The following is a 72,089-nucleotide window of genomic DNA, read 5'->3' as shown; positions in this document are numbered from 1 at the left end:
CAATGACAGGATGTTGTAACAATACATCAATCTTATCTCGTTCACATGGCTAGGGGTAGCTGGACTGTCATGTGGAGGGAGCAGCAGTGGCATTGTCAGTAAAGACTGCATTCGTTATCCCACCATTGTCATTCTGCCAGTTGTCCTGTATGGGAAAGGATATCCAAGCGTCACATGATAATCAGGAGCCCTTCTCATCAGAAACGATGCCAATGTTGAAGGGAGAGTACAGCTCAGAGACAGCCTTATAGACTCACAATTGCACACCAAAGCCATTTGCTGTCTCCTTCACTAAAGTTCCACACATTCAGCACAGCTGAATGGAAGGTTCAGAGGTCGAAATTAATGTCAGAGAAATGTATACAATATATATCCTGAACTGCTTTATGTTAGCAAAAATCCACCAAATCAAAGAAGTGCCCCAAAGAATGAATGAAATTTAAACATCAAAACCATGAAGTCCCCCTGCCGTGCATAAGCAGTTGCAAGCAATAATCCCCCCTCTCCCACCGACAAAAGAAGCAAGCATCGGCATCGGCACCAAGCAGTCAAGTGTGAGCAAAGCCATAGCAAAGACACAGACTTGCAGTTACCCCAAAGACTTGGACTTTCACCCAGTCTTCGACATACCGCAGGTTCTCTCTCTCCCTAATAAGGAAGAGGGAGGTGTCTCCATCAGCAGACAAATGCATTTTCCTTCCTCACACTCTATTCAGTCTCCACTTAAGTGCGTCTGTATTATTTATTTAAGACACCTTCTGTCATGGCAATTTTGATTTCTACCTTCTTACCTATCTTTGGATAAGTAAGTTATATTGTTATAGTGACTAACTTGTGTTGTTGGCCTCTGTCTGCTCCTGCTGACCAATGGAGTTATTCTGTCTTTATCCACTTAGGTAAAGACACTAAGGGTGAAAAAGTGTTCTTATTCCACTTGCCAAGATCGGATTGATAAAACCGGCTTGGAATATTTATTTTGTGTTGGCTTGTATTTCATTTTGCAGCTAAATATGTTTTTGTAGAATAGTGAATTAGGATGTGTTTTACTGCTGCAGTTGGATGAATTGGTCTTGAAATGCATGAGCATTCAACCTCGCCAAGCATGCTGTTTCTGTTTCTCCTTCTTCTTGTTCCCTTTCTGATTCTGAACCCCTACCCCACACCCCCAACATCTGCTTAGCGTCTCGCTGCTTGATATGGAGCTGGTTAAAAAAAAAGCAGAACTCCTGTTAAGGGAAGCTTGTGAGGCACACTGCAGAATTCCAGCCGTAGAATCATCAAAAAGTACAGCACATAAACAGACACTTCAGCCCATTTAGGGAGAGGGGCGAACAATTTGAACTGCCGAATCACATCGTCATGCACCAGGACCATAGCTCTCCATACCTTGACCATCCATGTACCCATCCAAACTTCTCATAAATGTTCAAACTGTGCTTTCATGTACTTCTTGTGCTGGCCGCTCGTTCCCCTCTCACTGAACCCACTAAGTGAAAACATTTCTCCTCATGTTCCCCTTAAACCTTCCCCCTTTTCTTCTGCCGTGTTTTGCAGAGCTCCTGCTGGGTGGTGTGGGCAGTCGAATCTATGTTGTAGATCAACAGTTGATTGTTCTTTTAGAATTTTGTCTGGTAGCCACGTGGCATTTGTGTGTGCAGGAATTCCTGTGTTGCAGAACATCTTGTAGGCATTAGCCCTTGAACTCCCATATCTGCTCTTTGGTTAGTTGAGGTGGTTCAGCTGCAGACTGCAGCAGACAATTATAGAATACAGCCATCTCGACAGCTCCAGGCACCATCATTTATTTGTGTCAATTCACTGATTGGCCGTGCACTGTCTGGTCAACAAGAGGGTGTTTATTCCTTTTGGTTAAGTTACAACTAGATCAGGGGTTCCCAGCCTTTCATACGCCATAGACGGATCCTATTAAGCAAGGGGTTTGTGGATGCCAGATTGGCATCTAGAGTTTTAATGTGGCATCTGCAGAGTTGTGGTCTGATCTCCCTGCACAGCGAAGAAGCTTGCACAAAGCTATTCACAGATTCCATTCTTGCTTCTCTGGCATTGATGGCTCTCACTTAGGAAGGTGGCAGCCAGTGCATGGCCTCTTCAGGTTTGAGCTTCTAATTATGGCTGGAGAAGGTGACAGTTTTGAGTGGCGGATTGATTGACTGGAAGAATGTTCTCTTACTGAGTTTCAGAGAATTGCTCCTGGATAGTTTGTGTATGAAAGCCCTTCTTCCGAGAAACTTCCCTCACTGTCTCCCGCAGCTTCCTCTCTCATCAAGCAGCTTGTAATTCTCTCTATGTTCTCTGCTCATTCTGCATACAAAAAGAATACCTGCTAATCCACGCTCCACCCCCTACTATATCTGGGAGAAACTGGTGTCTAAAGAAACCTTGAATTCAAGCCAAAAGCTTAATGGCTTAACACATCATTCCCTGTACACTTCCCAGATGTAAACATTAGAAACAACCAAACCATTGTGGATTTCCAGTTCACGAATCAGAAGTAAATCAAATCTCTCAGCGTAGTCTCAACTAAGCAAGGTTTTTCAAAAAATGTATGAGAATTTTAAGATAGCCTGCTGTGCTAGAACGTGTAGTGTTATCACTGCAAGTGTCTTGGGATAAATAGGAATGCATCACCGCACTGTAAAAACACTTATCACAATGACGAAAAGAATGAACCTTTGTATCGGTACAGCTGTCAAAAGGAATGAAAGATTTTAGTGTCATTGCACATCAGGATATTTTGAAATAGCTGTCCAGTTTTGAAAAGGAAAGTCGGTCCTGAGGAGTCTCGAAGCTGTTGATTGATTTCTGCTTGCTGTGAATAGGATGTCCCAGGGGCTTGTTTGTTTCTTGAATTCCTAGACTTGGGCTAGTGCACCGAGATTGGTGTGCCTGTGTTGTGTCTTTTATTTATGCAAAATCCAGTTCCTCCCTGTTATGACGGGGATTTAGAGCCGTTCCTCTTTCATGATGAAGAATGAGGTGAGGGCCTGGAGAAAGGGGGCAAGCAACTCAAAGAGGGAGAGGAAGGAATGAACACTAAAAGGCTTTGATAACTGGAAGGAATATTCAGAAGCAATTCATCCACCTGAACATTAATAGGAAACAATGTATCAGTTATCTGTGTATCAAGAATGATGTTCTCTCTGAAGCCTGTCACCTGTTCCAAACATAGATAAAATAGTTATTGTTTTCAATTGGCAGTGAAGGGACTGTATCTTTGTCATGCTGCAACTAATATGGAATGTTAATTCCTACATATATTTGAGTTCCATTTACTAAACCTCAGGAAGAGATGCTACATTCAACATAACATATTACAGTTGTATTATTTTAATAAATGGATTCAGAAAAATAATCTACCTTAAAGACTACACAGTTAATTTATCTTCTTCAATAAATATTGAGAGGAAAACTGTTTTGTGTCCAGTAACTTGACTGTATCCTTACAGTATCCTGCGTTAAGATTTACAGCTCAGACTTATGGTCGAATAAGTAATACCACAGTAATTTGCTGATCAGGTATTGTTTTAGAATATCAAAAACAAGATACCTTTTGAACTGTTATGCTTTTTAGAAATTCTCTAGCTTGATTACAGCTGATTTTGAACGCTGGAAGCTATGCTGAATTATAGGTTATAAACTTCCCAATACAAATGATCAGCACACCCATAATATATGTAATTATTTATTCTTCAATGATTACTGCCTTGCTCTTAGACAAGGTCATTTGCAGAGTGCTTATTTCATTCAAATATGTGTCAAAGTGGAAATGCTTTTCCTTTGGGTCAGTGCCAGTGAATAATTAACAATATCGTACTATTAAATTTTCATGCGGCAAAAGAACTAAAGTAAGGTGCCTGTTGCATCTTACTTTCCACATCATTGCCTTCCTTTAGTTTCTCTTCATTGTGATTGAATGAAATGAACGTAAAACTGACATGTATCGCCCTCATCTTTTTGGTAACACTATCATGCTCTCTGATGTCTCTCTGATTTCTATTAACGTCATTTGACATATGTGTTCGTTAATACCCTCAATATGCATGCAGAGGAAGTCTATTGACTCCTCATTTCATTGAAGTATCATTGTTTGAAATGACAGCCTTACATTGTGAATCCGTGAATGAGACAAAGTCTTCAGGATGGATTTTGGGCACTGTAGTATGCAAATTACACTATGTTCTGGTTCAGAGATGCAGATACATTACAGCGATGCAACCGTTGACTAGTGATCGTGTTTGGCTTAGTGATAGATTTATCAGTCAACCTGCTTCGTCAGCATGGTGGTGTATATAATTGAACCATAATTCAACGAGGAGGAATGGATCTGATGGCAAACGGAAACGCTAACATCAATCCAGGAACTAGTAACCAACTAAAGGAAATGGGTGAGTTCCAAATCTGCACTGACATGTTGAGGAGGATAGATTATACTGTATTTTCCATTGACGATTTTTCAGTTACATATTCTAATTAATTATTAGGCACTTGGTCTTTTATTACTTTGTAAAAAAAATCTTCTCTTACCGTTTGCAAAGCGAAGGTAGGTCGTTAATAACATTGATTATTTGAATTGCAGCACAATTCTGCTTTTCAGTCAATTATCCAATTAGATGCACAGAGAACATAATTTTGTTATATTTTACTTGATCTCAGCCGTCCACTCCAGGAACTGGTTTCACATCCCGGGGTAGACAACTCCCTATCTTACAGGGGCTGATGTTTCCTGGGTACGCTCAACTGGTTTAGCGCGCCTGTTGACGCGATGTACTAGGGTGTTGCCACTGTCGCATGCGCACTGTTACCTGGAGCCACGGGTGAGTTCTGGATGGCAGGAGGGGACTAAAGAAGTCGGAGCTGCCACCGTGTGGAGCACGAAAAGCTCGCCACCAGAAGTGACTGACCAATTAATGTTTATAATATTTTTAATAAATGGTCCTGGAGTTTTTTGCACGATTTTCATAATCATTGCTGGTATCTGTTTTCTGGTTGTGATTCTGTATATTCCATAGGAATAGTGTCCGTGCCTCTTTTAAAGAAAGAGATTTTCAGTTTATTGCCAATGTGCCGATATGAATCGATATTAGATGGATAAATAGATATCTAGAAAGATAGATTGAGAAGGATAACATCTAGGAGACTGATAATTGATTCCCTTCCTCAGCTGTGAGGAGACAACCGGGTTATTTCCCTGCTTCGAAGGGATCCACTATTGCAGTGAACAGAACTGTCAGAGCTCTACAGGCACATCACTGACCAACCCGGTCACTGCTTGTCCAGTTCCCTCAATATTGCAATGTTATTATCACAGCTCATTCGGGCCCACCATCTCTCACAGAACATATCACTGCTTATTCAGAACCATCTCTGAGTATACTGGTAATTTCATTTCTCGCAGTCTCATGATGGACACAGCGAAAAGAAGATGTCTGACCATAAGGACATAACAAATCATAACATCGTTCTTTGCAAATGTACACCTCCGCACAATCACAAAGTTTGGGCCGATGCCCTGTCATCACTCTCCACACGGTCACTGAGTATCAGAGCAGACAGGCTATGTCTTTATTTGCCAAAGCCGGCTCCCTTGCAACAAATAAAATGCTGCTGACGCAGCAAATTACAAACTGGAGAATCAATACCTCAAACGTGCAATCAATAATGTAATTTTTAGTACACTGCACAGCAGCAGACGGCAATGTGATGTGGATAGAACTTCCATTCAACTTATCGTTATGGACTTGTTTTACAGGTTGTACAGTTCAGAGGAGAGGGACGATCTATCCATGTACCAACGAGTATCAGAGCATCAGTGGAACGTAAAGTCATTGAACCTCGGCTTTTGTTAATATTGTTGTACTGATATCAGGAGTGACCGGGTTGCTCAGGAGAGATATTCACTCTTTATTGACTCTATCATCACATTGGGCCGTGTTTATGTATCGAGACTCCGGCACATTTTTATGTTCGTTTGTATAAATGAAAATCGGCGTCCTTTATTTGCAAGTCTTGTAACACACTTTTACCTAGTCGGTCCACATAAAAATAAATCTGGATATTGTTCAGTGGGTTCGAGGATAAAGACCCTCCTTGACGAAAACAGGCACAGCTTGTGTTCAGTAGGGTCAGATAATCTGAACCCCCAAGAATGCATAGTCTTTCTCACTAACACCTTTACACAACCAAAATGTTTTTCACTGATGTCTCATACCAAGAATAGAATAGTAAATATAATTGTTAAAATACCCTCTATACATGTAAATATACGGTAGGTTTTATTAAACCTTTGGGAAAAATGTTCTGTATGCTGCGAATAAGTGTGTATATTTTTGTTGTTTCTAGCAAATGGTGTAGAACAGAAAGAGAAAATTATTGCACATCACTGGGCCGATTAATCACAGTCCAGATGAGATGAGGTTAACCCCTTATAGTTCGGCACTTGCTGAATTACGAAATACGCTCAGTTATAGGTTTGTGTAAAATCACATGAGACAGTTTTTTTTTCGAACACATTTTGTCATAATTTGTAAATATTGCTTGACTGAGAGAAAACACTCCAAGGAAACTAATAAAGAGGACAGGTCTCCGCAGATGAGCAGTAAAGTGAAGTACAACCAAATGAATAGGCACAAACTGAAGAAGGTGACAGGTGAAACCAGAAGGAGGAGGAAATACCCTTCTTGTTCAGCTCTCTTTAAATTCTCAACTTCCGGACACAGATTGTCATCTATAAGACTGGACGGAATTCGGTATTATTTACACTGAAGTACTCTGACGTTAATTTCTATGACCTATCCATTCAAATTTAAATCTGGACGCTTGTGCGGATCAGTAGAAACTAGTAGTGCGGCTCCCCGTGCTGTTCAGAACTTATCGGTTGATTTTGTGAGTCAATCCATTTCATGTCTTCCAAAACTAATCTCTTCAACCGACACAAGTTCCACGTCACTCCATCGTCCACACTTTCATAGCGCCACTATCACATCTGTATCCAACACCACCCCTGTTCAGACACCAACCACTATCAGTAGGAAAGGAATCTGCACCGCACCTCCCCTTGAAAAATTATGTCAGGTTTAACATTACTGCTTTATATGCGTTGTTTTATATTTATATTATTCATAGTCGCGCACACGCATACAAGTACTCACGCAGAAACACAAGGCAATGCGCACACAGAGATAGACACACAAGCGTACACACAACACATACACAAAAAATCAATCACACACGCTGATACACGCACACTCACAAACATAGAGAGAGAGAGAGAGATACAAACTCACAAGCACAGAAATGCACCAGCACACACGTACACATACTCAGACATGCGCGCACACATAGAAACATCTACACCCACCCAACCCCAAACACACACAGTTAGTCACACACACTCACAAACTAACAGACGCTGATATTTAGAGACTCACACACAGACAAACACACGTACACAAACGAAAGACAAGTACACACACAAATAAACACACGGGCGCGCACACAGTCACACACCCCACACACACGCACAAACTCATACACACACTCACACAAAGGTAGTCACACACTCACAGAGAGAGATACAGTCACACACACATACACACTGTCTCACACACACACACACACACACACAAAGAGACCCACAAACACACGCACACGCATACGCACACAGACTCACAAACAGAGAGATACATAGGCAGACACATACACATACACATAAACTCAACTCACGAGCGCACACAACGATACACGCACCCTCACCCACTCCTCCACACAGATAGTCAGGCTCACTCACAAACTAACAGACATACACACACATACAAGCACACACATAAACACCAAGCATGCAGACACACATTCGTACACACACACACACAGATTCTCACTCAGGCACTCACTGATGGACACGTACTCACACACAGTCACATACACACACAAGCACACATATACACACAAATAAACAGAAGTCATGCCCACACACACATAGTCACACAAACACACATGCACAGAGATAAACACACACAGAAAACGACATATACACACACACACACGCATAAAAACAAAGACGCAAACAAATATACCCACACCCACACACACAAACACACACCCACACACACATCGGTACTTTGTTATTAAAGTATTTATTCATCAGCACAAAGGATATTTTGTTGCGTGCCGGTAGAATTCCCCAAACATAGCCCCCATTGAAATCGATAACAGTCGGTGATACAATAAGAATTTCCTAAGCTACAATCATACAACTTGCTTCAATATATTTGTGTCCGGCAAATTGTTCATTTGAAGCACACATTCACAGTGGAAGCACGTTTAATTGATAAAACTCATCACGTCACATTTGCGAAGTCAAACTAACACCCACAAAGTTCTAAAAAATGTCACTAAATTAAGCACAATCTGTCACCGCAGGGACTGCACTTGGCTAAAATAATCGGTTTGTAAATAATTTTAAAATCTTGTTTTTAAGTCTTGTAATCAGACCCTGTGGATTCACCAAATGTTATTAAAAACTCCAGGCATGTGCTACCACATTTCCTTCCGAGAGATCACCCGCAGCATAGGAGCACAAATTACTGGACAGAGAATATATCAGCAATGTTCGATAGGTACGAGAGTGTGGGGAACATATTGTACATGTTCATTGCTGTCTTTGGAGTTCCTGGTGAGTGAGCAGAGCAAATCACAATTGCAGCCTGTCATTCTGTGTAAACCAGTTAATTATCATTTTGCAAGTTTCCAGTGTGTGAGATATCTAGATCCTGCCGATCCAACATTCTGACTTTTCATATTTAAAGCAAACTAAGCGGAACATCTGTCTCCCCTGTAACTACACACACAAAATGCTGGTGAAGGGTCTCGGCCCGAAGCGTCGACAGTGCTTCTCCTTATAGATGCTGCCTGGCCTGCTGTGTCCCACCAGCATTGTGTGAGTGTTGTTTGAATTTCCAGTATCTGCAGATTTCCTCGTGTTTGTATCCTCTAACTGATGGGTTCGACTCCCATTTTGGCCTTGTTTTTCATGCCACCTTGTCTGGAGTTTTCTTAGTGCTGTACACCGGAATGACTACGGGAAGGGCTGACTGGAAAAGTGTGAATGTAATTTTTCTTCAGAGTGGTATCGGAGCTGAGGACAGGGAGGTGCGGCTAGAGATTAGATTCTGAAGCACACTATTTCTGAATTATTCAGTGCATTCCTGCTTCTGAGTTTCACGCCTGATTGCATAGTCTGTGACACTCAGATTCCACTGCCTATTGGTCAGTGATTGGATCTGATCATCTGAACCAGTGTCCATGGATCTATAGTCGTGTGCTATAGAACTGAATCGCTAATCCGTTAACCGAGCTATTTAGTTTCTGCTTACTAATTATTTCATGTTTTCACTCTGAGTCGGTCTGAAAATTGGGCACCGCATCCTCCTGAAGTAGGGTGTCGACCCAAAACCAGAGTTTCCTCACTTCCATGACTGGTACCTGACCTGCTGATTTCCTGCAGCACTTTGTGTATGTGCTGCTCCGCTCTGTATCCGTTCAGTTTCCAGACGGCTGATCAGGCTCAGGTAAATCAGGTAAAGCGACCCAAGCACCGACGCGAATCATCGCAAGTTGTTGTTGTTCATGCAGGTCGTTTTTATCGCCGACGGTTGACCACACATCATCTGGCCTCCGCACTGAAGAAGAAAAATTATAGACAGTGCGAACCCTCTGTGATGTTAGATTAGCAGGCGCTTACCGACTCCAGCACGCCTGATCTTTAGCTGAAACCCTATCCGATGTTAATTCCCGGAGAATGTGTTCAATAATGTCCGTGTCTGTTTTATTCTTTCCCCCTCTACCAGTTAATGTCATGGCGATAATGATCCTGTCCCGGGGAAAGTGCGGCCTCTCTGTCTGCACCACTCGCTGCCTGGTGGCCATGGCTGCAGCAGACCTACTAACAATTGTCACCGAGGTCATTCTCTATCAAATCAATGTGTATTACTTCCCGTGGACATGTTTGGACATCACCCGTGTGCAATGTTATCGGTGTACTGAAGTTCACAGTCTGGGTCACCGTCACTTTCACCTCTGATCGGTTTGTCGCCATTTGCTGCCCGAAGCTAAAAACGAAATATTGCACCGGGAAAACGGCGGCTGTGATTCTATCAACAACCGGTGCGCTGTTCCGTTTGAAAACAATGTTTCCCGATACTTTACGCGGGAACCCTGGGTGATCATTAACAAGGTACCATGGTTCTGCATCATCATCAGCAATTATTTCACTGACCCCGTGTGGGTTGGATATGACTGGATCGATACGGTTTTAAATCCGTTCCTCCCTTTCGCTGGGATCCTGCTGCTGACTGTTCGGCACATTTTAGTGTCCATTCGGGTAAGTAAAGGGTTGAAGGCTCAGAGCGATGGGAAGAACCGCAGTGACCCGGAGATGGGGAACAGGAGGAGGTCTGTGGTTTTACTCTTTACTCTCTCAGGCAGCTTCATCCTCCTGTGGATGACGCTGGTTGTAAATGTTATTTATCATCAGGTCTCACGTATAGGATCCGATTTCAATGATTCCGAATTGACCTTTCACTACGTTGGGTATTTGCTGAGTGATTTCAGCTGCTGCACGAACACATTTATTTATGCCGTGACTCAGCAGGTGGTCAGCGCGGTGAAATGTCCGGTCATATCGGTGCTTCATTTCATTAATAAAGCCCTTTCCTGAGCATAAGCCAGATGCATCCGTGCTCCAGCACCTGACATTCACCGCCGGAACCCATTGGAGATCCCGGGCGACCAGCAGCTATGATACAGTGGGAAAGTGTGCGCTGGGGAGGGCGCAAAGCAGCGTCCTGTCGTCCAAATACCTCAAAGACCACTCCAGATGTCAGTCAAAGGACTACCCTAATATCGCCTAATCAGTGGTCTGTAGACATGTCAATGGATTTCCACATATGCCGTCACACTTCCGTCACGGTCTGAAGTTCCCAGAGGAGGGGGAGTTAGTCTGATGCTGGCTGGCAAATGCACTGTCCATCTGTCCGGCTTCCAATTGTATTTTGGCGAACACGAAGAAATACGGCGTGGATTGGATAGATGGCGATGGACATTTCAACTCAAAGGTGCATTTCCGTCACCAACAGGATAGAGTGTGGTGCAGAGAACTGGGAAATAACACATTTCTACCCTTTTTTCCTTCAAATTAAAGCTGGATGACACCTTCATGCTCCACAGATTGCAAGTAATGAAACAGAATGCAAAAGTATGAAATTAAAGACACTCCTATAAATTAACAAAGTTTTGAAAATAAAAGTTATCAACCCTCAAAGATTGCAATGACGCCAACATTTGATTACTTTCAACGTAATGTGCTTCACCTGGTAAAGGAATGTGAATAGATTCCAACATTTACTGGATAAATTCCACCACACACTCAAAGCCCAGAATGATCGCAGCCAATTCAGCTATATGTATTGATAAATGTTGGATAAGTCATTTCTTTATCTTTGCCAGTATTTCAGGCAGAAAAATGCCACAACAAAAGTCCCAATTAAAATTATTTTCATCCACCTGTAAAAATGGTAAATGTATCCTAATAAATGCTTTTAATACACTGTTGAGACAACAGACTTTCAGGTATAAGGCAATCCTTAAAGCTAAAGGTAAACACGGGGAAATCTGCAGATGCTGGAAATTCAGGCAACATACACAAAAAAGACCCTGACGAATGTTCTGGGCCCGAAACGTCGACAGTGCTTCTTCCTATAGACGATGCCCGGCCTGCTGCTTTCCACCAGCATTTTATGTGTGCTGTTTGTAAGAAGGTTCTACTTTGGCATCAGACACGCGGAAAGGTTGCTGATATTATGTGTATTGTTTATGGGAACTGCTTTCTGCCTTAAAAGAGCTGCTGAGCTTCTACACAAAAGAATAACTGAAGTATGAACATGGAAACGGTGCTTGCAGACACTTTTAATGGCGCCATGATTACCGAGAAGGCTCTGCGTTGCAATTTTCGCTGCCACTGAGATACCGATCAAATGCGCAGGCGTCGGAGTTGCGGATGCTCCCGAAAATCGCGCGTGAGCATTACACAAAGCCTCGGGAAATCGGCCCAGGTAAGAGAGTGTTTGCCGCGGCTTTTTTCAACATCCCAATTCGGGGCAATTCCTGTGATATCCGGACATCGTGCCTCATAATCCAGGAACAGGCCGGTTCACTTCCCTCTGTCTCAGCTCACGATCCGTACACGGGCCCCGGGGAGCTTCTGGCTGTTGAGGGAATGGGACCCGATGGCTCTAACAGACAGAGCTGAGCTCCAGATATCTAACTGCAAGTATTAGAAAACATAAAGTGCACTGCAGATGCAGTGGTAAAATCAAAATGTACTAAGAAGCTGGGTGAACTCAGCAGGTCGGGCAGCATCCGTTGAAAGGAGCAGTCCTGACGAAAGGTCTCAGTCCGTCCTGCTGAGTTCAGCCAGCTTTTTTGTACGTATTGTAAGTATAAGGAACTCGGAGAAAGGGAACGAAATATTTTACATCACTAGTTGAAAAAATCAGCTTCGTTCGACATCAATCAGAAACGAGAAAATCTGCAGGTGTTGGAAATCCAAGCAACACCACAAAATGCTTGGGGAACTCAGCATTAGTACTCTTTTCCAAAGATGCTGCCTGGCCTGCTGAGTTCCTCCAGCAGTTTGTGTGTGTTGTTTGATCTTCCTCCTCTTGTTCTGAACTTTTCTACCACTGAGAACATACCCATTCTTTCTGGGTACATAATGATATCAAACACCTTTCCCATGGGCAGCAAGTAGCATTCACATCACAGGTGTGCCAGACTCCAGTGAGACAGAGTACTGTCCGTCCATTTATATTCATTGGCATTGCCACTAATGCCATCATTGCCATCAATTGCCACCTACACCACCGTCAGTCACCTGGGGACGGGTTCAGGGGAAATATTTATGTCCAACACAGAAACGGGTGTTACCTGTGTGTAGTATGGTGATGCAAAAGTTGCTGGAGAATTTGCAGGTGGCAGGAAGTGGAGTGATATTTGGAAAGCTGGACTTTTTAAAGCATTATTTAGCAAGCAAATCAGTCATGAACTGTGCACAAAAGCTGGAGTGAGAAATTCCTTCATAACCCACTGCAGGCCGGCTACACAGGCTGAAATTGCAGATGAACTGGATCAAACGCAGAAGATATCAAAGTTCTGATTAACAGTGATTTGCTAGCTGATAAAGATAAATATTATTTAAAATTCACTGTGCGCATGTTGTTGTCACTGGGTAAAGATTGAACAGCTCAAGATTTTTTGGCACAAAAAATTACATAACAAATTAGATGGGACATTAGTGGGAAGGTGGGGAGACAGTGAACCTGATGCCCTCACCTACAAGATGAGCATCCAGCTGTAGCTTGTAACCCTGCACGTTAGGGAGCTGGAACTGGACATTGATTAATTCCAGATCATCTGGAAGTCGAAGGGGGTATTAGACGTAAAAAGAGGTGAGTTGCACCCAAGGAGCAGGACTCCGGGAACTGGATGAGAGTCAGGAAGGTGAATGAGTTTAAATAGCCATCGCAGAGTACTGCTCTGGCCATCCCAAACAACAACAGGTGGATCACGTTATAAACTGTTAGGGGCATTACCTCGCAGAGGAATGTCAAAGGGCTGATAGGGGATTTGGTTGTTAGGGAATTAAACCTAGCAGAGGTCTAATATACTGGTAAGGCTTGCTAGTGCTAGTGTGTGTGTGTGTGTGTGTGGGGGGGGGGGTTAAACTAAAGTTGCAGGGGGATTGGAGTCAGAATGCCAGAACAGTTATTGGAGAGGGTGAATTGACATGACTTATATCCTTCATATATATGAGGAGTAAAAATATTTACATTGCTTCTCTATCTAAATGTGCAATGTGTAATATACTGTAATTGTAGTAAGGACAGTCATTATCACACAGAAATACAATTGTATCAGTATGAATTAATCAGTCTGATGACCGGGTGGAAGGAGCTGTCCCGGAGCCTGTTGGGCCTGGCTTTATATCCTGTGGTACCATTTCCGGGATGGTGGCAGCTGGAATTGTTTCTGGTTGGGGGTGACTCGTGTTCCCAATGAGCCTTTGGGCCTTTTTAAACACATGTCTTTGTAAATGTCCTGAATAGTGGGAAGTTCCCATCTACAGATGTGCTGGGCTATCCGCACCACTTTCTGCAGAGTCCTGCGATTGAGGGAAGTATGGTTTCTATAGCAGACAGTGATGTAGCCATCCATGATGCTCTCAATCGTGCCCCTGTAGAAGGTTCTTAGGATTTGGGACCCTCTACTGAACTTCCTCAACCGTCTGAGGTGAAAGAGGCTAACAGCCACATACCACACAGACGGTATGTACAGACCACATGAGATCCTCGGTTATCTTTATACCAAGGAACCTAAAGCTTTTCACCCTCCTAGCCCCAGATCCATTGATGTCAATAGGGTTTAGTCTGTCTCCATTCCTCCTATAGTCCACAACCAGTTCCCTTGCTTTTGTGACATTGAGGGAAGCCAGATGAGCTCAGGACAGGGAATTATGATATTGCAGCGAATACTGGGACGTGGTTGCACCCAACAGTCTGAGGGATATAGAGGAACAAATTTGTAGAGAGATTGCAGACTGTGGCAAAAGACAAATGTTGATTCAGTAAGTGATTTTATCTTTCCAAATATTGACTGGGTCTCCCATACTGTAAAATCAATAGCTGGGGAGAATTTGTCAAATGTGTCCTCAATCAGTATGTAGAATTCCCAACGTAGAAGTGTGCAATAAGCTGTTAGGAAATGATCCAGGGCTACTGAAAGAAATTAGTGTATGGGGACACTTTGTATCTAGTGTCATAATGCCGTGAGATTCCAAGTAAATATGTAAAAAGAGAGATCTGGAACACAGGTTAAGATTCTAAATTGCAGAAAGGACAATTTTGATGTTATCAGAAAGAATCTGACAAATGTGGTTTGGGACAGGCTGTTTTCTGGCAAAGGAGTACTTGTAAGTGGGAAGCCCTCAGAAGTGCAATATTGAAGGTATCTAGTTTGTATGTGCCTGCCAAAATAAAAGTTGAAAGGTAACTGGGACAGGGAACCTTGGCTTTCAAGAGATGGTGAGGATCCGGATATTTTATTCCTCTAAATGCCTCAGACTGTTGGATGCAACGAAGACTCATTAATGACTACAATATCATAATCCAATGCCCTGGGCATACCTGATCTTGTGTAGTAGTCTTCTGTTGGTTTCTAAAAACTTTCCAATACATTTTTTTTCTATTATTTTCCCTCTCTTTTGCTTCTATGTTGGCTTTGGCTTCTCATTTCAGCCATGGTTGTGTCTTTCTGCCTTTCCAGTGCTTCCACTTCTTTGGGATGTATCTATCACTCAGCTCCTGAATTGCTCCCAGAAACTCCAGCCAATGCTGCTCCGCCGTTATTCCGACCAGTCTCCCCTTCCGATCAAGTTTGGCCAGCTCTTCTGTCATAGGGACAGGGAGACGTTCCGTGAAACAGCCCATAATGTGCTTGGAAATAGAAACCGTGGGGATATCTGGGTTAAGTTTTTACCCAGAGATTAGTGCGTGCATATAATGCACTGCCAGTGGCGGTGGTTGATAAGGATACAATTGGGTCTTTCAACAGCCTCATAGATAGGTACACGGAGCTTAGAAAGATAGAGGGCTATGTGTTAGAGAATTTCTAGGCAGTTTCTAGAGTAGGTAACCTGGTTGGCACCACATCACATTGTAGTCTTAATGTCCTAGAATATGCTGTAGATTTCTACATTCTATGTTCAATGTTAAACAGCGAAACATAGAAAGCCTACAGCACAACACAGTCCCTTTGGCCTACAAAGTTGTTCCAAACATGTCCTTACCTTTGAAATCCTTAGGCTACCTATAGCCCTCTATTTTACTAAGCTCCATGTAACTAAGCATATTAAAAAGCCTCTTAAAATACCCTATCGTATCTGCCTCCACCACCGTTGACGCCAGCCCATTCCACGCACTCACCATTCTCTGGGTAAAAAAAAACTTACCCCTGATAACTCGGTGTACCTATTCCCCAGCAGCCTATACCTGTGTCCTCTTGTGGGAACAATTTCAGCCCTGCGAAAAGCCTCTGACTATCCACACAATCAATGCCTCTCATCATCTAGTGCACATCTCTCAGGTCATTTTCGCTCCAAGGAGAAAGAGCCGAGTTTACTCAACCTATTCTAATAAGGCATGTTCCCGATTTCAGCAACATCCTTGTAAGTCACTTCTGCACCCTTTGCACCTCTACATTTCAGTCCTCATGAAGGGTTTTGGCCCGAAATGTCGACAGTGCTTCTCCTTATAGGTGCTGCCTGGCCTGTAGTGTTCCAGGAGCGATCAACTGCTCACCGGTACGTGAGTCGTGGAACCCGGATGCCTCGCTCGAAAGTGTCAGAATGTCGCCAATCCACTGACACTCATACCTGTCATTGTCTTGCAGCCGGAGTGCAGCACCTGATCTGTAACTTTCTGTGGTTAGGCAAAACAACTTTTTAAATATTGAATGAAAATGTTCAAATTAAATAAATCCATTAATTTAAATAAATAAGTGCGTAGTTCAGTTGATGAATTGATCGAAATTAGACCCACCGAGGCAGCGCTTTTCATGTTCCAGCATCATTTATCTGAATATATTTCGTCTCAGCAATTCTAAAGTGCTACCTGCACCTGCATGTCTGCAATCTTATGTTCGCCGATCCAGTCACATATTCCTCAATATGCACTGGAATTTATTCCAGTTATGTCCTACTTAGAAACAATATAATATTCATTTGGATTTTCTTATGACAGCATAGACGGGTCTGCAAGATTGCATGCATGTTTTATTGATAAAAAAATTATTCCGTTGATCTGTGCAACACAGAGTTTGCGAGTAGGAAAGCGAGGGAACCTTAAGTTTCACTCTTAGCATCATCCCAAGTTACACAATGCAGCACGTGGCTGATTGATGAACTGCTGAGACACTGGCGTCATTAATTACGTCACAGCACAACCCCGAATATTTCGCTTGTCAGGGAATGGTGGACGAAAGAAGTTACTGCTGTGCTGCTAGGTACAATGTCCTATATCACACTCATCGGGGCAGAAAAACGAGATGTATTGAGGTGTAAGGACAGCGATTGATGAATAGATCGATATTACAATGTGAACACATCACCGGCACATGTTGGAGTCATGAAAAATCAGAGCACAGGAACAAGTCTTCTGACTCACTTCTTCTGCGCTGAGCAAAACACCGAATGAAACTAAACTCTGATGATTGGACATGACCTATCTCCATTCATTCACTGCATGCGTATGTGCTTTAATTGATTATTTACGTTATGGGAAGCTAGAGGTTATAGCTTAGTAGATGGCAAACCCGTAACATCAGCTCCCTTGGTGAAGTAAATACTTCTGAAGACAAGAGAAAACACTGAAGGATTAAACAATATCTGAAGGCTCAGTTAAAGACATCCACGGAAGTGAGCAAGGCCGGTGAGTTAGACAAACTAGAATCAAGCTGCGTGGTGAAATAGAATCGAGTCGTGGAGGTCGGAATGACAGAGAAACCTGCAAACCGTACACCTATAGACTGGGTCATGACGCAGCAACAGGATCAGGATTTAGCAAAGGTACAAAGATCAGATTATTCTGAACAGTGTGGGAAATATCGAGTGATACAGGTACGGAATAGGTGGATTAGAGATGCCAGATTGAGAAAGAAACCAGATGATGTATTTGCACCATGACATTTGTGGGCATCAAGGAGCAAGGAGGAGAAATAGAAGGAGGGATGGAAGATAAACCGACGGTGGCGCCTGCACCAGCGCCCTATATTAAGATAAAACCATTAACTCTCTCATTAACTTTACGCCTCAACGATATTCATCATGCCTCTAACTTGGAACAACTCATAATGTTTATAAGTCGAAGAACTACCTACCATGGTTCAGAAGCGCAGAAACCTCTCGGATCAGTGGCAAAATGTCTTCTAGAAAAGAAGACAGCAAGTCCAGTTGCTTTGATTTACTAAGGTTTGGAACAGACGACGTACTGGAGCCATAACACTTCTGGGCACCATGAAACATACAGAATCATGGAACAGATAAGAAATCTATGTCAGTGGACAAAATTTCGGGAAGATGTATATTACTGTAATAATCGTTTGACTTGTGCCCAGTGATAACCCAGATAAATCGGCTAGAGAAGTATTTTAAGATATGCCGTGTACAAGGACCATGTGTTAACCTACATGTGTATTCTGTTGGATCTTCGCTTCCATCCCCTGGAACACTGAACCATGTCCTCGATGTGGATAGTGGATGTGTTCACCAAGTGGAGCGAGTCCCTCCCAACTGGACAATGACGAGCGATGACGTCACAGGCAGGATTTTGCCCAAGAGAGTTTTTACCCTTTGGGGATTGCCAAGAACTCTGGAATCAGATCATGGTCCCCGCTACACCACACAGGTGACACAAAACCTAATGACACTGTTTGGGGTAAAATAAGAGGTTCCATATCCCTATCGACCACAATCCAGTGCGAATGTTGAACGGATGAACTGGCCTTTAAAGGCAACGTTGTCTAAAACGGATAATCGGTCATGGATCACTATCTTACCCTATGTTCTTATGATAGTAATCAACACAGAAGCATCCTTTCCTGCATTTAAACATTTGGGTAAAAAAGTAAAAGAGTTAGTATTCCTGCTTGGTTAGATTTATCACAGGCCGAGTATGACAACATTGGAAAGGACAAATGCAAGCAGCAACTAATTAACTCTAATAAGGAGGCCCAATATAATGCGGCCCATAATACGTGACGGAAAAAACGGCAGAGAGAAGCTTATTTCGAGGTGGGAACTAACCCGCGGGCGTTGGAAATAGGACAAAAGGAGATGATGTCATTGCATCAGCCGAGCCCTTTTACACCTTCGCGATTGGTGGGGACAGAGCCAGTCCATTAGTATATGGGATTCAGATCGTTGCAAACAAGTTGAGCTGGTATCATATGAACCAACTCAGACCTCTTGGAGACAGTCAATATCCTCTAGTATCTAAGTTCCAGAAAACATATTGTCAATGGGATGCTCTGGTCCGAGATGAGATGATCCTCATAGATTTACGTTTCAGGCAATCGTTGGTAATGGGGATAAAGGAGCAGTTGCTCCCTCAGTAAGTTGGGCAACAATTTCCAGTTTGTAACTGGAGATTAAGAATAGTTCACATCTTTGCACTTGCCTGAGCAAAAGCTGAGACTCTGCAAGGGAGAAACAGATGGGATACTCTGTTTGTTACGTGGTCTTCTAGAAATAAATTGGGTGATAATTGATCTGATATGAATTGGTTTTAACGAGGCGTTAAAGTTATCCATGGTAGGAACATTTATAACGCCAGAAGGTTTGGTATCCAAGGAACGCTGGCTGATGGATTCGGACGTGGCATCCAAAGAAGATAAAGGATGACTGTGGTATGAGCTTTTACTCCCTGGATGCCGGTGACCAGTGGAGTCTTGCAGAGATCTGTTCTGAGACCCCCGGCATTTAATGATTTTACGAACGATTTGGACGAGGAGGTGGAAGGGTAGTTTATCGTATTTTCAATGAGGTGGAAGTTGGTGAAACTATGGAGAGTATAGAAGGTTGTCACAGATTACAACAGGACAGTGACAGGACGCAGAGCAGCGCTGAGAAGTTACAGATGGACCTCAACCTGGAACGTCAAGGAGTGATTCACTTTGGAAGGATGAATTTGAAGGCAGACGTGACACTTTCTGGAGTCGACCGAGGACCGCACGTTAGTAGGAGTTCCACAATGGAAACAGAGTGATGAGACTTTTTCAATAAACCGAGACCCGCTTATCGCTACGTGGTTCACCGTAGGCACGAAGCGGTGAACTGCAAGCGCAGGAAGAACTGTGATTGACACGTGAGCATGAACACTTCCGCTGTTCTGCACCTACTCATAGTGACGCTCGAAAGGCAGTATACCTGAACGTAAATCAGGAGAGAAAGAATACAACTTCGTGGCAAATAATAGAACAGCCTGGGAACCTGCGGAAAGTTCACAGACTCCACTTGCTACTTTTGTTAAAAGACTGAATGAATGGGAAAGAGTGGTAGAATTGTGGCAGGTTTTAGAATATCTTTAAAGTTAAATAGACTGCATCGCACGTCACGGGTGTGGGGTGGTCAGGTCATTTAACGGCAGAGGTCAGGTTTCTGCCAAACGGCCCATGTGTGCGATAGAAAACATTGTTCTTCAAACTGTCCACAGTCTTCACGAATTTCCTGATAACACGTTCAGTTTTTGATCACAGGTCTCTGTAATATCGCCGTGGATCTTTTGCAATGTATGCAGGAATAAGTGCAGTCTATTTTATTTTAACACGTGTCAGTTGTCACTGAGATTTCCATCACTCAGACCGCCCGGAATGACTGGAATGAATGAAAGAAAAGATGAAAGAATGTTCTCCTTTAATAAAGAAGTTTTCTCCATTTTACCTGCCAGAACAAACACCTTCCCTCAATTTCAGAAGTGAATGTGCTCCGTCAAATGTTACAAAATAAATCCACTTCAAGATGAATGCCTACTTTAAATGCAACACAGATATTCAAAACATATCCTATTTAAATAGCTCAAGCCAAGTATCATGGCAAATAACATGGCAAATACGAATCATATATTGTTTAAAGTAAATAGATTATAATTTCCCTTGAGGAGTCAAATTCGTGACATGGGAACAGTGAGTAAAAATAGTTTAATGGAAGTGTTTGTGCAGTTGGTTGTCACTAATGTCCCTACGTGACAGCCATGCTAATTGCCTCAGTGGAATTGATCTCTCCTCAATAAAAGTCTGCTAAACCGATCAGAAGTACATCCCAGCAGCTGAAACGTTCCGTACAACTGAACGCTGCCTCTGACGGAATATGGGATATCCGGCGATTTACTACATCGCGGGCATTTTCTATCCCACACTTGTAGCGGTTGGTGTCGCCGGTAAGATGGCAGAGCTGGTTACTTTATGTATGGTGTCGTTGTTTTGCTGTTACTTTGCTGCGGTATCCGCACTGTTACTAAGCACAGATGCTACCACCGGCTGAAAAGTGTTTCCGAAAATGGAGGATTCAAACATCCCATGGTTTTATTTACATTTTCCATATTTCGATAGCAGTGTTTTTTTATGTCAATTAAGTTAGTGCCGCTATTGTCCTGGCTTCATAATTTCACCTCTTTAGGCTTTCTGAAGTGATGCTGGTCTCTGCTTTTCTAAGCCTGAGTCTCTATGTCTGTCTGAGTGCAGACAGTTCGCCCTTATAACAACGCGGCAGCTTATTGTAATGACGGTCCGGTCTAATTTTTACATGTAGATCTGTTCTCCTGGAAGTCCGTAAATGAGAACTGGTGCTTTATATCTCCTTGACACCACTTTATCACCGCTACAAACAATCCCTTCAGCCATTTCACCTCTAAAAACGGAAATTGTGTTGTTTACAGGACGATCAACTGCTCACCGGTCCGTGAGTAGTGAAACCCGGATGCCTCGCTCTAAACTGTTAGAATGTCGCCAATCCACTGGCACTCACGCCTGTCATTGTCTTGCAGCCGGAGTGCAGCGGCTGGATTTCCGCTTTCCAATTCCAAACAGACCATACCCTCTAAAGCATCGGTAGAATGGGGCATTCTGGGAGCTGACCATATTTACATTTTGTTTCCAAATTTCTTGTAGTTAATTTAACGGCTATCGTGATCCTATCTCGGGGAAAATGCGGACTCTCCAAATGCATCACCCGTTACCTGGTTGGAATGGCAACAGCAGATCTGATGGTGGTTATCGTTGTTGCTTTAGTGGAAGAGACCAACAATATCTACATTTATTCCAGGTCCCTGCTCATCACTCCTGTATGCGCCCTGACACTTGTGTTTGTGGCTATGACTCAGGACTGTTCTGTTTGGTTTACGGTCAGTTTTACATTTGATCGCTTTATCGCAATATGTTGTCAAAAGCTGCAGGAGCGATACTGCACTGAGAGAACAGCAACGGTGGTGATTGTGACCGTGGTTATAGTGACCTGTGGGAAATGTGTTCCGTTTTACTTTGCCGTTGAACCTTACGTCATAATTGATAACACGCCGTGGCGGTGCACCGCCACATATGAATACGCTACTTTACCCGTGTGGAGAGGATACCAATTACTGCTCAGTATTTTAACACCAATGGTACCAATCGGATTAATCCTGGTGTTTAACGGGTTAACCGTAAGACATATCGTTGTGGCAAATAGAGTCCGCAGAAGGCTTCGGCACAGCAGCGACAATCAGAAAGATGCCGAGGTGGAAAAACGCAGAAAATCGATGATTTTGTTGTTTGCTATATCAGCTAATTTCATATTATTTTGGATGCCCTCTGTCGCACATACCCTAAAATGGCAGAGGGAAAACTATTTTTACGAGGATAGGTATTTGAGTTCCCCGGAATACATCCTACAGCAATTTGGTTACATGCTGCAGCTTCTCAGCGTGTGCACCAATACTTGTATCTATACACTGACACAAAGGAAATTCAGAGAAGAACTGAGGAATGGAATGAGGTATGTGTTTACATTAAATGGCCATCTGTGTAGATAACGCCCACGTTTAATGACAATTCAGAGTTTTCAAATAAAGCCGTTTTACAACGAAAAGGTTTGGCAAATATATCATAAATTCAAACCATCATATGCCTGGTCAACCGGAAATTGCAGAATTGGTGGAAGATTGCTGAATTCATACTGTTCAGGTAGGTAGCATAGCAATTGCTCAATGCTGCTGGCCTGATTGTTACATTGTTTGAATTATGATCCAAACAATCACACACACTCGACTGTCACAAGGGCAGGGGTGGCTTCTGGACGCTCCCTGTTTTGGATGTTGAAAAATGGACAGGGTCGGGTAACGGAGTGTAAAGGGAGTGTGATGGCAAACCGGCGATAGTATCGCGGTTGCAGAAAGGGAGGACAACGTGGGGCGTTTGCTTATTAATAAATGGTGAGGCTAACACTGAAACATGAAGGACGCGATCACCTCATCTGGACTATTCTATACAGCCGCCCACCAGATCAAAGAAATAAATACAACGGGGACGGTAAATAGCAGATCGGGAAGCGGATATTGGACAGCGGCCATGTTATTGACACGTCTAACTGAAACTTCGCAATATTATTTGCCACCTTCCCAGGGTAAAAGTTCTAGGTATGGCATAATTTCTCAGTTGTGTCCAGGAAGGATTCATGTCACTATATGAAGACAGGCGGTCCTGCGAACAGTCCATACCGGATGTAATATTAGAAAAGGAAGCGTATCCGTTGACAAATCTCTCGGTGGGTCAGCATTTCAGAGCAATAGGGTAGATCTGCCCTCTATTTACCTTGAACAAGGTTAGGACTAGGGAGCAGGGAGTATGTTTAATTGGAAGTCTGCTTCCTGTCAGGAAATTGGGAACGTACATTGGGAAATGATGTACTCAGGGAAATGCGCAAGAGATGTGTGGAGATTGTTTAGGGAACACTGACATGGGTTTCAGTGAGGGCTTTTCTGATTGTCGCAGGGAATGGATGATAGCATAAAGTAATCCTGGGTGACAATAAAGTTGGAACAACTCGTAAAGAGGAAGAAGGAAAGGTTCATAAGGTTTAAGGAGAAAGGATCAGGTAGAGTGAAGGAGGGTCACAATGCAAACAAATGAGAATTTACCAATGGACTTAGAAAAGTTAGATGGGGACTTGATATGTCCTTGGCGTGTTGCCGTCTGAACAACAGGAGGATGACTAGAAAGAGTGTGGGCTGATCGGAAGTAAAAGAGATAAACTTGTGCCTGGAGTCCAAGAACGCAGTGAAGCTCCTCACTGAATACATTGATGAAATTGAATACAAAGTAAAAAGGTAGATATGTTAGAACATTCCGACGCTGAGAAAGAGGATGCGCTGGAAACTTGGAAAACTCTATGATAGATGAGTCCGCGGTGATGGAAGGGATATAGTCCAGATGATTTGGGAAGGGAAGCGAAGACTGCTGAGCGTGTGGACAGGACACTTGTCTTTTCCCTGGCCTCGGGAGTAGAACTGGTAGAGGGTGGCAAATGTTATTCATTTGTTGAGGCAAGATAATAGCGATACTCGTTTCATTATAGGCCAGTGAGTCTTTCATCAGTAGTGGGTGAACTATTGTAGAGGATTATTGAAGATGAAATTTATGAGTACTTGGAGAAACGTAGTCTGGCTACGGAGAGAACGTGGCTCTTTGAGAGGTATGTTGTCCTATATGAGCCAGATTGAATTATTTGTAAAAGTGAAAATAAGACAAACAAAAGAATCTGAATAGTCGATGTTGGTGTATTAATTCAGATAGTCAGGGGGCATGGAATCTAGGTAATCCTGCGTTGTTTCATAATTGGCTTCCTAACAGAAGGCAGATAATGTAGTGGATAGAGTGAATACTGGCTGGAAGACAGCGGGCAGCCTCGTCCCGCTAGGAGGGTGGAAATTTTGGGACATTTTACAACTTTTGGACTCTGCAGTTACAGTATTCAGAGTAATCAGGCTGAGGGAAATAATCGATTTAATGTGACAACACAGCAGCAGCTGGATAATTTATGGAATTAGGGCTGATGACGTAAACAATTGCTGAGCTATTGACTTCACCAGCGCGTTATCTAAACTTCCATTTACATATTACAACGGAAATGCTACAATGACCTCAAAACAATCTTTTCCAATAGAGACCTACAACTTAAAACCTGAATTTAAAAGTGTTGAGAGCAGCTTCTGGCACTCAGTGAAATAACCAGCTTTCCAATATCACAATTCCGAATTCCCAATTCAAGTACACACCAATTTATCCCAAAAATTCTATATCGTGGTTTTATCGTATCGGGTGTAGACACGCTCAAACTTTAAACATTTAACTCTGAATCCACATGGCCTGTATGAGATCCATGTCTATCTCTGAAATTACTAATCAATGAAACATACAAAACTGCACAAACTAAAAACGCAGGGAGAGAAAAGCAAACATCCGGGCTCACTCTTGTCTTCCTTCAATGCCATCGCAGCAATTGGAGATTAAACAACTTGCAAAGCAAAAGGCATCAGCACGTACTTTGAAGAACTTAGGAGAGTGAGATGTGGAGAGCTGAGGCCAGCATACATCAGCACTTCATAGAACTTCGGAAGGATATGCAGCCTTCGAAATTCCATCACTTCCGGGTAATCACTTTTCGCTAGATGATACAATTTTTAGTCGCGTGCATAGAGAAAAAGAAGATTAATTCAATCATCCCAACACAAGGAAAAGAAACACACAACTTAAATAAAGCCGTAATCTTTCTCTTTCTCTTTCAATTGAACTCACTTATGTCGAAACCTCGTGCTATATTTTAAAACTGCAATGCATTCATATTTTCAAAACATCACAGAAAATGACATGCTCTTATTTGTTCAATGGTTAACAAGCATCTGTTATTGGAATCATATAACACTTAACAACGCCTTTCGACTCCAAGACAAAGAGACGCATAAAAGCAGCGTATCGTCCACGAGTTAATATTCAACACAATTAAAACATGACGTCCCCACACATCCGACGACTTCCAGGATCTTTGACCTCCAATTTCCGACAAAGGATAGGATTCGGATTAAATGAAACCTTTGCTGTGTAGTATCGGGAGGAATGATCCCCATTACCACCGCTGAAGCAACAGATTTGTTCACTGTGCTGGGACCACTGACACAACCACACCCAACCCGCAACTATTGTCTTTACCGCCTTACGTGTGGTGGGATACTCCCTTTATCATCTTACATCTGCGCTTCCATCTTCTCATGCTATAGCCATCCATTTTACTCAGTCTCCATGCTTCAGTGTGCGCAAGGACAGAGGGAGCGAACAGTATCAACGACTTTCCAGATTCGTCGGTCCTGTGAAACACTAAAGTTCTAACCCAGATATACAGTCAGACAGCCAGATGCAACCTCTGCGCAGAAACGGGGACTTCAGTCCTCAGTCCGTGAGGAATTATTCAAACTGCCTACTCCCATCGACCCGCACATGGACCATGGCCATCCATATCCCTTTCAACCATGTACTCATCGAATCATCTCTTAAATATTGACATCGGAATCTCAATTACCATTTGAGTTGGCAGCGCTGTTTGCACTCTGGCGACCCTCTGGGTGAAGAAGTTTCCCCACATGTTTCCCTGAAACATTTCACATTTCACCCTTCACCCATGACCTCTAGTTGTATTCTCGCCCAAGTTCAGTGGAGACAACCCGCTTGCATTCACACTCTGTATACACCTCATAACGGTGTATACCTCTATTGAATCTCTTTTTCTTTCTTTTTCAATCTTTTTATTGATTTTCACATGTACACAAAAAAATAACATAATAATGAGTAAATTATGAATACAATAGACTTGAAATCACATTGATAATAAGATAACAATATCCTATTAAACATCAACAGAAGAAAATACCTTAATCAATCAGGTCCATATGATTATATATGAAAAAAATACAAAAATAACCATTAAAAAAGAAAAAAAAATGAAAATATGTGAAAAAAAGAATATATTAAGAAAAATAAAACTCTAAACTAAACTAACATGGGCAATAATAATAGTTTACAAGTATATGATAGTGTCAAAAATCTCCAGAACTCCATACCTGAACATGAATAAGCAGAAAGAAGGTCTGGAAAAGGCCAAATTAATTCATATGAAAATGTCGAATAAACGGTCTCCAAGTTTCTTCAAATTTAATTGATGAGTCAAAAATAGTGCTTCTAATTTTTTCCAGGCTCAGATAAGAAATAGTTTGAGAAAGCCATTGAAATGTGGTAGGAGGATTTACTTCTTTCCAATTTTGTAATATAGACCTTCTGGCCATTAATGTTACAAAAGCAATCATTCGTCTGATTGAAGGGGAAAACTGATTACCATCTTCATTTGGTATGCCAAAAATTGCAGTAATAAAATGAGGTTGTAAATCTATATTCCAAATTGAGGAAATAGTAGTAAATATGTCCTTCCAGTAATTATGTAAAGTGGGACATGACCAGAACATATGGGTCAATGAGGCCACTTCTGAATGGCATCTGTCACATTGAGGGTTAATATGAGAATAGAATCGAGCAAGTTTATCTTTAGACATATGAGCTCTATGTACAATTTTAAATTGTATTAAAGCATGTTTAGCACATATAGAAGAAGAATTAACCATTTGCAAATTTTTTCCCATTTATCTGTTGATATATTATATCGAAGTTCTTTTTCCCATTCTTGTTTAATTCTAACTGATATTTCTAGTTGTATCTTCATAATCATATTATAAATAAAAGCTACTAATCCCTTCTGACAAGGATTTAAGGTAAAAATCAAATCTGTAAAGTCCACCAAAGTTGAATTAGGAAAAGATGGTAAAACTTTATGTAAGAAATTTCTAATTTGTAAATATCTGAAAAAATTAGATTTAGGTAATTCAAATTTGTTGGAAAGTTGATCAAATGACATCAAAGTATCTTCAAAAAAGAGATCACGAAAACATTTTATACCTTTCCTTTTCCATATGTTAAAAGCTTGATCTGTCCAAGAGGGTTTGAAAAAGAAATTAAGTAAGATAGGGCTGTCAAGAACAAAGTTTTTCAAAGTAAAAAACTTACGAAATTGAAACCAAATTCGTAATGTATGTTTAATAACAGGATTAGATATTTGTTTATTAAATTTAACTAAATCCGCAGGAAGACAAGAACCAAGAACAGAGAATAGAGAATATCCCTTTACCTCATTACATTCCAAATTTACCCACTGTGGGCACAGTGGTGAATCCAAATCTAGTTTCCAATATATTAAATTACGAATATTATTTGCCCAATAATAAAATCTAAAATTGGGTAAAGCTAAACCACCATCTTTTTTTGATTTTTGTAATTGCTTTTTACTTAACCTAGGGCTTTTATTTTGCCACACAAATGAGGAAATTTTTGAATCAATGTTATCAAAAAAAGATTTAGAAATAAAAACTGGTAGGGCTTGAAATAAGTATAAAAATTTCGATAAAATCATCATTTTAATAGCATTAATCCGACCAATTAATGATAAAAACAAAGGAGACCATCTTGTAGTAAGTTGATGATTTTGATGAAGCATAGGTAAAAAATTCAGTCTGAATAAATCTTTATATTTCTTGGTAATTTTTGTACCTAAATAGGTAAAGTTATCAGTAACAACTTTAAATGGTATCCTATCACTCAATAAAGTTTGTGCATTTAAAGGAAATAATTCACTCTTATCTAAATTTAGTTTATAACCAGAAAAAAGTACCAAATTGAACCAACAAGGATAAAATAGCGGGAATAGACCTATCAGGGTCAGAAATATATAACAGCAAATCATCAGCATAAAGTGATAATTTGTATAACTTCTCTTTACGGGTAATACCAAAAATATTAGGAGATTCACGAATAGCAATAGCTAAAGGTTCTAATGCAATATTAAATAATAAAGGACTTAAGGGACAGCCTTGTCTCGTACCACGAGATAATTGAAAAAAAGAGGATCTATAGTTATTTGTAAAAACAGAAGCAACAGGTTTATGATATATTAATTTAATCCATGATATAAAGTTAGGACTAAAATTAAAATTTCTCAATGTATTAAATAAATATATCCATTCAACTCTATCAAAAGCTTTTTCAGCATCTAATGAAATAACACATTCTGGGACTGTGGGTGGTGAAGTATGAATTATTAATCAATTTTCTAACATTAAAAAAGGAATACCGATTCCTCATAAAACCAGTTTGATCTTCTGAAATAATCTGAGATAGTACTTTTTCTAATCTAATAGCTAAAATTTTTGTAAGAATCTTAGAATCTACATTTAATAGTGATATAGGGCGATAAGATGTACATAAAGTAGGATCTTTATCTTTTTTAAGAATTAGAGAAATATTAGCTTCATAAAAAGATTGAGGTAATCTCTTCTTAGCAAACATCATTAAAAATTTCACATAACCAAGGAGAGAGCAAAGAAGAAAAAGTTTTAAAAAATTCTACTATATAACCATCAGGACCAGGAGCTTTCCCTGAATTCATTAATGAGATAGCCTCTCCTATTTCCACCATAGAAATAGGAGCATCTAACAGGCCATGGTCTTCATCAATCAGTTTAGGAATATTCAAATTGTTAAAAAAATTATCTATCATGGACTGGTCACCATCAAATTCTGAATGATATAATGATTTATAAAAATCTTGAAAGGTATTATTAATTTCTTTATGATCAGTAGTTAAATTACCGTCTTGTTTGCGAATTTTAATAATTTGTCGCTTAGTCGAGATAGCCTTTAATTGATTAGCTAACAGTTTACCAGTACGATCACTATGAATATAAAATTGAGCCCTGTTCCTAATTAATTGATTTTCATTTGAAGAAGATAATAGTAAACTATGTTCCATTTGAAGCTCAACTCTCTTCTTATAAAGTTCTTTGGTAGGAGTCACGGAATAAATCTTATCAATTTCCTTGATTTTATCCAGTAGTAAAGCAATATCTAAATATCTTTGTTTTCTTTTACCAGCAGAATATGAGATAATTTGTCCACGAATAAAAGCCTTAAAAGAGTCCCAAAGTATTCCTCTGTCGATTTCTTCAGTACAGTTTGTTGAGAAGAACAAGTCAATTTGCTGTTTTATGTAAGTAATAAATTCTGGGTCTTTAAGCAAAGTAGCGTTAAGCCTCCAAGATCTGATATTATTGGAATAGTCCGAAATCTTAATAGATAACTTCAAAGGTGCATGATCCGAAATAGTAATAGAATCATATTTACAATCAATAACATCCGTTAATAACCGATGATCAATAAGAAAATAGTCAATTCTAGAATAGCTATGATATACATGTGAAAAAAATGAAAATTCTTTATCTTTAGGGTTCAAAAACCGCCATATTTCTGTAATTCCCGAGTCAACCATAAATGAATTAATAAGTAGGGCTGATCTGTTCGGAAGAGTACGAATAGGTTTAGATCTATCCATCGAAGGATTCAAACAACAATTAAAATCTCCACCCATTATCAACATATATTCATTTAGATTAGGAAGGGAAGTAAATAAACTTTTAAAAAATTCAGGGCAGTCAAAGTTTGGAGCATAAATATTAACTAGAACAACTTTCCGATGGAAAAGTAAGCCAGTTATCAACAAAAATCTACCCTGTGGGTCAGAGATAATTTCATGATGTGTAAACGATATAAAAATAGACACACCCCTAATTTTAGCGGTACAATTCGAGTGAAATTGTTGACCCTTCCAGAACCTAAAAAAACGTTGATTATCCTCCCTCCTGATATGGGTCTCCTGTGCAAAGATAATATTAGCATTCAGTCTATGGAATACTTTAAATATTTTTTTACGTTTAATCGGATGATTTAAACCATTAGTATTCCAGGAGATAAAGTTAACAGATTTATCCATCATACCAATATTAATTGTGTGTATCATAAAAGGTTAGAAAGACACATAACCCACAATTCAGGAAGGAGGAAAATTGATTCAGGAGCAACCGGAGAACATGACACCTCAACAATATTAATAGTTTAAAGTCGGCCCATAAACTCAAAGCAAAAAAAGATAAAAAGCAAAAGCGTGAAAAAAGATCCCTACCCCCTCCCCCCTCCCTTCGAAAAAAAGCCAAGCGGCAGGCGCATAATCTAATACTAATATTACCCCCATTTCAAGATGGCAGCTCTATAAAAAAGATTAAAAGAAAACTATATAACACCCAAATTAAGATATAGAGTTGCAAAAATATATATATATATATCTTTCAGAATAAAAGAAAACTAATATAATACAACAAACAATCATTAATAAAAAAAGTATAAACGTCAAAATTTAAAAGTGTAATATACCTTTAAAAAAAAATCCGGTGTTCAAATACAAGATGACGTTTCAAAAGCAAAGGCTTATGGGAAGAAGAAACGCCATTTTGAAAAAGCCATATTACTAAATACAAATGTGAGTTCAGCAATCTGTTAAAAGACAAAATAAATTTAAAAAAAGGGATATAATAAACAGTACAATATATATAAAAAAAACCAAAAATCCAGAACATTCGTCCCATATCTGAGTACAGGCAAACAGATAAATGCTTGCAAAAAACAGAACCTTACGGGAAAAAGAAACGACATCTTAAAAAAAGGTAAATCATTATTGCAAAATATAAACGTATATAACCAAAACAGAAAGAAAAGAAAAAGATATTATGAAAATTAAAAAGAACATCTATAAACAATGATGATAGTAAAAAAAAACCCGACCCATAGATCAAAAAATAAAAAGTTATAATCCAGCTTCATAGGTTAAAACTTAAAATAGAAAGATATCCTCTCTCCGAAAAATCTTCCACATAATACATAGTTCTAGTTGCAGTAGAAGATCGAAATTCTTCAACAAATTTCTTCGCTTCTTCCGGAGTGTTGAAAAATCGTTGACTGTTGTCGTCCAGCACAATTCTAAGCTTCGCTGGATACATTAAAGCTTGTTTAAGTCCAATCGAGTGAATCTCTGCCATCACTGTTTTAAAAGCGATTCTGGCTCTCATAACCTCATAAGAATAATCCTCAACAATTCGAAATTGGAAGTTATTGTAAGAAATCATACCTTTTTTACGAGCTAATCGAATTAAAAGCTCTTTATCACGGGGATAATGAAGGCGAACAATCACCGCTCGTGGTTTATCATTCATAGACGAAAACCTCGCAACTCTATGAGCGCGGTCAATAACAGGTTTCGATTGCAAACCTTCAGCACCGAAAATTTCCCACAGTAATTTAGAGAAAAATTCAGTTAAATCACCGGACTCAACTTTTTCGGAAAACCCGATAATACGCAAATTCTGTCTGCGAGATCGATTTTCGAGATCAGTAATTTTAAACTTATGCTGATTTACAACTTTAAGAGTCGATTGTACCTTCTTATCCAACTCCTCAAGTGTACATGCTTTTTCAACAATTAATTTTTCAAGAGTCTCCAACTTATCTTCATGCCGCTGAATATCCGTTGCCTGCGACTGAAACTTAGTATCAAGCGATTTAACAGCTCCTTCAAGTTCAGACATTTTCGTGGTAAACGTGTTTTCCAAACTTGCCATTTTACTTTCCAGCTTGCTATCCAAACTTGCAAGTTTAGTGTCCAGAAGATTAGAAATTGCATCGATAGATAAAGGCTCCTTAGACGATTTCTTACTTGTAGCCATTTTAAGTTCGGCAAAGTTAGATCAAATATAGTTTTAAGAGAAAAAAAAGTCAATCGAAAATATCAACTCATTTGATTAAATTCGAAAAGATTTGATTAAAGAGTGATTATAGTTAGAAAAGTGAAGAGCTCCTAAAAGGCAGATGTTTACGTCGCCATCTTGAAACTCCACCCCCTCTATTGAATCTCCCCTCAGTCTTCTACCCGCTCGGATTAAAGTGCTAACATGTGTAATTTTTCCTTTCAATTCAAAAAAACCAGTCCCGGCAATAGCCGTGTAATATTTTTTCTATATTCTTTCAAATTTATTTACATCATCCCTGCAGGTAGTTGAGGCCCACAGCATACAATATTCCAAATTAAGCCCCAGTAAAATCTTAAACAGTATCAACAGAACGTCCTACCTCGCGTACTCAGTACTTTGGCCTATGAAGTCAAAAGCTTCTTTTTCCACGACCCCGTCTTCCAAGATTCGTTTGTTCCATCGTACTCCTCGGTGCCTTATTTCTCATTGTGTCAGACCAACCCTGGTTGGTCCTGCCAAAGTGCAAAACCTAACACTTGTCTGGGCTAAATCCGATCTACCATTGTTCAGCCCATCTCTCCAACTTGTCCAGATGCCGCCTGATGCCCGGTAGTTTTCCACGCTGTCAACTACACCCATAGTGTTGGTTCTTCGGGAAATTTGCTGATCCAGTTAACGACATTATTATCGAGATCGTTGATATAGATTGCAAATATCAACGTACACAACAAGGATCCCTGCGGCAATCCTCTCGTCACTGGCCTCCAATCACTTCCCCAACACTGCCAAAGGCTAATCCAGTTTACTACCTCATCGTTAAAGCCAAGCGACAGAACCTTCCCGAGCATCCTCCCATACAGACGCTTGCAAACTCATTGATTTAGTCCCTGTAGACGGCATCCACTGCCTTGCCGTCAACACCATTCCTAGTAACTACGTCGTAAAGCTTTGTAAGTTTGGTTAGACATGACATTCTACGCGCTGGCCCATATTGACTATCGCCAATGTTCCTGACTGTCCAGATACTTCCCTTCATACCCCATGACCAGCGTAGTCTGAACACCGAGGACAATTACTCATTACGTAGTATTTGACGAGTCCCTTTCAAACAAAACTATCGATTCATCCTGTGGCTGTCACTAATATTTATGGCCAATTGTTGTGAAATGATGCTGCAATATTATCAGGAGCATTGAGAGTAGTACGGAAAGGAAGGCGTCATAGCTTTAAATAATTAATTAACTGGACTTAAATAATGAGGTACTGTGCACTAAATAGAGCATAGATAATAGAGTATTACTGTACAGCACAGCCCTTCGTCTCACGAGATTCTGAGATACTTTTAACTAATTAAAAAACTGACACATCCCCGCTGCCACTGAATCATAATTGGAAACAGATACAATATCACAGGCATACGTCGTGAAATTTGTTAACTCTACGGTAGCAGTACAATTAATCTCCCTCCCGATGGTAACACTGTGTAAATGACGAGTCCTTTGGGGGGGGGACTACTTTAATGATGGGCGCCGCTTTTACAACAATCATCCCTTGCATTAATGATCAGTGAGGTACAGAGAATCTGCATTTGCAGAATCTTTTTTTTATTATATCAACTCTAAAACGCGTAGGTTCGGACGCTATCTTCACTCCATGACATTCCATGAGCAGTCAATGAAGAGGAAAGTTATTATCCGGGTAAGGAGTCGACGCTGGCCAGAGAGACGGGAGAGAAGGACTGGGGAGAAAGAGACGGGGACAGAGACTGGTGAGGTAGCGAGAGAAAGAGGAGGGTAGAGAAACGCCGGGGACGTCGAGGGATCTGGTGTGGAGAGAGATCGGGGGTAGGAGAGTGACATTAGATATGGAGAGAGATCGGAGTCGGGAGTTTGGTGTCGGGAGAAAGCGGGAGAGGGATAGCCGGGAGAGAGAAAACCGGCGGAGAGTGGAGCGGTGCAGAGACCGGGGCCCGAGGAAGTGACTGGCTGAGAAACAGAATGGCGGAAGGAAAGTCCGGAGGAGCGCGAGGGTTTGGAGCTAGTAGAGAGAGGGGTAGGGAAAAAAAGGCCGCGGTTACGGAGGGATCGGATAGATAGAATGTGCGATACGGGTGGGGGGGGGGTGCAAAGTGACTGGTGAATATAGAGAATCGACGGCGAGAGTCTGAGAAGAGTGGAACGGGAAAGAGAGAGTGAGAGACGCTGCCGAGATTCTATGAGAGGAGAAACGGCAGAGGGAGACGGAAACTGAGCGAGAGAGGGGGGCGGGGTATAGGGAGAATTATATGACAGAGCTAGGTTAGAGAGATAAGGCAGAGAATTGTGACGGAGGGACTGGGGGAGAGTCCGGAAGTGAGACCGGTGAAATACAGAGAGATCGATGAGTTGGAGAAAGACGAGGGGGTGGTGATCCGCCGAAGTCGAGAGATCTGAGGTGAGGAGAGATATTTGGGAATCGGACTCAGGAAAGAGATTAGAACAGACCTCGGAAGCGGAGGCCCCCAGATGGTGGCGCGTGATGGGTAGGGTAGGAGTGACGGTGGGAAGGGAGAGAAATTCCTGACAAGGAGAGGTGGAAGGGAGAGACCAGGACTGGGGAGTCAATGGAGGGAGAGAGAGGCAGGATTAGGTCCTGGTGGACGGAGGGGTTGAATGGACTGGTGGATACGGAGAGGCGGGAGAGTTGGAGAGGGAAATAGACATTGAGGGTTGAGAGAGAGAAAGAGAGAGTGAGAGAGACTGGGATGAGGTAGGGAAGTGTGAGTCAGAAAATGCATAAATGCACTGAGCGATTACAGGACTTTCCCTCCTGCAGGGCATTCTGGGATTATAGTGCTTCCATTCTAAAATCCCTCTGAAACAAGCAACCAGTGTCATCTCGCTGATCTCTCCCACCCCGCCCGCTTGAACCGTGTACTTCCCACACCGTATCCGTGATTTCACTTTCTTCAACCGTTCTTCGCGATATTCATCCTCACTCCCCGTCCCTATGACCACAACGGACTGCTGCTGTAACGAACGCGCAGAGTAGAATGATGAAGCTCATATACTGAGTCAGGTTAGTAACGGAACACTGTGGGCAATTTACAGTGTGGGAGCTACAAACCAAACCCACCCGAGCCGAAAAACATGGACACCGGATAGCCCGCGCGGAGGCAGCGCTTCATACGCGCAAGAGATCAAATCGATACACACCGCGCTATCAAACAGCCGCATGCGCAACAGCCACTTCATCGTAATCGATCTGATGGAGAGTTTCACATCCTGCCCCTGCACTTCTTCCCGCCTCCACGACACCTTTACTACACTCCGATGTGACCCTCGCTCCATCTCTCCAAATGGATCATACTCCCTGCATCGGAACCCTGAGCTTCTCGGACTGCACTGTCTCCCTGTCTATCGGCAGGAGGCGAAGATTCCTCGGGAGAATATGATGAGAGGCTGAGGACGTCAGGAGCGGCTGAGAACTACAGAGTTAAAGTGTTTTCTGGACACGTGCCAGGGCTGGCGAAGGTCGCAGCTCCTGAGTGACTGTCTCTACGGAATCAAGTTTGAAATGAAGACGGAGAAACTGGAGAAAGTGATCTGGAACCATTTGGACGACTTACAAGTTGGAGAGAACGAAGAAAGTTGTCTGACTGAGGGCAACAGCAAACTGAGAACCTGGAGAGGGGAGTTTGCTGAGGTGAAGAAATTACAGACAAATTGCGGAAGAGGGTAGCGGAAGCTTGAAGGGAACCTGAAGATGACCATCGACAGTTCAAATGAAGTGCAAAACCTGAAAGTTGATCTGGAAGAAGACAGGAGGAAGAGAAGTGCTGTGAATACTGAACTGGAGGCTGGCCAATCTTTAACGGTTGCTTTTCGGGTCGGGGTGGAAGAAGCTGTTGGAGTAACTGTGTCCCAGATTGAGATGGCCGGGATGCGTGAGTCAGAACTGCTGAGCCTGTGGCGAGAGTTGCAGGGGCCAGAGAAGACGCTGATATCTCACTTGCAGGAGGCTGAAGAGATTGCAGGAGCAGTGCAGGCCACATGTTTCCATTTGGAGAAGATCAAACAGCAGCTACCGCTCGCAGAAATGAGGAAGAATACAGATTCGATGGATGATGTGCTGGATGTGTCGTACATGCTGCCTTTTGCTGACTTTCCCTCGATTGAGGAAGAGACCTTTGGCCCTTCTCCCACTGAGTCAGGTGCAGCGGGGAGGGTTAGCTGTGTGCAGTGGAGGGCATGAGTGAGAGGTTGAAAGAGGAGTTGGTAGTGGGTCCAAGGTATCCCCAGTTGTGTCCTAGCCTGAAGGGATTAGATGAGGGGGTAGGGAGCTCTCAGAAGGGTTAGGGAACTCCCAGATAGTTGGCTATGTAGCGCCTGAGGAACAGCGCGTGAGGTTTACTGTGTGGGGAGGAGATGTCACTGCTTGTGCTTGGGATACGGTGTGTTGGCAGGAAAGGTGGCGAGTTATTTAATAATCATGAGGACATGACTTTTATTTGGTGAGGAGAGAGTGTAAAGGGGGTTTCTTCTTTTTTCTTTGTTACTGTGTATGTAATCAAAATGGCTTCTTTGTTTTGTTAAAAGGAGGAATGTTTTTTTGTTGCGAGAGAGTGCTGAAACTTGTTTGGGTTAAAATTTACTGATAACGAGAATTGTTTTCCTTTGTAAACCAATTGGGATTAATGTTGTTTTTTTCTTCTGAGTCTGTAAGCTATTGTTGACGGGCTTTTGGGGAGATCGGCGCGAGGGGTGAGAGAGAGAGGACGCGAAGCTGTAAGCTGTGCGAGGAACGGGCCCCAAGCGGGGGTCCGAGGCCACGAAGTACTCCGAGGAGAGGAGATGAAGCTAGATGTGCTTGGTTGACCACTTAGGATGGTCCTAAGCTGCGACTCGAGGAGTTCGGAGGGGATCGAATGGTGGCCAGAAGACTTCAGTTATTGAGCTCCAACGGTTGTGCACGAAGTGGTTTGGACTTTGATAAGTTTGGTGCCTTTTCTTTATTTTTTTTTTCCTTCATATATACTGTATTGTTATTAATCACTTAGTTATAGTAACCTTTATAAATTGTACTCATTTAATCGCATATGGTGTACTGTCTGTTTTTGGGCGAGGCGGGGACATCACACAGCATCCACACCAGCTGATTACCCAGTTTGGCGGGGCCGAAGGCTGCTCCCCCTAGACGAGAACGAGCTGAGCGAGCCTGAGGCGACCCAGGGGGTTACACACGGTATTTTCTTCTCAATATGCAAGGCTACACACTTCCCTACACGATATTCCATCTGCTTCATTTACACCCATTCCTCTAATCGCCAAAGTCCTTTCATAGCCTCTCTGCTTCCTCAAAACTACCTGGCCCTCCAGCTAACTTGAGATCATCAGCAAACTTTGCAATAGAGCTATCCATTCTGTCATCCAAGTCCTGTGGAACATCACTAGTCACCGGCAGCCAACCAGAAAACCTCCCCTTTATTACTGTCCTTTGCGTCCTGCCAATCAGCCGCTGTTTTATCCATGCAATAATCTTTCCTGTAATATCATGGGCTCATATATTGTTAACCAGCCTCATGACTGACACGTTGTCAAAGGTCTTCTGAAAGTCCAGGTGCACATTATCAACCGGTGCTCCTTTGTCTATCTTGCTTATTACCACGCCAATGAATTGAAGGAATGTCAACACACTTTTTCAGGCAAGGTTTTCCCTTGAGGCAAACGTTCTTCAGGCCGATTTTATCATGTGCCTCCAAGTGCCCTGAAAAACACCTCCGCAACAACCGACTCCAATATCTCCACAACCTGTGAGGTCAAACTAACTGTCCTAAAATTTCCATTCTTCTCTCTCCCTTCTTGAATAGCAGAGTGGCATTTCCAAATTTGCAGTCTTCTGCAACCATACGAGACTTCACTGATTCTTAAAATATCATTACTAATACTTCCACAATCTGTTCAGCCACCTCTTCCAGAACTCTGGGATGTACACCATTTGGTCCAGATGATCTATTTACCTTCACACCATTCTGTTTCCCAGGATCTTTCTCTCGAGTAACGGCAACTTCACACACAATCTGACCACTCACATCTGCACTTCCACCATCCTGCTGGTTGTTTCCACAATGAAGACATATGAAATACTTATTCAGTTCACCCGCTATCTCCTTGTTCGCTATTACTACCCACCCCACCCTCCCCTGGCATCGTTTTCCTCTGGCCTGATGTCCACTCTTGCCTCTCTTTAACACTTTATGAATCTGAAGAAACATTTGGTGCCATCTTTAATCTAATTAGCTAGCTTCATGTTCCATCTTTTCTTTCTTAATTAGTTTTTTGGTTGCCTCTTCATTGTTTAGAAAAGCTTCTCAATAATCTAACTTCCCACCAATTTTTGCACTGTTTTCTGCTCTCCTTTTGGCTTTTATGTTGGCATGGCCTTCTCATTAGCTGTGGTTGTATGATGTTGTCGTTCGAATAGCTCTTCCTTTTTGGAATGTATATAGTCTGAGTCTTCCGAATTGCTTCCCGTAATTACAGCTATAGATGCTTCGCCATCATCCCTGCCAGTGTTTTTTTCCCTATCAAATTTGGCAAGTTCCTCTCTCATGCCTCTGCAATTGTCCTTATTCCACGGTTATACTAATACATCTCACTTTGGCTTCTGCTTCTCAAATTTCAGGGTGAATTCTGTTATATTAAGGTCACTTGTCCCTCAGGGTTCTTTTCCCTTAAGTGCTGTAATTCGGTTCATTGCACCATACCAAATCCAGAAATGCTGATGCCCAGCTGGACACAACCAGGAGGTCGTTGACCAGTGGAGTGACTCAGGTATCTGTTCAGACCCTTACTCTTGGTGATTTTTAGAAATTATCTATATGGTGAAGTGGAGGGATAGGTAGTATGTTTGCTGATGACAAAGGTTGGGGGTGTTGTGCATAGCGCGGAGGGCTCCGGGACATTGATAGGATGCAAAACTGGGCTGAGAAGTGGCAGACGGAGTGGTGAAGTGTGAAGTGTGATGGTTCATTTTGGTAGGTCAAACACGATGACAGAATATAGTACTAATGGTAAGACTCTTGGCAGTGTGGAGGATCAGAAGGATCATGGGGTCCGAGTCCATGGGAAGCTCAAAGCAGCTGTGCAGGTTGACTTTGTGGTTAAGAAGGCATACAGTGTATTGGCCTTCATCAATCATGGGATTGAATTTAGGAGCCGAAAGGTAATGTTGCAGCTATATAGGACCCTGGTCAGACCACACGAGTACTGTGCTCAGTTCTAGTTGCCTCACTACAGGGAGGATGTAGGAACCATAGAAAGTGCCGAGGAGATTTACAAGGATGTTGCCTGGAGTGGGGAGCATGCCTTGTGAAAACAGGTTGAGGGAACTTGGCCTTTTCTCATTGGAGAGACGGAGGATGAGAGGTAACCTATTGGAGGTGTATAAGATGATGAGAGGCATTGATCATGCAGATAATCAGAGGCTTTTTCCCAGGGCATGAAATGGCTGCCACAAGATAGCACAGGTTTAAGATGCTTGGAAGTATGTACAGAGGAGATGTCAGGGGTATTTTTTTTTTTTAACACAGTGAGTGCATAGTGCATGCTGGCAACGGTGGTGGAGGTGGATACAATAGGGTCTTTTAGGAGACACCTGGATAGGTACATGGAGCTTGGAAAAATAGAGGGCTATGGGTAACCCTAGTAATTTCTTGGGTAGGAACATGTTCGGCACAACTTTGTGGATCAAAGGGCTTGTATTGTGCTGTAAGTTTTCAATGTTTCTACCTTAACCCTTTAGAAGCAGGAAAAATAACCCATAATGTGGAAATGAGGCATGAATAAGGGGGTTAACTACCAATATCATTCCTCCTCAGCCCAGAGATTTGAAGGATGAGGAAATTGTTAGATAGAACTGCAGTCAACTCGACTTCTTCGGTCTACAGAGAATTCAACGGGAACATCTTCACCCACGGAGTGGTGACTGTTTGAAACCCATTACCACAAGGAGAGCGAGAGATGAACAACAGGGGAGGATTGAAACAAACTGTCATGGAATAGAATCACTGGCAGGGCACAGCTGGCCTGAGTTGACTCTCTACTGTACACTGTTATAACTTCTCTACTGTACACTAGGTGTGCTATACATTCACTAAGTACCAGAGACACAGTTTAAAATTGAACTGATTTATTTTTCCCAGATCCAGATTGTAAACTCTAGTCCCATTAAAGGTGAATATCCAGAAGAAATTGCATTCAGCAATGGTGATGGACAAATCTCCAGCATGAAGCTTACTGAAACTTTCTCCCCAGTGTGAACCCAGTAGTGTAGTCACAAGGTTAGATTACTGAGTGAATCCCTTCTCACATTCACAGCAGGTGAACGGCCTGTACCCAGCGTGAACTCAATCATGCACATTTGATTGAGAAGGCTGAGAGAAACTCCTCCCAATGTCTGAGCAGGTGAACAGACTCTACCACTGGTGTGAACTTGCTGGTGTCTCTGTAGTCAAGATGACCATATGAATTCTTTCCCACATTCACAGCAGGTGAACAGTCTCTCCCGTGTGAACTCGCTGATGACTTAGTAGGTGGGACGACCGAGTGAATCTCCTCCCACAGACTGAGCAGGTGAACGACTTCTCCCCAGTGTGAACTCGCTGATGTCTCTGTAGGGTGGATGACTGACTGAATCTCATCCCACAGACTGAACAGTTGAACGGCTTCTCCCCAGTGTGAATTCGCTGGTGTACCAGTAGTTTGGATGACCGAGTGAATCCCTTCCCGCAGTCTGAGCAGGTGAACGGCCTCTCTCCAGTGTGAACTGACTGGTGTACCAGTAGGTCAGATGACTGAGTGAATCCCTTCCCGCAGTCTGAGCAGGTGAATGGCCTCTCCCCAGTGTGAATTCGCTGATGTACCTTCAGTTTAGATGACGAAATGAATGCCTTCCCACAGTCTAAGCAAGAGAACGGCCTCTCTCCAGTGTGAATTCGCTGATGCTCCTTCAGGTTAGATGAGCAAGGGAATCCCTTTCCACAGTCTGAGCACGTGAATGGCCGCTCCCCGGTGTGAAATCGCTGGTGTGCCATTAGGGTGGATGACCGAGTGAATCCCTTCCCGCAGTCCGAGCAGGTGAACAGCCTGACCCCAGTGTGAACTGACTTGTGTACCAGTAGTTCAGATGACCGAGTGAATCTCTTCCCACAATCTGAGCAGGTGAACGGCCTCTCCCCAGTGTGAACTCTCTGATGTACCTTCAGTTGGGATGAGCAAGTGAATCCCTTCCCGCAGTCTGAGCAGGTGAACGGCCTCTCTCCAGTGTGAACTCGCTGGTGTACCAGTAGGTCCGATGACCAAGTGAATCCCTTCCCACAGTCCGAGCAGGTGAACGGCCTCTCCCCAGTGTGAACTGACCTGTGTGTCAGTAGGTCGGATGACCGAGTGAATCCCTTCCCACAGTCTGAGCAGCTGAACGGCTTCTCTCCAGTGTGAACTCGCTGATGTTCCTTCAGTTTAGATGAGCAAGTGAATCCCTTCCCACAGTCTGAGCAGGTGAACGGCCGCTCCCCGGTGTGAACTCGCCGGTGTGCCATTAGGGTGGATGAACGAGTGAATCTCTTCCCGCAGTCTGAGCAGGTGAACGGCTTCTCTCCAGTGTGAACTCGCTGGTGTTCCTTCAGTTTAGATGAGTATTTGAATCCCTTCCCACAGTCCGAGCAGGTGAATGGCCTCTCACCAGTGCGAACTCGCTGATGAGCCATTAGATCAGATGACCGAATGAATCCTTCCCCACAAATTCAGCAGATGACCAGCCTCTGCCCAGTGTGAACTGACTGGTGTCTCCACAGCTGGGAAGAGTGACTGAATCCCTTCTCACCCACAAAACAGATGAATGGCCTTGCCCAGTGTGAACCCGCTGATGTTCCTTCAGTTGAGATGACCGAGTGAATCCCTTCCCACAGTCTGAGAATATGAACGGACTCTCTCTTGTGTAAAATAACGGGTGTGCCAGTCAGTCAGATGAGCAAATGAATCCCTCCACACAGTCTGAGCAGGAAGGAAGGTTGAATGAATCCCTTGCTCCTCGTCTTAAATATCTGGATAGAGACAGCAAACCTGACGTGATCTGTTTGAGATTCCCGTAGACAAATTCCTTGTCATTTTTAACCTGTAAAAAAAATTACAAAATCCATCAATGGGTGAAGTACAACATTTCAAATGAGATCACCGATTTGTCAAGGTGTGATCTGGCATCACACTGTTACAGTGAAGTTCAACCCAAGTTGGAGAGAGAAGTCATCATCTAACTGGGAACAGTGCTGGTATCTGGAATGAGCAGCAAATTCTCTGATGCTTTTCCTGTCTCTGCAAGAATGGGGCATTTCTGCCATCTCCAATCTGTGACCTGGCTCAGTCTGACTCTCTCCATTGATATTATTCCCTGTTCCCACTGAGCTGCATGGGTGCCCGACCCCACAGTAACTGAAACACTCTCACACAAACATCTGGCAGTGCATTCCACGCACCCATCACCCTCTGTGTAAAAAAAATTACCCCTGACAGCCCCGCAGCATCCATTTCCAAGCACCTTAAAACTATGCCCCTCATGTTAGCCATTTTAAACCTGGGAAATAGCCTCTGGCTATCCATGCAATCAATGCCCCTCATCATCTTTTCATCTGAAATACGCTCTGAACATAAACAAGGGAACCATACATTGCTTTCAGGTTTTGTTCAAAGTATACAAAATTATTTGTGTACAGATAGGGTAAACGTGAGCAGCATTTTCCACTGAGGTTGGGTGCGGTGATGTAAGTGGTGAAGGTAAAAATTTAATGGGAGCGTGTGGAAATAGACTTCACTGAAATGGTTGTGTGAGACTGGAATGAGATGTCAGCACAATCGGTGAATATGAGCTCGTTTTCAGCATTTAAAAGAAGTTTGGATGGGAGCCTGGATGGTAGGGGTATGGAGAGTGATTGTCCCGGTGCAGATAGTTGCATTTGACAGCTTAAATGTTTTTTCAGCATTGACTAGATGGGCCAAGTAGCCTGTTTCCGTACTGAACTTCTCCACATTTCTGTGACAGAGAAGCTGGCCAAACTTGTTTGGAAGGGAAACGGTAGGAGTGACAACGGAGCAGCAATGGCTGGAGTTCCTGGGAGCAATTTGGGAGCTGAGTGATTGATACATCCCAAAGAAGTGAAAGCATTGGAAAGGCAGGAGGACACAACTGTGGCTGAGATGAGAAGCCAAAGCAAACAAAAAAGCAAAACAGAGGGCAAACGAAAGAGCAAAAACTATTGGGAAGCTTTTAGAAACCAACTGAAGACAAGTAAAGAAATTCAGATGAGCTCAGTGCGTGGAATCATGATATTTTAGTCATTAATGAGTCTTGGTAGCACCCAACAGTCTGAGGCATTTAGAGGAACAAAATATCCGGGGCCTCAATACCTCTTGAAAACCAAGGTTTCCTGCCCCAGTCACCTTTCAACTTTTATTTTGTAAGGCACGTACAAACTCTACACCCTCAAAGTTACACTTCTGAAGGCCTCCCACTTACCAAGTACTCCTTGGCCAGAAAACAGCAAAATTTGTTCCTCTAATCTGGAAATTTGTTCCTCTAAATCCCTCAGACTGTTGGGTGCAACCAAGTCCCAATAATGGGTACAATATCATAATTCCCTGTCCTCAGCTCATCTGGCTTTCCTACGATGCTTCTTGAATTGTGATAAATGCAGCTCAGCACATTCATACCATGCTTGACCATTTGATTGCTGACTCTTATCTGAGGTCTGAACAATATCTGACTGGTGTCAAGAAAACAACCTTTCCCTGATTGTCACAAATCCAAAGGAGCTGATTGTGGATTACAGAAGGAATGGAGAAAGGCTAGCCCCTATTGACATCAATGGATCTGGGGTTGAGAGGGTGAACAGCTTTAAGTTCCTGAGTACAAACATCAACAAGGATCTCACATGGTCTGTTCATACCGGCTGTGTTGTGAAAAGCGCACAGGAGCCCCTTTTACACCTCAGATGGTTGAAGAAGTTTGTTATGGGCCCCAAATCCTAAGTGCTTTCTACAGGGAGACAATTGAGAGCATCCTGACTGACTGCATCACTGCCTGATATGTGAACTGTACTTCCTTCAATCTCAGGAACCTGCAGAGAGTGATGCAGACAGCCCAGTGCATCTGTAGATGTGAACTTCCCATGAGTCAGGGCATTTTCAGTGACAGGTGTTTAAAAGGGGTCCAAACGATATTGGGGACGCAATTCATCACAACCACAAACTGTTCCTGCATAATGTGCATCGTGATTATTATGTACTGAGGTATTCATTTTAACAGCTAGCAAATCACTGTCAATAAGAACTTTGACCTCCTCTGGGTTTGTTATGAATGTACCACAGCTCTGAGGGGCCGAAGGGGCGGGAGCAGCCCCTTCCTTCCGGAGAATCGCAAGATTGCTATTAATTCGGGTCTCGGACCCAGGAAGTGAGAGACAATGCAACGGTTTTGGCCATTGTTCTTAGAGGCACCTGTGTGACGTGCATGTCCCTGCTACGTGACAGTTACCATGGATATGGACACCCTCGGGCAATGTGGGGGTGGGGATTGCATCACCCTACTTTGATGGACATCTACAACTCTGCAAGTCAAGATAAAAGGGGACTGCAGGAGGCAGTACCCCAGCGACGCACCAGAAGGACACCCTCGCTCAAGGCTCCCGTAATAGCTGGAAGTCACTCAATGCCATGTGCGCTCCTAACTCCTTTGCCTGGGGAGCGGGTGGCTGATAATACCGAGAAGGACTTTGAACTAACAACGGGGAAACCACGTTCCCCTGATTTTACGGAGTGACTTCATAAAGACCCGGGCAAGTTTTTTTTTTCGTTTTTCACCGATCCCTCTAAAACATGTGAAACCCCGAAAGGCTAAAGTCTGCAGACTTCTGAGTGACTTTTATATTTGCAACAGACAATATATTATCCCCTAGGCAACAGTCTAGATTACTTTTTAATGATGATTATTACTACACCCGCGCTTTAGATTGAGTATTGACGACGTGCATTATCTGAATGTTTGTATTAACCTTACTTTTGTGCCGCTTTATAAATAAAAATGTTTGAAAATAGTGACATCAGACTTCAACGGACCTCTCTATCTTTGCTGGTAAGTTATCCAGTTACGGGATACGTAACAGGTTCGACTGAGTTCATCTGCTCTCTCACACTCTATAGCAGGCCTGTAATGGGTAATGAAGGGTTTTCTCACCAAAGCTCTTGCATATTGTCCATAAGTGGATTGTTTGCTAAATTACGGTTTAAAAAGTCGGAGTTCCAAATATCACTCCACTTCTTCCCTCTTGTAAATTCTCCAGCAACTTTTGCATCACCACAATACACACAGGGAACACCAGTTTCTATAATGGACATAAATATTTCCCGTGAACCCTCCTGAGGAATTAAGGATATATATAAAAAAAATATTTTGAACCTATGTAACCTCTGGCTAAAAGAATATTAGGGACTGAATAGGAATTTTTGAACTGAAGTAAACTCTGTGTTTAGTGGTTTGCTAAGACAGGCTCATTACCAGTTTTCTGTGGCATGCAGAGAGACTCACTGAGAGCTGATAATATTATGCATTGTATCCTCGTTAGCTGATAACATTATACATTGTACCCTCGTTTGTGTCAAGGAAGGAGGACTGGCTGAAAAGGACAGGAATGAACATCTGTCTGTAATTAAGTCAGGGCCTTGCAAAGGGAATAACTGATAAGGTCTGGACAGTATATCCATCTGTAATTAAAACCTTCATTTAGTGAACTCTCTTATCTACGTAATTAAGTTTTGCGCCAACAGACCTGGTGGGCATACCAGTTCAAATAACATCTTGCAAATAGTAATGTATGGGGCTTACTATGTATAAATGTCTGGGTTCATGTATAAATACACGGCTGTAACCTGACTAAGTCAGTCCACTTGCCAGATGATGGCAGTGCTTACGTACCTTCCCTTCGACGTGCGTCTCAAACTCCTGCAGGAGAATGCGCAATCAACCGTGGTGACGAAAAGAACCTAGTCTCCCAAGTTTTATTCAGATTCAACTTTAACATTTGGCATCATGAACAGGATCCCAATATAGGGAGTGCCAAGCAGAGAGGCTGAGTAAGTGGCTGGACCACTCTGGGGAATGTGGAGACTGACCGGGCACCCAATAGGTACTTTACCTTTCGTTGTTCTCCATTAGTTCCTTTCAAGGTACGGACCCTCACCCAAGGTGATCACATACCTTGAAGGGATTGGGAAAGAATCTGTTGGGAGACGCTTCTAAGGGAGGCTAAATTTTACTAAGTGGGCAGGAGGCAGACGTGCCAGGTAAATTAATTAAATGAGCATGAAGTGCCAGCCGGGTAAATTAATTAAATGAGCATGAAGTGCCAGCCGGGTAAATTTATTAAATGAGCATGAAGTGCCAGCCGGGTAAATTTATTAACTGTACAGGAGGTGCCAGCCGGGTAAATTTATCTGTTTGTTACTTAAGCAGGAGGCTTTGTGCCGGGTAAATTACTTAGAGAACATGGGTCAGTTGCAGTCGATTGATACAAGTGGGCCAGGAGCAGCCCTACACAATGTGTGAGAGTTTTCCAGACAAGGAAAAAGATTGCAGCGCTGAATAAGAAATTGGGGAATAAAATCTGGCCACTGGGGGGGGAACCTGGGATATTACCTCATGAGAACAAGCAGTAAATTTGATATGGAATAAGAACAGTGGAAAGAAGTGGAAATTTTTGGAAAGGGAATGGAAGGATAAGGCAGATGCAGAGGTGAATGGTACATTATTAGCAAGTTGGAGGAATGTGACAAAGGGTAGAGGTACGTACAGCAGGAGGAACGCCAAAGGTTTGGAGACGCTAAAAGCAGAGCGTGAATGGGTGGATAGACGCAGAAAACAAGAGCAGGGAAAACAACATAAGCAAACCGAGCCCAGCCTAAATAGGACAGAATGGCAGGAATGTCAGTATGAAGTTCGAACTGATAGGGAAACAAGAGATCCTGAACCCATGTCTGGCATACTTGCCCTGTTTGAGGACAGTGACTGAGGTGTGGGCACCCACCGTACACCCTGCCCCAACACCCTACCAGGAGCCGAGTGCACCCGGTGCTCCCGAACCCCAATCCTCCCAGTACTCAGATACGGTGGCTGCTCGGGTAAAACAGTGGCGGCAGGGAAGGGGGAGGTCCCTATACCCTGAGATTCAGAAAGGGAATACCGATGACTATTCTGAGACGGGGAGGGAAGGATCCAATAGAACCCCAGAGTTAATGGCTCCACAAAGACATTGGCTCAATGGAAGAAGCCAGAGAGTGGTAGTGGAGGATTGCTACTCTGAGTGGAGGCCTGTGACTAGTGGTGTGCCACAGGGATCAGTGCTGGGTCCATTGTTATTTGTTATTTGATACATAATTCCCTAAAAGTGGCGTCACAAGCTGTAAAGAGAGCTTTTGGTACATTGGCCTTTATAAATCAAAGTATTGAGTATAAGAGTTGGAATGTAATGGTGAGGTTGTATAAGACATTGGTGAGACAGAATTTGGAGTATTCAGTGCAGTTTTGGTCACCTAATTACAGGAGGTGTATTAATAAAATTGAAAGAGTGCAGAGAAGGTTTGCAAGGATGTTTCCGGGACTTGAGAAACCAAGTTATTGTGAAAGGTTGAATAGGTTAGGACTTTATTCCCTGGAGCATACTGGAATTAGGGGTGATTTGATAGAGGTGTATAAAATTATGATGGGTATAGATAGAGTGAATGCTAGCAGGCTTTTTCCACTGAGGCCAGGCGGAAAAAAAAACTAGAGGTCATGGATTAAGGGTGAAGGGGGAAAAAGTTGAAAGGGAACATCAATGGGGGTCTTCTTCAGGCAGGGAGTGGGGCGAGTGTGGAATGAGCTGCCAGATGAAGTGGTGAATGTGGGCTCACTTTTGACATTTAAGAGAAACTTGGACAGGTACATGGATGAGAGGGGTTTGGAGGGATATGGCCCAGGTGCAGGTCAGTGCGACTAAAATGGTTTGGCACAGCCAAGAAGGGCTAAAAGGCCTGTTTCTGTGCTGTAATGTTCTATGGTTCTGAAGGCAATTGCCCACCCAAATGCTGCCCAGTCCACCAGCTGGAGGAGGGACAGTACTCAGTGATTCCTGTGTATGCACCCTGGAAGCCTCAAGAAATGATAATGATCATGAATCAGGTCCCAGATAGAAAAGAAAAACCAGCAGAGTTTGCTCAGTATGTCCACGGTACTATCCAAATGTTTAATGTGACTCTGCAAGATTTATTCGGACTCTGATGGGTGACTCTCTCAGCTGATGAGGGGCGGAAATGGAAGGCAGAATTGAGATACCAAACATGTCAGGAGTTACAGGCAGGAAACCATAATGAGAATGAACAGACAGACCGGATTATTCAAGCCTTGGAAAGGGCTCTCCAGCAACCTGTAAACATCACTGAAGTTCTTGAATGCAAACCTAAGCCTGGGGAATCGGGAATAGACTATTGGGAGTGATTTGTGGCCTGCTACGGCACTTTCGCAGGAGACCGAGTCTTTAATGATGGGAATCTGTTCCCCAGTTTAACACCTTACTGCTCCAATGCTTACAAACTGAGATAGCCAACATGATTAAAACAAATAATATGGATTGGCCTGACAATGATCGAAATCAAATGCGATGAGTTTTGACATATTATTGGGACCTGACATTGTGTGCTGTATCTGGGGATAAGAAATGGGAACAAACACCTACCAAGGGACAGGTGGGGACAACAACCTGTTTAGAAATTGACAATCAAGGATGCTTCCTACCGTGAGCACCACCCCTCAGGAAGAGCCCAATGTAACATTGCAAGTTGCTGGAATTCCTGTTCCGTTTAAGATTGATATGGGGGCAACCACAACCTCTCTCAATCAGGAAATAGTATCAGAAAAGGGATTTCAGCTATCAGTCGCGACAATCACTCTGTTTGGGTTTGAATGAATGGAATGTACGTATCCACGTACCCAGCCACTGCAGGTGGAATTCCAGGGGAACCAGTGTGAGGTTTCAGTTACAGTCACCACCAGTCGGGGGTGTAGTTTTGCAGGGAGAGACTTGCTCTGTCCATTGGAGGTTGAGATTCTATGCATGGACAAGGGTATCACCCTGGGACTAGCGAACAGCTTCCCCAGTTTCTGAACTCCCAGTGGTGGGCACTTAATCTGGACTCCACTGTGTTTGAACCCCTTCTGCCCCCGGCCGGCTCTCATGTGACTCTGTGCTGTGACCCTCCGGGGTGCACAACTGAGCAAAGCCAGTGTTATGCTCCCCTCGAGGGACAGAATTTCCCAGTCACGGTGATTGGGGAGGTTAAAGGAAATGAGGGCAGTGCATTTCTGGCCGAAGTTCCAGATTTCCTTTGGTGACACACAGGACTGGTTGTTCCCCACGCCACCTTTAAGGTTTGCCTTGGGTTCAAACCAAAGACCCTAGGGTTCCTTGCCTACATTTTGATGTAACAAGCCTCCAGTAACGAGGGAGACTGGCAAAACTTGGTCGCGGGACAACTCCAATACTGGAAGGAGTCTGAGGTGAAGACGGGATATCTGGTAAGACACTCTATTAATATTGACTGAACCCTAGACATTGTACCCCGTCTCTGGGCAACCTCAGGCCATGAAGTTGGCCGCACCAACTGCCCCGTCTGGATCACGGTGATAGATTCTCCCATCCATACCTCAATACGCCCTCTACCCTGAGGCAACGTTTTGTGAGGATGGAAGCTCTTTTGTGGATCCAGCCGGGAAACAATATTCTGGCTATGCGATAGTGACGGACAGTGAAATAAGAGCAGGCTTCTTTTGAAGCAGCTGACTCCACCCAGAAGGCTGAGCTGTTTGCTCGGACTCCTGCCTGTATCCTAGCAACAGACTAAAGTGTAAACGTTCACACAGACTCCCGTTATGCATTTGGAATTGTACATGACTTTGGGAACATGGGGATTCCTGACTTCCTCTGGCTACCCCATTAGTAATGTTACCTTTGTAAACAACTTACTCACTGCTCCACAGCTACCTCGAGATTTGACTATTATTAAATGTGCTGCCCACACCCGCCAGTCAGACTGGGTCACTAAACGCAATCCTTTAGCAGATTACACAGCGAAAATTGCTGCACAATCCTCAATAGTTGTAGTCCTCTGAGGTTCCCGTCAAGCAATCCTCCGTGACTCAAGCAGAACGGGTTTGCCAGACATGAGGGAGGTACGTATTTTTCAGGGGGATGCCTCTGAGGAGGAGTGCAAGCTGTGGTCCCAGATGGGGTGCCAGAAAGACCCCGAACTAGGATTTTGGATCACGCCAGTGGGACAGGTTTGTGTTCCTGCACAGTTCTTACCAATATTGGTTGATTATATACAGAAGTGTACACACCTGGGAAAGGAGGGAATGGGTGGTAACCTGTAACCAGCACTCCGGGTGTGACTCCCCTGACAGGTGGACCTTTTTCGTGTCTACAAGTTGATTTTATTCAATTGCCTAGAGTACATTGCTATAGATAATGCTTAGTTATTATACATGTGTTTAGTAGATGGACTGAAGCTATTCCAACTCCCAATAATACTGTTATGACTATTGTGAAGGTATTATTACAGGAAATAATTCCCAGGTATGGCCTGCCAGAGATGCTGAGCTCTGACAAGCGCCCACACTTTGTGGTGAAAGTGAACAAAGAGGTATGTAACAAACCAGCTATCAGGCAATAATTCTACCGTACACCACCCACGGGTTGCTGCCATAGTGGAAAGAGCCAATGGCACTCTGAAGATTAAATTGCCAAAGTAACGGTGGAGACTGACCTCACTTGGTTGAAGGACCTACCGTTAGCCCTATTCCACATGAAGGTTACCCGACGGGGGAAAACAGGGTCATCACCAGCTGAAGTGATGTATGGACGGTCCATAAGGACACCCTGGGGACCACCTTGTGTCCATTGCTCCCAGAAATTCTACCAGCAAAATTCAAAATTCATACGCTTGGGGAAGAGATGGGAAATAACCAAAATTCTCCAAGCATTACATATACACGTACGACAGGCTTACAAGGAAGAGAATTTTCACTCCTCCGCACAGAGGAGTGATTATCCCACCACAGAACCGGGGAATATTGTCCTGATCAAGAACTGGGATTGTGGGAAACTCAGATCTCGGTGGAGAGGAGCATATCAGGTGTTACTGACCACTCCCATGGCTGCAAAACTGAAGGGGCCATCTCGTTGGATACATCGAACAGACTACAGACGTGTTACTGAAGGAACTGAGTAGAAGGACTCTCTCAGACTAAAGGAAAATGTATTTTCTGATAGTGGTGTTCATGCTTGTGTCTTTGACAGGGCTCACCCCAGCATCCGGGGGCCCTCATGTTAACACATTTCTGTGTCTCTGTCACACCGATGCCAAACAGGTAGAACTAGGGGCCTGCTGGGTTTGTGCTGAAATTCCGCAGCATGGTAAAACTATGATTCCAATGTCAGTAATCCTGCTCAACCAGAGTGAGGAACTCTCAGCCTGGGCTTTCTCAAACAACACCCGGAAAAGTGAGGTGAGGAAATGTGGTATTATCAGAAATGACTGTGGCTGTCGGTGTTCTGAGGGATGGTATCTCAGGCTCCCACCAAATGGAACTTCCTAGACTGGGAAACATGCATCCTGGCCATACTCACAGGTGCACGGCAGCGGAGAGGAACAACTGAGCGATTCTGGATGATCACTTTTCTCTCCTATGGAGTAGCCAGGAATCCACCAATCAATTTGGCTATAGCACGAGGAGCTGGACACAATACTGCAGGGTCCCTGACAGAAACACAGGCCCAAGTAACAGAAATATCCACTGAAATGATTGCAATCTGGCAAACAGTCCTCCAGAATTATATGGCTTTAGATTTTATCCTCACTGAGAAAGGTGGAACCTGTGCTAATATTGACACAGAATGCTGCACCTATATCCCTGATGAGTCTACTAACGTTACATCCCTCTCTGAGCACAATGCCAAGGAGATTGACAGCATGAAGAAAGTAGGGCAGGATTTAAACGGGTTCACTGAAGGTTCGAAATGGTGGCCTTTGAAGGCCTGTTAGTTAATATGTGGGGCGTGATATTGCATTATGGCCTAATAGTTGTGCATATCATTGTTATAATTACTGTTGAACGCTGATTTTACTCACTGATAAGTAAATGCTGTACTCAGTTGCTTTCTCTGTAAAAAACTACTGCTTTGTTGATCATTTAATGATCAAAAGGAGGGAGTGATAAAGTATGCAAAAGGGTTAACACTTGGTTAAACAATAGCAGCCTGTTTTTCTGAAAGAGACTGCTGATGAGCACCAGATGCTCTGAGCCATGCTGAGCCCTATTTCTTCTTGAGGTAAGCTGGCTCGGGTTCCAGGATGCTCATCTCCTTGTGCACTCACGTGTAGAGATAGGTCAGCTTCAGTCTGTTCTGTGTGTGTAAGCCATTATGACTATTTTGTAATTTGTCTTTAGGGGCTGTCATGTAGTAAATAACTTTGGCTCCAGCCTGTCTTATGTGGTGGGTATCTGGCAGATATATCTGTGGTGTAAGGGGAATTGTTAGTCAGTTAGTGGATTGGGCGGGAACAGTCATAGACTCTTCCTGTTTGAGTGACTAACTGAATAAGCCCCGGGTGCTTTGAATAAAGAGTTTGTGCTCATACGGTCTCTGAGTGACTTTATCTGGATTTGACTTTGACAGAATGGGATAGCGTTTAAAGGGCTGGGCTGCTGGATGCACATTACCAGACCTGAAGTGATTCCAACCGGGTCTGACAGAGGCATAACTGGGCACATTCAGTCTCCCTCCAACTATTCCCTACCTTCTTTTGTAGAGGTATGTAATGTCTAAAGGACCAGTGTTTGAGTAAATGAGACTCACCAAACTTTCTCCTGACTGAATCACTGGAATCTCCGAGTCAGATGGGTTTCTCTCCAGTTGATGCTCTCAATCCTCGGGCTGGTTCACTTGTTGCTGCTCCCTCGTCTACAGTCGTGGTTTCCTTCCAGTTGGGGTTTTTCTTCCAATAACTCTCTCACCGCAGGTCTAACTTTAACATGAAACATAAAGAAGCACATTAACAATAAAAAGGAGCACCAGACATTTCTGCTTAATGTTACTAAGAACAAAACTCACTGAAACTTAAACGAAGATATAATGATCTCAGTGAACAATCTTTTATTGTCTCTCACACATCACAAAACGATATGGGATAAGATGGAGCCATCACTCAGTCATGGTAAGACATAAGACACAGGAACAGAATTAGGTGATTCAATCCATCTGGTCTGCCCACCACTCAACCATGGCTGATTTTTATTCCAACACCATATTCCTGCCTTCCTCCTGTAATCCCGGTTACTCAGCAATCATGAGTATATTAATCTCTGCCATAAATATACCCAAATGGCAGCCTCAACCAACCTCTGCGGCAGCAAATTCCACAGATCAGACATCTTTTGGCCACTTTTTTTACCTCATCTCAGTTTTAAAGGGAAGCATCTTTATTCTGAGACTGTGCTGTCAGATCGCACTGTCCGTCTAATGGAAACATCCTCTCCATGTCCACTGTTTCCAGGCTTTTCAGCATTCGGTAGGTTTACTTAACCATACATCCCTCCACCAGCCCCACCGTCCCTCTGAACTCCATCGAGCACAGGTCCAGAACCACCAAATGCTCCGCATACATAAAGCCAATCTTTCCTGTGATTATTCTTGTAAATCTTGTCAGCAACAACGGTACTGAACACAAACAGGTACCAGGATAATTTACAGAGAAAAGTTGTGCTTGCTTTACTGCTCTACTATCACAGAATGACCCATTTCCATTTCCAGGTTAAAACAGGTCCATTTCAGGAAATATAAACCATTCCAGGGTGAATGTAATAAACAGAAACTGGAATTACCAGAAACACTCAGCACGTACGGAACAGCTGTGTTGAGAGGACAAACTTTACAATTCAGGTTAATATATTTCATCAGAATGACTTCAAACATTTTCAGTTTTTAGTGCAGATCTCCAGCAACTTGAGATTCTGCTTGATTTCTGCCGAGTGACAGACAGGTGACAGTGGGTGGGGGGGGGGGGTGATTTCCAAACACAGTTCAACACCAAACTCAAGGGTCTATATCTACTGTTGTAAACACGGAACTGCCCATTTACTCATAGCCTCTCCCTGTGAGAGATGAAATGGGAAATCATCCTCTCCTCAGATTAGCAGTCTTTGCTTCCAAAGGAACTCCAGAAACAAACTGCTGATCCCAGACCAGAAATACTCACTCAACACCTCATAAGCCCAAGCAGCTCGATCCCCGGGTCCATTTTACCTGGATCAAGAACTGTGAATAGTGAAGTGAGTAGAAGATGAACTGATCTCCAAAAGTCAAAGTTAAAGATGAAACACCCTATTCAACATTTTAAGCAAGATGAGTGTATTATTTTTGTTTTGTGTAATTTTAGAGTGAAAAAAAATAAAAGGAACAGCATGCAAAAGTTTGGGGACCCTAAGAGATTTAAGCTCTCAGATAACTTTTACCAAGGTCTCAGACCTTTATGAGATTGTTAGTGCTATGGCTTGTTCATGATCTTTGTCAGGAAAGTCCAGGTGATGAAAATTTCAAAGCTTTATAAATACCCTGACTCCTCAAACCTTCTCCCAGCAATCAGCAGCCATGGGCTCCTCTGAGGAGCTGCCTAGCACTCTGAAAATTAAAATAATTGATGGCCACAAAGCAGGAGGAGGCTATAAGAAGATAGCAAAGCATTTTCATGTCGCCGCTTCCTCAGTTCGTAACATAATTGAGAAATGGCAGTTAACAGGAATGGCGGAAGTCAAGTCCAAGAAATCTTTCCCACAGAACTGCTTGTAGGATTGCTAGAAAGGCAAATCAAAACCTCCATTTGACTGCAAAAGACCTTAACGAAGATTAAGGTCTGGAGTGGTAGTGCACTGTTCTACTGCGCAGCAATACCAGCACAAATATGACCTTCATGGAAGAGTCATCAGAAGAAAACCTTTCCTCCATCTTCACCACAAAATTCAGCATCAGAAGTTTGCAAAGGAACATCTAAACAAGCCTGATGCATTTTGGAAACAAGTCCTGTGGACTGCGGAAGTTAATATATAACCTTTTTGACTGCAATGAGCAAAGGTATGTTTGGAGAAAAAAAGGGTGCAGAATTTCATGAAAAGAACATCTCTTCAACTGTTAAGCTTGGGGATGGATCAATCATGCTTTGGGCTTGTGTTGCAGCCAGTGGCACAGGAAACATTTCACTGGTAGAGGAAAGAATTAATTCATATAAATACCACAAATTCTGGAAATAAACATCACATCATCTGTAAAAAAAAGCTAAAGGTGAAAACGGGATGACTTCTACAACAGGATAATGATCCTAAACACACCTCAAAATTCACAATGGACTACCTCAATAGGTGCGAGCTGAAGGTTTTGCCATGGCTCTCACATTCCCCCAATCTAAACATCATTGAAAATCTATGGATAGACCTCAGAAGAGCAGTGCATGCAAGACGGCTCAAGAATCTCACAGAACTGGAAGCTTTTTGCAAGGAAGAATGTGCAACAATCCCAAAAAAAGAATTGAAAGATTCTTAGCTGGCTACAGAAAGCATTTACAAGCTGCGATACTTGCCAAAGGGTTGTTACTAAGTACTGATCATGAAGGGTGCCCAAACATTTGCTTCAGACCCTTTACTTTTTTTGTTATTTTGAAACTGTAAAAGTTGGAAAAGAAAAAGTAATCGAGCTTAAAATATTAAAAAATGTGTCATCTTTAACTTTATGCCTTTTGGAACTCAGGTCATCTTTTATTCACTATATTGCTATTCACAGCAACAGAAATTTTGACCAGGGATGACCAAACTTTTGCTTGTCACTGTATGTGATTTTCCTGCTAAATGATACTTTAAGTCAGATTTCCCCTGAACCCCCACCCCCCTCCAGGTGGCTGACAGTGGTGAACTCGGTGATGGCAATGCCAAAGAATATGAAGGGAAGGGCAGTAGTCTGTCTCACTGGAGTCTGGCACATTTGTGATGTGAAAGCTACTTGTTGCCCAGGGCAAAGGTGTTTGATATCAGTACGTACCCAGACAGAATGGGTCAAAGCATGTCCTCACAGGTAGAAAACGCCAGAACAAGAGCAGGCAGAACAAGCAACACACACAAAATGCTGGAGGAACTCAGCAGGCCAGGCAGCATCGATAGAAAAGAGTACTAATGCTGAGTTCCTCCGGCATTTTGTGTGTGTTGCCTGGATTGCCGGCAGCTGTGGTTGGAGGCGGAACAAAGGTGATTGTCTCAACAGCTGATAGAAAGATTTTGTTCCCTTTCTACGAGTTCCTGATCCCTGCATTTAGTTTTCTGGAGCTCGGCTCTGTCTGTGAGATCTATTTGCTCCCATTCCCTGATCAGCCGGAAGCTCCCCGGGACCCGAGTACGGATCATGGGGCTGAGAGAGAGGAAAAAGACCTGGCCTGTGCCGAGTTTGTGAGTCACGGTGTTCAGTGTTCACAGCAATTGTCACTCAATTAAAGCCCACCCAGCACCCGCTCTTACCTCTGCCGGTCCTCCCGACATTTTGTGTACTGCGCGCATGAGGAGTTATCCAAGACAGCGGCAAGCTTGACGCCTGCGCATTTGATCGGTACTTCAAGCGACAGCGAAATTTTACACGCAGCGCTTTATGGGTAATCCCGGTGCCATTAAAACTTTCTGCAAGCACTGGTTTCATGCCTGTACCTCAGTTTGTTTTGTGTGTAGAAAAATCAGCAGGTTTTTTTTTTTACCAAGAAAGCGGCTCCCATAAACGATACACTCAATATCAACAGGCATTTCGTTTATTTAATGCCAAAGTACAATCCTCTTACAAATGCAGATATGAAACAGAAGAGATTCTGCAGTTGCTGGAAAACAGCGACGCACACACACACAATGCTGAAGGAGCTCTGCAATTCAAGCAACAACTAAGCAGAGGAGTACACAGTCCAGACATGCTGAAAGGGCTCGGCCGAAATGCTGTCCATTTATTCCTCTCCACATTTGTTGCCTGATCTGCAGATTACCTGCAATGTTTTGTAGACATTAACCATTTTGTTTTTCAATTGACCAATTTCCAAATGTTACTCATCTTTCATTCATAGCCACACCCTGCTGGTCTGGTTCCTCTTCCTCCTCCTCCTTGTAAGCTCCAGACCCCACCCCATCTCTTTCCGGAGACCTAGAGCCCTGATTGGTGCTGGCAACTCTTTGGATTCTGACTTTGCTCCACCGAAGATTCACTCGCTAGTCTGCTGTCAGGCTTTAGAGGCGCATTGCAACAACCCAGCTGTCTGAGGCACAGTCCTTTGAAATTAGTGATTGTGGTAGAGACAGGGGATTTGATACAGAACTGATTTATCTTTCACGGAACACAGTAATAAACATCAGTCTAGTTTAAGGCTAACATCAGCAGAACACAAGAACTGCAGAATCTGACAGTAACAATCCCTCATGAACCTGCAGCGGCTTTCAGTCACCGTGGTGGTTAAACATTTAACACGGAGCTGATTTGATCTTCCTCCCTGACGTGCAGTTGCTGGTGCTGCAGCAGCTGGGATAATTGAGTAAAGCTCATTGCTCACTCCGGACAGAAATGTGGCCTCTATTTATTGTGAACTCACCGGAGCATCACAAGGTGGGTTAACTCTTCACACACACGGAGCAGGTGAACGGCCGCTTCGCAGTGCGAAGCTGTTGGTGTATCTGCAATGGCTGACTGATTCCCTTCCGAAAATGAGAGCCAGAGTATGACGTCAAACTGCTGTAACGTCACGGCATTGTATCCAATCAGATCACAGACATGGACACGTGATCGGGCTCTCGGGGCAGCGAGTGGGGCGCTGTCTTCTCCAGCATCTCGGCCTCGACATTCAAGGATCACTGGCATTCAAACGCTGGTGAACTGACAGATACAGCGGAGCTATCGTTCTGTTGTGTTTGTGATTCCCACACACAGATCTTTTGACATTTCTACTCTGTTAAAAGTTTACAGACTACGTCAGTGGGTGAAGCAGAACATTTCAACTCAGGTAATTTTAATCTCCTTGGTGCCTTCAGAGAAAAACACTGTTACAGCACAAAACAATTTGGAGGAACAAGATTTCATCTTCTAACTGTCTACAGTTCCGGCATCAGGCACAATATCAAACTCTCCGCTTCCCGTTGTATCAAAATGGATCATTCCTCGCCTTCATCAGTCAGTGTCTTTGCTCAGGTTGTCTATCTCCTTCGCATTCTCAGCATGCGCCACACACCCACTAAGATTACATTTTATTTACACGGACGCGACGAGAAACTTTCTGATTATTGTGTCCCTCATGACATCTGACAGTGGTAAACTCAGAGTCAGCAATGCTATTGATCCTCAGGAGTAGGTAATTAGGCTTTTTCGTTGGAGATCGATATACTGCGGGTAGTGTGCAGCTGGATGAGTGGTTCATTTTCAGACTGGAAGGAGGAAGCGTTTGGAGTTCCCCAGAGATCAGTCCCTGAACACAGTTGTTCACAGTTTAATGTCCTGGCGGAGGCAGCGAGATGTGAGATGCCCCAGTCTGCCGGTGACGCAGAAAGAGTGGAGTTGGGGAAGGTGAGGCTATTCACATGCAATTTCGTAGCTTTGCATTCAGTACATAGTGCACTGTGGGGCTGCAGTGGCGGGATCCATTGCTGGGATCAGTGCACAGTCACGTGGGCTATGAGGATTTTGTGAATAAATCGCCATTCTCCAATTAAGAATCTCAAGCTGCGGAGTAAGCCTATCATTTGTATATTTAAGTTGTATGTATGGCATTGTGATAACCTGATACTTTAGCCCTCCACGAGCTCTCTATCCTGACCTTTCAATATCCGACTTCATCCGTAAATTTGACCACGGCCATCAATACTGTCATCCGATGCATTGACATAGAACACAAAAAGAAATGTTGCTAACCAGACCCCTGTGGACCTCTGGGGTAATAATCTCAGATTTGGTGCCTGTGCCCCTGCTAGCGATGAAAGAATATCATTGTCAGGCGTATTAATGTGTGGCTGAGAGACTTGTCTAGGGGTCAGGGCTTCAGATTCCTGGATCACTGGGGCCTCTTCCGGGGGAGGTACGACCAGTACGAAAAGGAAGGGTTACACCTGAACCCAAAGGGTTCGAATATACTCGCGGGCACAGATGAAAAGGAAAAGAGGAATTATGGGAGGAAGCTGACAACAAATATCAAAGAAGGTATTAAAAGCTTTTTTGTTAAGAATATAAAGAGAAGGCAGTGGAACTGAATGATTCGAAGACATCTGCAGTATATCGGACATTCAAGAGGGTCACGGAAGTGAAGTTTGTGCAGTGAAAATTATGACTGAGAAGGTGCTCAGGAAGCTCAATGGTCTGAGGTTGGATAAATCTCATGGACCTTATGGAATGCTTCCTTGTATTCTGAAGGGAGCAGCCGGAGAGATTGCAGAGGCATTAACGATGATCTTTCAAGAATTGATAGATTCTGGCATTGTATCAGGTGACTGGAAAATTGGAAATGTTACCCCGCTATTTAAGAAGGGTGGGCGGCAGCAGAAAGGAAACTATAGACGTGTTAGCCTGACATCAGTGGTTTGGGAAGTTGTTGGAATCGATTGTTAGGGATGAGATTACGGAGTACCTGAGACACATGACAAGAGATGCCAAAGCCAGCATGGATTCCTGAAAGGAAAATCCTGCCTGAGAAACCCACTGCGAATCTTTGAGGAAATTATCAGCAGGGTACACAAAGGAGATGCAGTAGATATAGTGTACTTGGATCTTCAGAAGACTTTGACAAGGTGCTGCACATGATGCTGCTTAGCAGGAGAATAGGCCATGGAATTGCAGGGAAGTTACTAGCATGGGTGGAGCATTGGCTGGTCAGCAGAAAGCAGAGTGGGAATAAAGGGGTTCTATTCTGGCTGGCTGCCGGTTCTGAGTTCCACAGGGGTCGGTGTCCGGACCGCTGCTTTTTACGATGTATGTCAATGATACGGACAATGGTATTAATGGATTTGTGGCTAGGTTTGCCGATGATACAAAAATAGGTGGAGGAGCGGGTAGTGTTGAGGAAACAGAGACCCGACAGAGAGACTTAGATAGTTTATGGGAATGGGCAAACAGGTGGGAAATGATATAACACGTTGGAAAGTGTATGATGATGCACTTCGGTGGAAGAAATAAACGGGCAGACTATTATTTAGATGGGGAGAGAATTCAAAATACAGAGTTGCAAGTAGTCTTGGGAGTCCTTGTGCAGGATCCCGAAATGTTACCTTCCAGGTTGAGTCGGTGGTGAAGAAGGCAAATGCAATGTTGGCATTCATTTTTAGAGGTACAGAATACAAGAGCAGAGACACGATGGTGAGGCTGTCGGGGGACCACACTTTGAGTATTGTGTGCAGTTTGGTCTTATTTTAGAAAGGATATACTGATGTAAGAGAGGTTTCAGAGAAGATTCATTAGAATGATTCCAGGAATGAAAGATTTACCGTATGAGGAACGTTCAGCAGCTCTTGGGCTGGATTCCCTGGAGTTCATAGAAACATTCAGAATTGAAGGACGTCTGTTTAGAACTGAGGTGAGGAGAAATTACTTCAGTCAGAGGGCATGAAAGGGTATGGTGTGAAACCAGGGGAGTGGGGATGACAGGAAGAATCGGATCAACCCATGATTTACTGGTGGATCAAAATCAATGGGTTGAATGACCTATCTCTGTTCCTGTATCTGATGGTCTTATAGATTTACTCGTCCGTGTGTCTCCATCCATTTCAAATTTTCACAAAGTATGTAAATTTCAATATCTTAAACACATGGATTTCTGCAGATGCTGGAAATCCAAAGCACCACACACAAAATGCTGGAGGAACTCAGCAGGTCGGGCGGCATTTCTGACATGAATCAACAGTCTACGATTCAGGCCGAGACCTTCCTTCAGTTCTGGAAAGTTAGGAGGAAGACTCCAGGCTAAAATATCGTGGGGAGGGGAAAGTGACAGGTGAAGCCAGGCGAGTATGAAAGGTCAGGGGCTGGAGAGGATCTGGTAAGAGGGGATAGTGGAGCACAGGGAGAACGGAAGCAGGTCAAGTCGCCGTGTGAAGTGATCGGCGGGTGAACATAGGCAAGGGACCAGAGAGGTGAATAGAAGGAAAAGGGAGGGGTGAGGGATTATTTTTTACCGACATTCATGACATCAGTTTGGAGACAAACTCGACGGAAAGTAAGTTGTTGCTCTTGCACCGTGACCGGAGAGGAAGCAATGGAGCCAAAATGGGAATGAAAATCGGAGTTAAAATGTTTGGACGCCGGAAAGCTGATCTTGTCACCGATGGCGTGGTGGTGCTCAATGAAATCAACCCCAGTTCATCACGGGTCTCCCCAATGTACAGAAGCCCACATCGGGAACAGGAAACACAACAGACTTCCACAGCAGTTTGGCAGCTGAAGTGGTGCCTCACCTGGGAGAAATGACTGGGGCCCTGACGAGAGCTGAGCGGGCAGGTGGAGTACTTTGTCCACTTGCAGGGAAAAGTGCCGGGTGGAAGATCAGCAGTGAGGGACAGATGAAAACAGTAATCACGGAGGGAGCGTTCCCTGCGGAGTGATGGGTATGGGAGGCAGTGATATGTTTGTTTGTAGCGTCCATTTAAAATGGATACAGGCCAGCCACGCTCACCTGATCTTCTGGCTGCCCTAATAGTGATAGAGTTCCTCTTGCACTGCCTACCACACACTGCCCCTCTGCAACCAACATATTCTGCTCATGCAAGCGGGCAGTTCACTCCACCTTGTCCATGGAGTTTCACAGCATCGGTGTGTGTAGTGAGGTCTACAAAGTCCATTCTGGTGTTTCTGCCCACGCCAATCTCTTTAATTCTCTCATGTTGCAGTAATGAATTTTCCTGTGATGGGGAAATATCTCTGTCTATCTGTGCTTCTGTCTATCTATCTATTTTTCTATCTTCCATTTAAGTTTCTGTTCATTTCTCCCACACAAAACACACACACACACACACAGACACACAAACACACACACACACACACACACACACACACACACACACACACACACACACACACACACACACACACACACACACACACAACTAGAGTTTCAATTTCACGGAATTTCAATTTCTTTGCCCCAATGGAACTTCATTTTTTCGGTCTTGTTCATATATTCTGCGCTTATCTGTTCACTGTTCACTGAACTTAAGGTACTCTGGAGTATTTATTGAAATTGTATATTATATTAGCTTATAGATAGCGTGGTCAAGGGATATGGGGAGAGGGCAGGAACGGGGTACTTATTGTGTATGATCAACCATGATCACAGTGAATGGCTGTACCGGCTAGAAGGGCCGAATGGCCTACTCTTGCACCTACTGTCTGCTCACTATTGAAATTCATGCAGAAGCGCCAAATGGATTTTAGTGAGAATTTTGAAAATGTTCCCCAGATTAGGCCGGGTCAGGGTGGCAGGAAGCAGAGATCCAGGGGAACTTGGCTTTGTGGATACTGAGATGACCTGACCACAGAGGCAGAGGGGGCTGGTAGAGTGAGAAGCGTATTCTCTCTGGAAACCGGTACCCAGGACTGTTCTGAACAGATCTGTTCCGACAACCCTGTTCGTTGTGATTTTTACTTCAGTCAGAAGGTGATGCAAACGTGGATGCGGGTTCAATTGCAGCATTTAAGTGAAGTTTGTCTGGGTACATGGATGGGGAAAGTATTGCCATCTAGATTCTGGGTGCACGTGGATTGGTCCATGCAGAGAATTGCACAGACTAGATGGGCCGAAAGCCGTGTTTCTGTGCTGCAAGAGAATGAAATACATTGTGCAAGCCAATTTCCCAGGAGACTTAAATCATTCCAACGAAATGTCCTAAAAATCTGCAAAAACAAGAAACACTCAATGGATGAAGAATATCTGTGGAGACGAACAAAGACAGGCAGACAGACAGACATACTTTACTGATCCCGAGGGAAACTTTTCATTACAGCCGCGCCGACCAAGAATAGTGAAGAAATATAGCAATAGAAAACCATGAATAATTAAATAATAATCAGTTAATCATGCCAAGTGGAAATAAGTCCAGGACCAGCCTATTGACTCAGGGTGTCTGACACTCCGAGGGAGGAGTTGTAAAGTTTGATGGCCACAGGTAGGAATGACTTCCTATGATGCTCAGTGTTACATCTCGGTGGAATGAGTCTCTGACTGAATGTACTCCTGTGCCTAACCAGTACATTATGGAGTGGATGGGAGACATTGTCCAAGATGGCATGCAACTTGGACAGCACCCTCTTTTCAGACACCATCGTCAGAGAGTCCAGTTCCACCCCCACAACATCACTGGCCTTACGAATGAGTTTGTTGATTCTGTTGGTGTCTGCTACCCTCAGCCTGCTGCCCCAGCACTCAACAGCACTGACCAGCACAGACTCGTAGAAAAGTTAATGTTTCAGCTCCAACATCGGAATGGCTTCAAACAATTTCTGATGTGATTTCAGGTCTCCAGCATCTTGAGTGTTTGTTTAGTTTCCAGCTGCTCACAGACAGACGACAGTGAGTGGGAATTCCCAAACACGGTGAGGACACTGAACCCGAGGTAAATAACCAACGATGCAAACACTGAACAGCTCATCCCAGGTACTCACTGCCTCTGTGTATTGAGATTACCTCGCAGGTCTATTCCCTCTCTCCGATCTTTTCGTTCTGTGGCCATTCAGCCCCTCTAACCATCAACAAGTTGGCAGCTTCCATTTCCTTGCACTCTCTATAACAAATACTCTCTAACCACTGTTAACCTTCTACTGAATTAATTTCCATTTTCTGCAGCCCCGTGTTGCCCCAACCCCTCACTCACCCCCGTCACTATCTCCACCTTCCCACCTCCCCCTCACCTGGATCCACCTCTCACTCCCCAGCTCTTGCCCCATCCCCACCCCTCACCTCATTTCTCTGACTATTTACCGTCCACTCTCAGTCCATAGGGATGGTCTCGGCCCGAAATGTTGACGGTCCATTCCCCTCCACAGATTCTGCCCGACCCACTGAGTTCCTCCGGGAGAGGCGGTACAGTAGCATAAAGATCCACACTCAGCATGTCACGTGACAATTTCACGCAGAGGCGATCTCTGCCGTCTGTTCTAGGGGGAGCACAGGGCAAAGACGTGGGTCCACCAACATCTGACGCCACGATCCAACCGACCTCGCTCTAGAAAGTATTTTTTTTTTCCCGCCAATCTGTACCTTCTCTCCTCCGTGGCAAGTCCGAAGAGCACCCTTCTGACCAACGGTATCTACCGCCACCGCTCCCACCCAAACCCACCGCCCCTTCCCTCAAAGACCGCGCCCGCCCTTCCAACCCAAATATGATGGCGGGAGAAGAGGGTGACCGACGGCGACAACCGTTTGCGTTTCTAACCATTGGTTGATCCACCTCGACCGCCTGCCTCGGGGCGGGGGAGGACATAAAAAAGCTGCGCGCAGGGTGGGACAAAGGCGGATCCTCACGCCGGGAAAACAATCGGCAGACAAAAACACGACGGGAGCAGTTGCTTCGAACTTCGTGAAGTACGCATGCGCACTGTCTGGAGGCACCTGGGGAATGTAGTAAAAATGTCTATATCCTCAAATAATTTAAAATCAGTTATTTTTTCATTGAACTTCTTGTCCGCCTTTTTTCACAGAGAGCGTTGGGTGCCTGGAATGCGCTGAAAGAGTGGTGTTGGAGGCAGATACATTGAGGCTTTTGAGAGCCTCTTGGATGGGAATATGAATGTGAGGGCAATTGACATTGTGTCAGCAGACGCCATTAGTTACGCAGGCATGTGATGACCGATTTGATTGTTTCGGTACAAAATTGTGGAGTATTCCTGTGCTGGATTCTTCTGCGTTCTTGCAGGACTTTGCAAACGTCCTGGGCCCATTTCGGTAGAGACGGTGGCTTCGACCTTTCCACTGTACTGTATTTATCAGCATAGACCGGAAAGCGTCGCGCGGCAGCAAGGGATGCTGGGAATGGCGAAGGTGAAGCGCCACGGGAGGGATGTGGGACAGGTACCAGAGAAGGAGTGCCAGGGTGGGTGTTGGGAGCGGTTGCTGGCGCTGATGCAAACATGCGCGGACCTGAGACACCAGGGAAGGTTATTTATTCATTATTGCAGAATGGTGCTTCCCGCTTCCTCCCATCTCCATTCCCCTTTTCCCAATCATGATTCCCTTCTCTCAGCCCCTTTCCCTGTCTCAGTGCACAACAAAGACCCATATCAGAACCAGCTGTATCGTCACTCGTATATATCACTAAAATAAGTTTATCTTTTGGTGATAGTGCCATACATCAAGTTACTAAAGTACTAAAGTAGCCAACGATCCGCACTGCCCATCAACGCACCTCGGTAACCCGAGCCAAACAACAGAAAAGTTTACACAGGTCAATTAACATAAGAGACAGAGCGTTTTTGGAATGTGGGAGGAAAGCGAAGTACCCGCAGGAATCCCGCAAGTTCACGGGAGCTAGAATTAATGCTCGCAGTAGTTTTATCAATCGAGTCCAGTAGAATGTTCTTCTAAGGGATTGTCATCCGTGGGTCCTCGGCTGGCTGAAGAGGCCGATCCAGGATTCACATAACGGCAGTGTTAGGGTTTATTCCCTTAATGGAGATCGGCCGCGCGTGACTGTCTAATTTGGGGAAGCTAATGCATGGTCATACATCAGATGGTCCTTAACAGATCGGGGACGTGACGGTCAGGGTCCAGTGGCTTGGAATGAGAGACGACTCTGGTCTCTCAGCAGACTTCCGCCGCCTTCACTGCCGTTGCGTTGTGTTAGGTTTCTGTACCGTGTTACGCCCCATCTCTACTCCACTTCCTCTCGTACCCTCTTCGCTCTCGGCTTGCCTCCTGAATTCGCCGCCCCTCCATTCTGTATCATTCTCACTTCCACAATATCTTCCCCACCAGATCACACGATGTTCTTATCCGAGGAAGTGTGCAATTTGACGCTCGCTGGGAACTTCACGGCAGTTGGAAACATGCAGTGGGGAGCACCTTCCATCACGTCAATGGTCATCTTCGCCCTCACATTCCTACTGGGGGTCCCGGGTAACGTCACAGTCATCTGGGTGATTGGCTTCAAGATGAAGAGTAATGTCCACATGGAGTGTTTCCTGACTCTGGCTCTGACTGACCTGATCGATTGCCTGACCCTTCCCTTCCGCATGGCCAACGCCTAGTTTTCCTGTAAGTTTATTGGAATCTTGATGTTCCTCGACGCATCCGCCAGCACGAGTCTGTTATGTCTGATCAGCAGCTGCCGCTGCCTGGCTATTACTCGGCCCACTTGGTTCCTGCAACATCTCAGCCTCACGTGGATTCGTGCGTCCTCCTTCGGAGTCTGGATCCTAGCCTTCGTCATGTGCCTGCCTGTCCTCCTGCTTCGGGATTTGAAGAAGGAATCGACCGTCTTGGAGCCAGTTTGATTTGTTTTCACCTTCGGCCTCCCCTTTCTAATTATGATCATCTGCTACTTCCTGATAGGTTGGAGACTGCAAGGGAACAGGTTCGCCAAATCGAAGAAACCTGTCCGCCTCATCATCACCGTGGTCGTGGCCGTTATGATCTGTTGGATCCCCAACGCTGTGTGCGACCTCCTATCGACTTTCACCACACCGATTTCCCAGGACTGGTCATTATTCACTGTCGCCCTGGCCTCCTTCAACAGCGCCCTCAACCCCCTTCTCTGTGTCTTTGCTGTCCGTGAATTCCGCCAGGTCAGGCGCTCCCTCCTCGCCTCGATCCATCTGGAGACCCAGTTCCAAACGCCCAACCTCACCTCAAATATAAATGTCTGAGGGAGTTCTTCGCGGCCAGCCGTCCAACCGATATCCCCTGACTACAGACACAGTGGACAGTCGGTTGCAGTGATGATCGGCAGTGGAGGCTTTGCTACACTCATATTTTAATCTCTCCGAACATAGAACATAGACCACTCGGCCTATCAAATCAATCTGTCAATAAATGGCCAATTAACTAAATACCTTCCGCCTGCACAATGGAGATATCCTTCCTTTATGCTGATTATACCTGTCTAATCATATTTTAAAGGTCTCTAACCTATCTACACATACCACAATTCCAGGCAGCGTATACCAGGCACACACCACTGTCTGTGCAGTAACATGCCTTTCTCATCTCCTTTGGAATGATGATCTCTCACTTTAAATGCGCGTCCTCTGGTGTCAGACATTTCAACCCTGGGAATCATACTGAACGTCCATGCCTTTCATAATTTTCTAAACCTCATCCCGTCACCCCAGTGAAAATAAACTAAGTGTGTTCAACCTCTCGTAGAAGACAATGCTCTCTAATACGGGCAGCATTCTAGTATATCTGCACACTCTGCAACCTCTCGACATCTTTCCTGCAATGGAAGACCAGAACTGTGCACACCTTTCACCAAGTAGTCTCCACGTTCCTCTGTCCTCTCTACTTACAAGTCATTTTCACCCACAGAACAGGATGATTTGTATCCCACCCTTCTCTGTAAACTCTACAGACTGTCGTGCGTAAAAAACCATTAAATCATCAGTTTCTGAAATACTCTAAACGATCCGTCTGGCGTGAACTGTCAACTGTCGTCAAAGCCACTTAGCTCACGTTTGTTCCCCATTTCTGATGTTTGCTCTGAACAACAACTGAATTGCTTGACCATGTCTGCCTCTTTCTATACATTGCGTTGCCGCCATATGATTGGCTGATTAGATGATTATATTAAAGAGCAAGTATACAGGCTTACCTTATAAAGTGGCCTCATGAAACGTAAAGGTTCTAACTACCAAAATAAGAATATAAATGGCAGTAAATAACACATGCCAGTTAATTTAATTTTTAAAATTATTTTTGGGCGGGTTTTGTCTATTTTGCTATTTTTTGTAACATACTATGACTTTGGATGGTTATTATATTTGAATTATTAACTGCTCGTATCTGTATTCTACCCTAACTATTATGTACTCTCAAACTCTCTGCAATCAATGTTTTTCTTCTTATGTTTGTCTGAAAACTGATAAAAAGATTTAAAATAAATATTGACAACTTGAGTATCGAGTTCTTGAAAGCGAGTCTCTAGGTTGTGAGATCTGTACAGTGTTGGGGTGAGAGAAGTTAGCTTCTCTGTTTCAGCAGCCTGGGATGGTCGACGGGTCATAACTGTTCCTGAACCCGGTGGTACGCTGCTGAAGGCTCTGATGCCTCCTGTCCGATGGCTGCAGAGAGAAGAGAGCATGGCCTGGATGGCAAGGGTCCCTGTTGATGAATGCTGCCGGCTGATCTAATGAGACAACGAATAGATTTTAGGGAGCTCCGTAGATAGCTCAGAATCGCGACCACCCGGGTAGTAATCGCTGCTTTGCTGGCTCTGGCATGTGCCAGTGATGGTGAGAATAGGAAGAATTGCCAGGTAAGTGTGAGGCTGATGAGTTGTTGTAGGGAGCAGGCAAGGATTCAGTTTTAGAGATCGTCGAAATCTCCTCTGGAGAACGTGTGGCGGATTACATAAGGGGCGGATTACACCTGAATATCAATGTTCGCGGCTTCGCTGAAGCTGTTCGAGAATATTTTTGGCAGGGCAGTGGGAACAAGAGAGTTAGTGCTCAATATGAGGCAGTTCGTTTACAAATAGAGCTAATGTATATTGAGGCACCTGGCAAGGAAAGGCTAACGACAGGAAATATATCAGACAACACTATGAGTCACGAAGTAAAAGGCGGACAAAATCGAAAATGTTGAACAGAGGACTGAAGTTATAATATTTTAATTCACACAGCATAGGGAATCAGGTAGATAAACCTGCACTGTAGCACAGTTAAAGATTGGCATGTTTAATCGTGTTGACATTACTGAATCGTAGCTGAATGAAGATTGTAGCTCGGAACTTAAGGTCCATGAATACACAATATGTTGAAAGGTCAGGCAGGGAAGCAGACAGGAGGCGTTATTCTGTTGGTAAAAAAATAAATGGAATGAAATAATTGCGGATAGAACTATGGAACTGCAAGTGCAATAAGTACTGGTTGCAGTAATTGGCGAATTGTCTGGAAAGCTTAAGGTAAAAGACTCCATACCGGAAGTAATCATAATATAAAATAATTTACTCGGAGAAGACGCTAAACGCAGTTGTATCAGTATTACAGCAGAGAAAAAGGACTTGGAGTCATGAGAAAGGAGTTGGCGAGTACTGATTGGAAAAGAACACTGGAAGGGACGATGGCAGAGCAGCAATGGCTGGAATTTCTGGAAGCATTTCTGAAGGCACAACATTTATAAATCGCAAACAGGAAGAACTATTCTAAAGGCAAATTGGCCAAGAAGAGAAGTTAGAGCCAACATACACCCAAACACTGGCTATATAGTGCAACAAGAATTGCTAGATTTTAGGGGATCAGCAAGGTTTTAAAAACTAATTGGAAAAACAAAAAAGCCATTAAAATCCTCAAAATGGAATAGGAAGGTAAGCTAGCCAATAATATAAAAGAGGATACTAAATGTTTCTTGAGAGACATAAGGTGCTAGGTCGAAGCGAGAGAGGGAGTATTGGACCGCTGTAAAAATGTGCTGGAGAGATCCTAATGTGGAAACGACGGAGCACCTGAACAAGTATTTTGCATTAATGTTAATTGTGCAAGACACTAGCATGAAGTGCGTGGAATGTCAAAGGTCTGAACGTAGATAAATCCCATGTACCGGATGGGGTTAACTTCCGAAATTAACCACGTGGCCTCCTTATCTACTTTACTTCTCAAAAATAAAAGGAAATGGTTGTTTCGTCACATCTCTCTGAGTAAAGTTTTATTTCCTGATGCCAACAGCTCAGCTTCTTCTAATTGAGCTTCTTCGAACTTCACATCCAGAAAGTCTCTACCCTATCAAGCTATAGTGTCTTCACCCAAAGCGTTGAGGCCTAACACAAACCAACATAGTTCTTTGGGCCTTTGAGGTACACCACCATCGAAACCCCACGTCGAGATTCTGGTCCTTTTTAAGGGTGCACATGTCAGATATTTGACCCAACAGACACAGGACACTGAACTGGATGAACCTCATAACAATTTTCATGCTAATATTTTCAATTCATTTATATTCTGGTGAATCCCGTGACAATATTGACAATATTCGCAACAATTCAGTGACACCGATTCTTTATTTAATTTGTAAATGTCATCTCAAATTTACCCATGAGCCAAACTCAATTTTTGTCCAAATCTGTTTAAGCTGTCACAAGCAATAGGACTCTGAACGCCAGTGTTTGTGCAGCTTCCCCCAGAAGGGCACCCCGACACACGGACAGTCCGTCGTCTGTGGGAAAATTAGTTCTGTCTAAAACCTACCAAGTTCAAATTTCAAAGTAAATTTATTATCAAAGTACACGTCACCGAAACAGCTCTGAGATTTTTTTTCAGACCTATCACAGTAAATACAAAGAAATAACATACAACCAATGGAAAATTGTTTACCAATACAGTCGGACAAACAACCAATGTGGAAAAGACAACAAATTGTGCAAATAAAAAAAAGGAGAACAAAGTAACAACAAAGAATTAAAAATAAATATTGACTATTATTCTTTTGATGTTCAAAGCTGCTAATTAAATGTTATTTAAGTTTGAATACGCTTCTCCCTTGTGTGCTGAAGTATTTAGTCTTTTTTAATTTCTTTTTCCAAGATGTCGTTTCTTCTTCCCATAAGACCTCAGTTCTTGAACACTTCACATCCGTTCAGTTGTGTCTGAACAAGATTGCTGGTCTTCTTTCGAAATATTAGTAAAAAGCTATCCTGTTTTAGGATTCAACGGTTTAGTTTTTTTTCCCTTCTATCTTTCTTAATCGTTTATTTTTTTTAGTAATATTAATTTTATCGTCTTATTACTGTTATACTAACCCTTTACCTTTTTTGAATATGGGTGGTTTATGTCTTTTTTATATCTTTTTTTTCTGTGAGATGTGAGTAAAATTAGTGTTAGTTTGCCTGCTCGCCTCTCTCTGGCCTTTATTTGTGTTTTCGTGGGTGGGGGAGTGGGTTCTATTTTGCTTTTGCTTTTCGCTTTATTTTACCTTCATGGGCTAACTTGATACTACCAAAATGGCAGACGTATCGTAACTTCGGTTCCTCTTTGAACCTGCTCCCCTCTTCCACATTAATGAGTTTATTTTCTGCTTAAACTTGTGCATTTACTACGATATATATGAGCAACATGGATAAGATTATTAACTTTGTTTCTTGGAAAACAAATGGTTTAAAATCATCCGATTAAACGGATAAAGTATTTGAAGTATTCCACGGAATGAATGCTAATATTATCTTTGCACAAGATATTCATGTGAGGAAGGAGGATTGTCAGCATTATTTAGGTTTTTGAAGTGACAACAGTATCTTTCGAATTCTCAAGCTAAAGTAAGAGGAGTTTTCATTTTTATAGATTCCTCAACCTCTTTTAAACGTTATGAAACAATTTCAGATCCACAAGGTAGATTTTTGCTCCTTACT

At 43.4% G+C, this 72,089-nt stretch overlaps 1 protein-coding gene across 2 annotated transcripts; it reads right to left on the bottom strand.

The window, feature by feature from the left end:
• Positions 1-40,830: 40,830 nt before the first annotated feature.
• LOC132386668 (zinc finger protein 229-like) lies at positions 40,831-53,527 on the bottom strand. Of its 2 annotated transcripts, XM_059959006.1 has the most exons (3): positions 53,359-53,527; positions 52,129-52,258; positions 40,831-42,536 (listed from the first exon to the last, which is right to left on the bottom strand). In XM_059959006.1, the coding sequence occupies exon 3, from the start codon at positions 42,127-42,129 to the stop codon at positions 40,906-40,908; it is 1,224 nt and encodes a 407-aa protein (XP_059814989.1). In that variant the 5' UTR covers positions 42,130-42,536; positions 52,129-52,258; positions 53,359-53,527; the 3' UTR covers positions 40,831-40,905. The 2 variants fall into 2 exon arrangements, with proteins under 2 accessions (XP_059814989.1, XP_059814988.1); XM_059959005.1 differs by lacking the exon at positions 52,129-52,258.
• Between the last annotated feature and the right edge of the window lie 18,562 nt (positions 53,528-72,089).

Source organism: Hypanus sabinus, unplaced genomic scaffold (assembly GCF_030144855.1).
Source record: "Hypanus sabinus isolate sHypSab1 unplaced genomic scaffold, sHypSab1.hap1 scaffold_125, whole genome shotgun sequence".
In the NCBI taxonomy this organism is placed as follows: domain Eukaryota; kingdom Metazoa; phylum Chordata; class Chondrichthyes; order Myliobatiformes; family Dasyatidae; genus Hypanus; species Hypanus sabinus.
The sequence above is the reverse complement of the archived record's forward strand: the minus strand, read 5'-3'. Positions and strand labels throughout refer to the sequence as shown.

What these genes read in the sequence shown, in the direction of transcription:
- LOC132386668 (XM_059959006.1), bottom strand. Translation starts at nt 42,129, where the DNA reads ATGGCTCATCAGCGAGTTCGCACTGGTGAGAGGCCATTCACCTGCTCG.